We start from the raw sequence: 60,948 nt of genomic DNA on the forward strand, positions 1-60,948 counted from the left end.
AGGCGGGTCCTTCACTCCCTCACTTCTTCGGCGCCCCTTTGTATAGGCCGCCCCAAGCACCTGCTTCCTTAGCTGGTGCCTGGAGCCGGCCCTGGACATAACCATATCCAACAGGACTTCAAAGCACTTTAGTATAGAATTAACTAGCTACTGTGTAGGTATCCTGCTAGTGTGTAGGTATACTGCTGCAGCCTGCCGGACACAAGCAGAACTGCTATTCTGCATGTTAGGCCCTATATGGCTCACAGCTAAGGAGATTCTCCTTTAACTCAAGGGTGCTTTTGTGGAAGAGAAGCTGAGATACCACTGAGCTTTATGGAGTTCTCAGGGACCTTGGTGTGTGTCATAATGACAACCATGAAGTCCTATGTGGCCACAGATCTGTTACATTATGGTCCGGATCCTCAGTTGGTGTAACTCCACACAACGCCATTGTATTTATTTATCCACTTACAATTGAAACAGAGCCACTTCTGGGATGGAACGCAGCAGCTGCTAGTGCACAGCAACACAATGCAATAGTTTCGAATGGGAAGTGACTAATGCTGTATCCAGCAGGAACTTTCGGTCGTCTGGAAGTAATTACCCAAATGGGACTTTTGGCCAAAAGGACACAGGGGTTAACACTTCTACTCCTGGGAAAGGTGCCATAAGGCCTTTAATGATCCTAAGTGGTCATGTCTGCCATTTCCACATCAGAAAGTTGGCATCTCCAGAAACAGAGTGCAGCCAGCAGTCTTGATTTACTACTGATTCAGAGGACAGAAGGTCTCCTACTTCATCACCAGAGTTTGCAGCACCCAAAGCCTGGTCTCCCAGCCCACACATGGCCCTGTTTAGTTTTGGGGAATCTGATAATATCATAACCTAAGCAAGTACAGCTGCAGGAGAAGAGTGATTTCTGCAAGTGAAAAATCTCTGTGCAATAGGAGTGAACCTGATGCCTTTGTGGCTTGGAAAGCTGTATCAATTATCTGCCATTCTCGCTCTCTTTTTCTGTTACATCTTAATTAGGCCTGCACCACAAGTGTATGGTGGTTGTCATGGATCAGCTCTGAGTGACACTGCTGGCAATTCAATCAAGCAGAAATCGGAACTGGCCCATGTGTATTAACTGAAGTGCTAGCGCTTTCCTGGCGAGCCTCTCTCTCAATTGAAGAGTGCACATTTAAACTCAGTTTTGAACTGACTGTATGTTTACAGCTGCAGCTGTGCATCAGAAAAGAAACCACATTGCCCTTGATCTGGGTGGGGAAATAGTCAACTCATATTTTTGTCTTCTGAGAAACCACCACTGTCATCACGTGGTCACAAACATTTTGACTTAACTTGGGCCTGATCCAAACCCCATTGATATCAATGCCCGTCTTTCCATTGACTTCAATAGGCTTTGGATCAGGCCCTCAGTCTATATCCAGACGGTTTTATGCCTTACATTTATTACATTTGGGGCTGCTCTCTCATAGACACACAGGCAGCTGCAGACCTGGTGCCAGCAGCTGCAGCTCCATGGGGGTCTTTGGACCATTTTCAGGGAGGATGTAAACAGTGGTGTAGGTCAAATGCCAGTTGGAAATTGGTCAGGAAATGAGTGCAAGTGAGGATCGTTTATTTTAGCTCTTTTCTGACTAAATCCCCGTTATCCAATATCTTGTTTTACAAACACTGGGTCAGAATCTGATTTCACTCACACACCATAAGTCTGGGAGTAAGAGCTAAATCCTGGTTTAAATTAAGCTAATAGGACTTTTCCATTAAATAAAATGGGATCAGGATTTGTAGCTGACTCCATTGACTGCAGTGGAGTTACTCTGGATTTTGGGGCAGGGATGTCTCTTTGTTCTGTGTTTGTACAGCGCCGAGCACAATGGGTCCGGGTCCATTGCTGGGGTTCCTAGGGTTGTGGCAATATTAATAATGAATAATCATAATACACCACTGTAACAAAGAAGATTGAAATCTGAATCTCAGTCTCATCCCTTTACATTGAAAACAGAACAGGGGATATATATGGAATGGAATACTGTTGGGATCAGAACTCACTTTGATTAACCTGTCTGGGTTTGTATAGGGTAGGTCACTGTGTACAGAAATACATTTCAAGGAAGGGGACCAAGAAAATGCAAACTGGCTCTGTGTGAACCATTCTCTAGCATTCAGCAGGTGTCTGAACACACAATGTCTCTCTAGGTTTATGTTTCACTTGTTTCATTGCACCTTGTGTTTTCATAGCAGCACACTTGCCGACAGCAACTTATTGGCATTATGTTCTGAGATGTTTAGCTAAAAACCTGAAAGCAGTTCCTGCTGCTCCTGTAAATATCCAACGTTCCAAAGTCTCAATTCATCAGGTTTGTTATAGGTGTGAATATTTCCAGAGGGGAAAGACAAATGAATGATCAAAAATCTCTGCTGGGCTACCGCATATTTTGCAATTAGCTGATTTGTCAGTTACCCAGAACTAGCACTGTTCATTTTAGTTGGAGCTAATCAAGGACTGAATTTTCACCATGTCTCGATTTGTAGAAAGTGAGACATAAAGAACAGGATGACAGAGGTCTCGGCTTTTTTTTCCTATAGATTTTTCTCAGAGGTTTTGGGCAAAATTTTCCTCTGGATTACACTGATACAACCCTGTCTACCTCAATGGGATTGCTCCAATGTGAGAGGAGAATTTGGCTCCCTGATACTATACATGAAGCTTCCATCAGGATAATAGTATACGATCTGGCACTTCTAGAGAATCTACGGTTACTTTGCAAACATTCATTAACCTTTACAACACAGCCGTAAGAGAATGAAATATTATTGTCCCTGTGTTAAGGAGAGGCAAAAACTGAGGCAGAGAGAGAGATGGAATGAATTTCCCAAAGTCACACAGCAAATTAGTGGGAGAGATGGAAATAGAATCTGGTGGTGCTGAAGCCAAGCCCCTCGCTCTCACATACCCTCCCAAGCAAAGCAATTCTGTAGCATCATTTTATATTAGCGCACAATCGCTCTCTCTTTTATATTTAGCTACCAAGTACTGTAAAGAGATGTTATATAACATCCCTGAAGTATGGCGTTTTATAATTTACAACGTCTACTTGTGATGCTTCTAGAAACACTCCTTTGGAGTTTATTCCATTGCACTGCCCAAATTCCCTCTTGTTTCCCTTTGATTAGATACAAGCTTGCACTGGGCAGTTGTGTATCTTTCTGTACATACCAGCTATAAAACCCCCATTATTCTGTCTCTCCTGCTATTAGCACCGTTGTCAGCTAAATTCTAATTGTAGAACCTTTAGTATTGACAGTGCTGCAAGAGGCAGAAGAGTCAATTGAACATTGTGTTCTCCCAGGGAGCTTGTCGCTTTGGCAGATAGAAAAATCCTCTTTTGGATGGGAAGCTGATCAAGTGACCTCTGAAATCACGACGAAGACATGAAGAGGGAAGCCCCAGGGTGGCACTCCTCAGAATCGGAAAGCCGTATGTTACCAACATCCATATATTAGCTGGCTGCAGTCCTGGTAACTATACATTATGCATAGCTCCATATTTCAGCCATAATTAAACAGCTGGGTCTCCAAGTCACACGTTGCTACAAACCTCTGTGCCTTCCCCAAATGAAAGGAACTGCTGCATCATCGCACGGTGTGAGAAGTGCAGCTGTATGACTGCAGGAACTTTTAGCAAATTAAGATAGATGCCTGTTAATCGGGGCTACAATGAAAAAACCATTCCAGCTGCCTAAATCACAGTCATGGGGAGGAAGGGAGCAGCAAGAGGGCCCGTCCCAACCTGCACACCTGTGTAGGGGGCAGCCATTTGACATCCGAGCACCCTGAACACAGTCAAGGGAGTTTTCTACTGCACTGTGGCCCCTTTGCACCAGGTTAGCTTTCCCTCTGCAGAGAAGACTGGGGGCTGATTGGGCCCAAGAAGGGAGGTGAATTAAGTACAAATTAAGGCAGCCTGTGTTGGGAGCCAAACTAGCCCCCAGCAGTCCCTAAACAGGGGAGATATAAGCCACCTCTCCTCTGTCCCTGCATGGGTGCCCAGATGAATTTGGCCCGTTGGCTTGGGTAGTCATAGCACCAACAACAGTGCTAAACCCTATATCCCTGCCCCAACTCTCCATGGGGGGCTAGTGCTCTACCATGCACTGTGTCTCAGTCATTCTGTGGAAGGGATCCCACCCTTTCAGCTAAAACTCAGTCTCCCTGCTAAGTACAATGGGTCAAATTCTGCCCCTGGGTCTTGATTCTGTTGACTACACTGGGGCTGACTCCTGAGCATCCAAGGGCAAAATAAGCCTTGTCCGATGGAAAGCCCGATGATACAGTATTTTGTGCAGCACTAAGGCCATGGAGCTTCAGCTTGGAAGGATTCTGCTGCAGAGATCAGAGCCTAATCCACCGTGTTGTAATGCTGCAAAGCAAAAAGCCCCAGCAGCAGTGCTGCGGCTTTGATGTGCAGAGCTTCTGACAGCTTGTCTTGTCTCCTCTGACTCTAGTTCTGCAGTTCAGCACCGGAGAGCAATGTATGCCTTAAAAGATTTAATAGCAGAAAGCGCCTGATGTTTTTGGAGGGCACCATTTTACAAGAGGGGGTCCTCTTTCCTGAAGACACATGCCCTCTTTCTGTGACTGATGGGAACAATTAAGCACAGATACACCTGTTTGTACAGGAACATCCTAGGGTCTTGTAAAGAGTACGGTTGCATAAGAACCAGATCTAGTGCACTCCCTTTCAATGCCTCAAGCAAGTTGGGTGTTTCTGCTTCTGCAGAGTTTGCGTTTACAACAATTTCTTCTCTGCTCTCCCAGTGCAGAAATTTCTACACAGTTCAGCCCTCGTGTAACTCCACCAAAGCTAGTGCACTTATACCAGGACTGCACTTGGCCTAGCATCTCCAAGGGAACTCCAGCATGCGTATCTTGGTTTTTACCAGGGATTGAACCAAGGACCAATTCTTTGCTAGTCAATATAGATATTTATACCACGCTCCTCACCATAGCATACGACGTCCAGAGCTAAAGCACTAAAATACAGATTTGTCAAAAGGCTCAGCTCCCATTATAGGCACCCAAATAAGTGCCCCATGTTGCTAAAAGTTCTCAGCATGTTGGGTGCACGTTGGATGCTGAACACTTTCGAAAATCTGGCTGAAGTTGTGGGGGCTGGTCACTTAAAAACCTGGCCCTGAGCTCCTTTGAAAATCTGGTTTTAAGTCCTCTGGCCTCTATTCACATCCTTTGCGCACCAAACACAGAGCAGATCACGTAACATACGCTGAACAGGGGGTTCTTACATAGGCACATTCAAGGCATCTTTTGGTAGCTATCAACGTCCAGACTTCACTGCACCACTAGAATCCTCAAGATATGCTGGTCCTTGGGGTGGAAGTGCAGAGCGGGAAGTCAGATTGACAGGGCAGGTGGCTAGTCTCACCCACTGTTTGGAAAGTAAAGACGGAAGCCACATCAAAAGGTGTTTGTGGAGGTGGCGGTGACAGAGAGAGAGAGAAGTAACTTAATCCAAAGCTGGGCTCCTCCATGACCGAAAAAAAAGACATGGAAAAATTATATTTAAACAGAGACCAAACACAACAGCAAAGCTGATCCTCTGCTATGTTTTTTACCTTAAATGTGTATTATGTCCACACAGGGCAGCTCAAAGCTCAACTGCGTTACAACCTGTTTATGGAGCAACTGCATTGGAGCCATATTTAAACACAGTTCTGTGGGCATTGTCGCTAAGGCAAGCACTGGAAATGGGCCAAAGGTCTTGAACAGCTAAGAAGAGGCTGCTTTCTGAATAATAAACTCAGCATCGGTGAGAGGCTACTAGTGAGACTTCATAGAGTAATACATGCAGATATGAATTAGTGAGCGCTTTTGTCCAAGTGTGTGTGTGTGTGTGAGAGAGAGAGAGAAAGATGGAGTTTTTGCTTCTCTTTTGAGAATACATATGGTTCAACACTTGTTTTACAATCCCTTATGTTTCTTGGACATACTTAGCCACTAATTTCTGTCAGACTTATAAGTAACCCTGTTTTCCATTTTCCATGAGCCTACTGTTTATACTCTAAGGAACTGTAATGATCCTGACTGCATGCTTTACTTGGATTGAAAAGCCCTTACAAACTCAAGCAGTTCCCATAGTTGTCAGTGTATTAGCTTGCTTTTTAGGGTCCATCTGGCCACTATGCAAAACATTTTCAGCGTTGCAAAAACTGTACACTTGGGGGATTTTCACTGTATTATTTCCATTAACAACTTAATTTTGATATGTTTGCTTTCAGGCTGTGTGTGTGTTTTATTTGTTTTAACAAGGCTTGGCAGAATTCAATTTTTATTTTTTTCTAATTTTGATAGATAATATCAATGTTTATTTGCAAGCTTTTTTCTATTTTCATCTGTTTAAATTTTCACAGTGGCAGGAAGTTATGGAGGAAGGGGGTCAGCCAATAACTATTTAATGATAGTAGACATTGAGATTCAAAAAGTTAAAGCTTTATAACCATTAAAACACAAGTTGTCATCATCACATGTCAAAATATACAAAGTAACTATCCTTAAATCAAACTGTGATAAGTTCTCAAGCAGCATTTTTCCTACTTTGCCTGTCTGTGCATTTTGATTATTATTGCTGGAAATATTTGTTCACCAGTTGTGGTACGTATGGTGAAATCAACATTTACTGATAAAACTCTGATACTTCCCAGCCTAGTTTTAACCTAAAATCAATAATACTATTTATATCATATAATGACCTGGCACCTTCCTAGTAAGTAATCTTCAATCCTGATGTATGGCACTTCTCCTTGCAATGTAGCATTGTTTTAGACTTTGTTCGGATCAAAGTATCCTAGAAGTTTTGTTGTTATCTGTGACATCCAGCTTCTGGAGACCCCCAAAGCCCGAAATTAGCACAACAGTCCGGTTGTGGGGCTATTTGCCTAAGTACTGCTCATTGTGAGTAAAGGCTGCAGAATCAGACATTAAATAGTGAAGGAAGAAATCTAATGCAACTGGTTTTGAAATACATGACTATACTGTAATGTTATAGAGTGGCCAGGCTGACAACCTTTAATCTTGAGAAATATACAAACAAAATAGGGGTTATTTAGTGGTTGTTTCATTTTCCATTTAAAAGCCAAATACGAAATTCCCTGCAGGAACCTGCTGGTTCAATGCACAACAAAAATTCAAGGTTGTTTTAATCTGTGAATCAGGAAAATAACCGCCACAAACAGTAAATACTGTATAAAACTGCAAGTGCAGTAAAAGAATAAATCCAACATGTTCAATACAGGCATTTTTTATCATCCTTTGAGGTGTATTAAATTTTTTACTAACAAGATCATAACTTTATCATCGAGAAAGGTGAAACTGAAGAGCATAGCCTAAATAATCACTTAATGATATGGTGCTCAAAATCTTTTCTCAGGTGAACCCTGAGCATACCAACGAGAGGCATTAAATGCTATTTTTCTGAATCACACCTGCTTTGCAGATAAATTATGCTGGCTTTGTCTGAGGAATTCATCAACCTGAAGGCCAAATTCCAAAATATAATAATAGTCACATAAAAACATCTTTCCCAGACCTGCAGAAGAACTCTGTGGAGCTCGAAGCTCGTCTCTTTCACCAACAGAAGTCACCCACCTTGTCTCACATAAAATTATAGACATTTCAGTGGCAGATTTCAGTCACGTTACAATGTTTATATTAATCACATAGTTCTGCTAAAGCACTGATGACTGAGGCAAACAGCAGTGGGCTAGTTGCCTTGGTCAGCTCTTCTGCTGCGTGAGAGACTGGGCGAGTTCTTGTTATCCTGGCTGCTTACGCCCATTATTACAGCTCTCTCCTATTGCCCTGGTTTCAGGGTACAGCAAATAACAGCAGAGTTATTACAGTTTCACCAAGTGACTCACTCCATTTTGCCTTTAGATTTGATTTCCTCATCACCTTTCTGTTTCTCATGCAAATATTATGTCTGGCGCCTACTGTATTGCAGCTAACTGGGAACATTCCAACCCTTGCATGCAACTTTCATCAACAAAACTCTTGATACAGTTAGAGAAAGCTTGCCCACCAAAGATGGCCTGAGCTTTCTTAAATAACTATGAGTAGCAAGTGGCTGCAGTATGCATCAAGCCAAAAGTTACCAAAGAACTTTATATTAACATATATTTGATATTTAGTAACTTTCATCCTAAAGAATTGCACAAATTATGTACATAAAGCCTCGTTGAAATGCAGCCACTTCTGGGGTGGCAGCCAGCCAGCCATCACTGGAGCAGAGGAATTATTTGGCCAGTGATACCTCTTCCTAAACAAAAGGTGCTCTACATGAAGTGGGTAAGATTTAGAGGGGTTAAATCTTATTCTAATGACATGCTGCTCATTTCAATTAATTATTTCAGGAGGATAAAGGCTAGGGTGAACCTTTCTGGGATATAATCTTGCAATACTCCAAGAGCATAGGTTTCCAAGATCCAGGCAGAGATCTCTAAGCTCCTTTAGCTGTAAGGTTCAGTTCAAGCCCAATAAGCATATTTGGAAAAAGCAGTGTGCATATGACTGAATGATGAGTCATTGAACCTTCTATACCCAGTCTGTTTAAGGCAGATGGTGGGTTTTTCCAAAGTGAGACACACTGGGAAAAACAGGGAAGCCACACAGGCATCAAAGGGGGTGTTGGGACATGCAAACCAGGCTCAGAGGACAGGACGGAAACTGCAGCAAAAGCACAGAGAGGACCAGGAGCCATTGGGCATGGGAGAGAAGTAGAGCAAGACCTACAAAAGGTCCTTGTAGCTTCTGCAACGAAATGAACCACAGACAAAATCATTTGGGAAAATGTATTTTTTTCTGTATTGTCCAACTGGCACATCATGCAATTTAGTGTCAAAAAAGATTCCAAGGTAGCAAGATGATCAAACAATCCAGAAAGCATATAACGAGACACTATTTCAGCAAACAGCATATATTTGAAAAGTGGGCTCTAATTTCAGTTGCCTCCATCTTTTGGGTGGCCACTGGAAGCTGCACTCAGTACCTCTGCATATCAGATCCTAAATGTCTCAAGTTGGTCACCCAAAAACTGGGACACCCAAAATTAGAGACCACTGTTGAAAAAGGGGGCATTAAGACAGATGAGCCTGTAAAATGGGACAGTAATACCTATCTCCATCAGAGGGGGACTGTGGGACCATATTAACTTCTGCTAAATTCTTTGAGATTTCAGAAGGAAGGAACTTGGGATATGCTAATTATTTATTTTTATTATCTTCATCTCCATATTTAGTCAGTGACAAAATCATCTCCTTACAGGTCTATTTTGACCAGGGCCAGCTCCAGGCACCAGCTTGGCAAGCAGGTGCTTGGTGTGGCCACTCCGGAGAGGAGCGTCAGGTCCAGCCATTCGGTGGCAATTCGGCAGACAGTCCCTCACTCCCGCTCAGAGCGAAGGACCTCCTGCCAAATTGCCACCGCAGATCGCGATCGTGGCTTTTTTTTTTGGCTGCTTGGGGCAGCCAAAACCCTGGAGCCGGCCCTGATTTTGACATCCTGTACGGAGATGTTTGTCCTTCAGCCAGTCACTTTTTTATTGCCCCGCTCTAAATTTACATTGTCTTGTATTAGCTTTAATATATATTTTGTTTGTCCTGTACGTATTTTATTCCAAATCATTGTCTAGAGCACTGAGTGACTTTCTGGGCTTGCATGTGGAGTGGCTGCAATGCAAACAGATTCAGCAATCCATTGAGCGCAAAGCAATAACCCCTACATGCTCATGGGCATTGACATTAACGATGGTTAATCTGCAAGGTTAAGTGGCAGACAAAGAAAAAGAGATATTTCAACTGAAAATATAGATGACCTTTTCATGAAGGAATACAGGCTCCTTAAATTTTGACTGAGCCACTCAAAAACAACGGCAAGTGGGACCTTGTTGAACCTTTTTCATTTTTGTTTCTTTAAAAAATGATACTAGCAACAACATTGTCCTGGGAAAGACATTTAATTACAACCATGCAAAAAGAAGTCAGCCGTAGCTTTTATTGCCTTCAGAAAGCTTGATGCACAAACAGATTCAAAATTAAGGATTGACTATCAGCCAGTGGGCCCCTAAGGCTGTCTGGTGACCTACGTGCTACTGAGGGGAAAATAAACCCCACAGCAGTAGCTTACAGTGACAAAGGTGGATGAAATTCATTGGCAGAGTGCTATAAGTCTGTATGAGAGGTGAATACTGCAGGTATGTTGCATCCTGATGAAATGAAGACATCTAATTGTCCCCTTCATGCATGGCTAAAGCTGCTGTCAAAGGGATGCAGCCAAGCAGTGCAGAGCTGTAAACTAAAAAAAAAGTTTACAACCCTAATGTAGTGGTCTCCTATAACAGCGGGAGTGGGGAAACACAAGGGTGAAATTTACTCTTGTGTGGAGGGCTAAAACAAGGTCTAGGGACCAAGTGTGATCCCACTTAAGCATTCAAGATAGGGATTGAGTGGTCCATGAAACAGGAGAGGACCTAACAGGAAAAAGTCCCCTCCTTTTCACTCTAGCAACTGTGTGGCAAGACCTCCAAGCCCTAACATAAACCTCAAACATTTCAGGAGCACCGTCACCTGCCTTTACATACATGTTACTACCCTGAGTTAATTGGCAACGAATTCACTCCTGTTACGAACTTCTAGTGCAGACAAACCCTGGTAACTCTAATATAGATAAACCCTCAGGGGCCAGAGAAAGCAGTTGGTAGAGCTTCTTCACAGCTATTTTCTTTTCTCTTATTGGGGAGCAGCTGTAGCAAGACCGGTTCCTTTTCACAGTGCATCTTTCTAGGAGCAGGTGCAGCAAGCCTATGCCCTAGGAATTTCTTCTTCGCCATCTCCACATGAGATAGTGGTAACGTCTTTCGCCTCTATTGCTCTGCCAAAGGATCCCTTGGGAATGCCGCACACTTGCCTAGTCACAATTGTTGAATTCAAAGAGCCGGGGGAGTGTCAGCCCAGTGGAATCCATTTATAGCAGAGGGAGACTTCATTGGAAATGGAAGGCAGCTTTACTGAAAGGAGTGAAAATCCATTGAAATGTACTGAAGTGTTTCAAAGGCTTTCACTATAAGCAAGACCACTATAAGTATATTCCGACTATGGCTGTCTCTACGTTAGACACTTCTGGGAAATCTTTCATTGCCCTAGCATTGATGCAGTCTGGCAACCCATTTTGTAGCATTATCCAGCACTGATTAGGTAAAGTTGAGATTCGCTGTCGACAATTGAAAAATATCATTGGCAGTTGCTAACAATGGTCATTTCACCCCAGAATATACAATATCTTGGTCTGAAACATGGTTGTCAAAGTCCTAAGAACCCCTTTGTCAGGATTTCTTCATATCTTTTAATGCCCCTTTTCCTTTGCTGTTAGTACAAATAACCCATTGGAAATGTAATACTTACACCTGTTTACAAAGGAATTTTAATTTAATGTATGCACCTTGCTCTCTTATTATCAGCTGCCATGTTAAAATAGATGCTCTACTCATTGGGCGGTTTGCCTTGGATTTTTTGATTAAATTCCCTTTTTAGGAGGCCCAATCCTGCTCCTATTGAAATCAGTGGGACACTTGCCTGAGGACAGACTGGGGGTCAAGTTCACTGCTACTCTGAGGGCCTAAACCAGTGCTATCCCACTTACGCCCCCCAATGAGGATGTAAGTGGTGTTGGGGATTTGTGTTGTCTCTGTGCACAGGAGTAAAATCCACCTGGAATAAACACGTAATGAAGGCTTTGGGATGTGGCCCGTAGCGTCAATGATAGTTACACCACAGCTTTCCCTCAGAAGGATCCTGAAGCCCTTGTCTTTATGTGGTGGAGCCTGGGCCGGTGCAACCATTTAGGCGACCTAGGTGGTCGCCTAGGGAGCTAGGATTTGGGGGGCGCCATTTTCTTTGGCAGCGACCGCGGCGGCCGGATCTTCGCCGCCGCCATTTAGGCGGAGGGAGCTGGGGCAGTGGAGCGCGGGGAGGGCCGCCTGCAGCAAGGGGGGGGCGGCACGCAGGGGAACTCCCCGCCCCAGCTCACCCCTGCCCCGCCTCCTCCCCGAGCACACCATCGCTGCTTCACTTCTCCCGCCTCCCAGGCTTGCGGCGCCTAAGGGGTGGGGAGCTGCCACGGGGGAGTGCCTCAAGGCGGAGGGGGGGAGCTGCCGCGGGGGGGGGCGCCTCAGGGTGGGGGCTCACTGATGGGGGGGGCGCAAGGTGGAAGTTTCGCCTAGGGCGCGAAACATCCTTCCACCGGCCCTGGGCGGAGCAGATCCCACACCTCGGTCAGGAAGGCATTAAAGAGCTCGTCTGGGCACAGTCAGCCTCAGCTCTGTGCACCTGTGAGCGTTGTCAAGCCTGGAGATGGGCAGGTCCTGAAAAAGGAGGATCCCTGCCCAGTGCAGGGTGGCAGGATTGCAACTCAGCGTTCCCTGTAGTGATGCCAATTCAGATGTTTCAGGGGAGCAAATTCTGGTCCCCACCTCCTCCAGCTGGGACCCCAATCTGGTCCCCAGTCATCTCCCCTCCTCCCACAGGGACCCTGGGTCTCCCTCAGCCCGGAAGTCTCCCCTCTCTCTAACCCACATAATGCATGAGACAATGCTGCCAGGAGTTTACTTCTCAGTGGACTTCCCTGTGCTCTGCTGTGTAGGAACAGACTCCCCGCGCAGCAGGTTGTGACACCATTTGGCCTGGCTGTCCTTCCATCCGCACAGAGGGGCGGTCAGGTCAAATTTCAGTGGCTTTGTGACTCCGTGCACCGGGTAGCAACATCACTCATGGAAATTTGGCCCTGCTGCCCCCCTGTCAGTAGGGAGGGGTGGCCAGATCAAATTTCAGTGGCATTGCGACCACACAGCTGGGGGTTGCTGACTAGAGAAACAGCCTGAGCCCCTGGGCTGCCCAGGTCCTCTCAGAAAGGAGAATGGCTGGTACTTTTCGCTCTTTTTTGGCTTCCCAAAGGCCCACGACTGCTTTTTGTGGGCGGGAGAAGCATCCTGACTTCTGGCGTGGGCTACTTTAACTCCACCCTGTACGGGTGCAGACGCCCTGAATAGCCCAGCTGGAGGGCTATGCCCAGGACTCTGAGGCAGGAGCACTGCCTGCCCTCTCCCCAAGGGGGCACTAGAGAGGTATAGCCTACTGTCTCCATGCCTCTGAAGAAGTGAGGTTTTTTACCCACAAAAACTTATGCCCAAATAAATCTGTTAGTCTTTAAGGTGCCACCGGACTCCTTGTTGTTTTTGTAGCCTACTGCAGCTTACCTAACTCAAATGAAGCCACCTCAGGGGTGAACTGGCCTGTTTGGCAGTACCACCCGATGGATCACAGCAGGATTTATCTATCTGCAACGACCAGGCGAGCCGATAGGACCCTTATTCAGATGGAAGAGTGAGGTCTACTGAGTTACCTGCGATTTCCCTGGAGATGTTTTCATTTTTCACCTCTTTCAGTGGGATGCAGAGATGCTTTCTTCTGTAAATAACTGTATTAGAGAGATCCAACTCTCTTAATTCGGGGTGAAGTCAGGTGGTTGCTGAGCATGGCAGCTCTCTCAGGAGGCAGATACAGCACATGTTGCACTTGATCAATACTTCTGACAACCCGATCCTACAAAAGGCAAGAGCCAACATCTGAAAGACGTCATCCTATGGCATTACTGCTGGATTCCAGGAAATCCTGAAAGCAGCAGGAAACTACAGGGCAAAGAAACAGCCTGCAATGGCATGTCCAAGGCATCTGAATGAATTCAGAGGGATCAGTCATTCAAAACTGGCTTGAGTCACACATTCCTCTGAATTCATTCATATACCTTTTGGTGTAACATTATGTAATAACAGCTTTGCTCCTGAAAATCTGCCAGTTTACACTAATAGAAGAGCTGAAAGGAGGAGGTGAGAATGAAAACAAATAAACACACGCACAAACAAAATAAAGGCAGCTACCTACATAAGGCCAGGTTCTCAGATCGTGTATGGTAGTGGAAATCCAGGGTAACTGATTGAAGTCAGTAGGGTGACTATGGACTGACACCAGTGTGAGCGAGATCAGAATCTGGTCCACAGGCAGGAAAGGAGGGAAAGGGAACAGTGATTTCACATCCCCTTAACTACGGTCATCTAACTCCAGCATGGGGAATAGCTTGACTGTATTGAGATTCCTGCCTTCAGTAGCTCAGTGAGCGCTCATGCAATCCCATTTTGCATTTCATGCATACTCAAAACTGCCATTGGAGTCAGTGCTAATTTTGGATGCATAGAAATGAATGGTCAGGCCCCTTTCTATTGTCTTTTTGGCAGCCTAAACGCATGACTGTGTCTCTGGCTGGCATTGCACTTACTGTACTCACAAATTGTTATGCCCTTTTGTTCAATGTTTAGGGATTCCCCCCTCCCCAATGTTTTGTTGCCCCAATTTTGGTCTCTGGTTTCTTGCAACTCATTTTGTTCTTTCAAGTGCCTCAGCTGGCTTGTTCCAGACTGACTTTTTTCATTCTTGTGCCTCCTCTTCTTCAGTGGTGTTTTTTCCACTCTAGGGTACAAAGGAGCTCTGCCCCCCTTGAAACCAGGAGAACAGAACTCAAGGTACAATGTACCTTCATCCTAATTCTATACACTGCTCTTCTTTATAGGCCTTGCAGACAAATGTCCAGAGAGCCTGATTTTCATCTCACACTGGTGTGAATCAGGAATAAATCCATTGAAGTTAGTTGGATTCACTGGTGTAAAATCAGTGTGAGAGGAGAATCAGGTCATGTTTCAGGACAGTCACTCTACTGTCCCACTTGCATAGTGCACATTTCAATGAGGGGCTGCAAAACAACTGCAGGTTGTTACTGACCAACTAGGCCACCACATTAAGGCACCTAGGAGCACTTCATTAAGTGCCTTCTTCAATCCATGTGAAACTAACGCAAGATACAGTGCCACACCTACATTTTTGAACTAGAGCTGCCACTTGCTCCTGTTTTAGCATATGATCCGGACTTTTCACTGGGGGAATTCAGTTCCCTATGTTACAAAGAATGTAAGTTCGTATGTTGAGAAGTTCTTGGATGCAAAGTGATCACAGATCGACCAACTTATTAAAGTGAACGGGTGTGCTTAAAACGCTCTCCTTTGTGACCAACAGCGTGAGCAGAATTGGTCCAAAATTTTCCAATGGAATGCTTTTCTGTCAGAAAATATTGGTTCATTGAAACCAAAGCTTCCTGTGGGAACATGTCAATTTTTACAAAATTTAATTTAGAGAAAATATTAAAAAGCGTTTTGATTAGATCGAAATCTTCCTCTGACATTTTCAGACTAGAACATTTTAATATATTATATTATTTCACTTTTTTTTGTTTTGAAACAACTTTTTGTTTTGAAATTTCTTGTATTTGATATTAGTAAAAAAAATGTTGAAATTGAAACGAAATGTTTCAACTGACCTGAAGTAAATATTTTTCAAACATGTCACATTGTGGGAAATTTCAAAACAATAACAAATGTCAAAACCATGACATTTCGTACAACATGAAAATTCTGGTTCCTGTATAGCGCCAGACAGGAACAGCTCAGCCCTGTCTAATGCAAAACAACTGCATGCAAAGGAAAGGGCTGATGCCTCAACCCACTGTGAGATCCTTCAGTTCAGAAGGAAAATGTGGAGCTTATGTGCTTTCCTAGGTTTCGTACATAGGGGCTGAGGGCTCAAACAGAACTATGTATTAATCATTGGAGAGAGAACTTAGTGTAGCTTCTGGAAGGAAGCAGACTATACATGTTTGACTATGGACTCGTCTACATTCAGTTTTTGCACCAATTAAATGGAGGGGGCAGAGGCTCAAGCTAGTTGGTTCTAGCAACAGGGCAGTGGTTTCTTACTTGGGATATCTGCACAGGGAGCTGCCTGTGTACAGTTTGTCCTGACTGCTGTTCAGAGAAACAAGACTGGTGTTTATTTTGTAAATAAACAAATTACACTAAGAACAAATTGAACTGATTTCTGTTCCAAACAGGAAACTGACTTGTATGGCCCCAAATTTGCCCACTGCTCAGCCAAAGGGGGCAACATTACCACCAACCGGTGGTATTGCTCAGAAATTTGTCCTTTCTCAGATTTAAATGGCCGCTGTCTATAAAGAAACATCTGAGGCTTCTGGGTCAGCAAACTTTTTTTAGACATCAAGATTGAATAAAATGTGGAGAAATTTTCCCTAGATGGAAATGGCAGGATAACTAGCTGTAAACAATAGGAGCCATGGAAACACACAAGCCACGTTTGAAAGTCTAGCTAGGGAAAGCCAACATTGATTCAGTTTTATTCTTAGAATGTTTGCAAAATCCTGGAATTCTTCATTTAAAACACATGGAATTTCATAGATGCAGCAAATATGTAACCTAAGTCAATGGGGACTGTGGATAATTCACATTTCTTATGATCAACCCATTCACAGCAATAAAAAAGAGCATTCATTAAAAAAATTAGCCCCAACAGCCCAGATTGAGACAGTCTACTACAAATAATGCAGTTTATATGCTTGTAACGGAGGAGAAAAATGGGTAGGAAAAGGTATTTCATATTCAGGCTTCCAAAGAGTTCTAAACCAGTGATTTATTTATGGAATAAATAAATCACTGGTTTAGTTCCTAGAGGAGAGGGAGGAAGCAACCCAAAGGTCTTGAAGCTGTGGAGCGAGACAAATAGCATGTCATCATGCATTTAGCAAAGTATAATGAAAACCTCAGAAAAATAGAGAGGCGGGGAGATATATGTTCTCTAGGCTGGAAAGTTATTGAATGCTTGAAACCAGCAAGCTGAGAGTTTAAAGGATGGAGGGATTTCCCTGCCTCTTTCTCCCACAAACACCCTGAAGCAAATAACTGGTGTGTGTGTGGGGGGGGGAATTAAATTAAAACTATTAAAAATACTTTGGCTGTGCCCTTTTTTAAAATCAATGATGTTGTTGCCGAGTGAGACTTGCTATTTTCTGCAAAGAACAATTAGTTGACTTCAGAAAAATTCATTTTAAAATGGCACTTTAATGACTGTGTTTTGCAAACAATGTATTTTATTGATATGAATTGTGGTTTAGTGTTAGAACAGTCAGTGTGTATGTAGCACTGTCAGTGTACATAGTGCTTTGCAAAAAAGGGCCTGATCCTAAACAGGGTGCAGAGCACCCTCAACCCCTGCTGAGGCCACTGGGAATTGTTAATCCCCTGCACTTTGCGTGATCAGATTCAGAGCAGGGCATATTCCCTGCCCTGAAGAGTTTATGTTCTAAAGGCCAATCCTGCATGCATGCAAGTAACTTCACACAGGTGAGTGGTCCCACTGACATCTTTGCTGTCAGGATTGAACCCTAAAGACCTGATTCTGCAAGGTGCTGAGCCCTGCCAACTCCTACAGAAATCAACAGGAGTTGAAAGTACTCAGCACCTCACAGGAGGTGCTCAGGACCTTGCAGGACTAGGTCTCTAAGAGAAATAAGATGTGGAACAGCAGTTGAAATATGAGAGGGGATGAAGACCTTATTGCCAAGGAGAACAAGACAGGAAAGATTCCTTGGAAACAGGGGGCCAGATTCTCTGCTGATGTAACTCTACTGAGTTCAATGGAGTTAGCTGCCAGAGAAGTTGACCCATGGAATTAAAGGAGAGATTTAAAAGAGAGAAAGGGTGTTTGGTGGGCAAGAACTGGGAAGTTGTTCCAAGGGAAGAGGCAGCATGAAAACAGATGCAAAGCAGTAAATGGAAGATGGAGACAAATAGAGCACTAAGAAGAAGGAAGAAGTTTAGGGAGTGAAGGAGTAGGTGGAAATGAGGTTTGAATTTAAACACACAAATTTGGAAAATACAAAAGTTGAGTTTCTCATAGCAACTCATTACACGTGGCTGGCCAGATCCTGATCTCAGTCACATTGAAGACAATAAAGTTACTCCAGATTTACATCAGTGTGGGGTTATTTTGGATTTACACTGGTGTTCTGAGATTAGCATTTGACTCTGGGGTAACCATTAGGATAGACATTCACTCCAGAGCTTAATTTTAAAGGTGCATTTTGTAATCAGCAAATGCCTGTGGTTACCTATGGTCTCTACATCTATCACCTTCCAACTGCTTCTTCATTATTGGCTCTAAAATGTGCTGAGATTGCAAGTTTCTTGCTTCATCACCATGATCAGCCTGAACTCTGCTCTGGCCCCACCATGATAATGAGTTGTTATGATTATTATATAACTGCTGTGTGAAGAATCGAGCATGTGTACAGTGGAAGCAATTTATCTTGGAGAGGGGAGGAGGAAACTGGATTGGCAGAGACATCCCTGCAAATTAAATTAGGAGTAAATAAACCCATTAAACAATATTCAATCATGGATGCAAAGCAGTGAGCAATAGTAAAGGCCAGCACAGACCATCTCACTGCCAACGCAATATGATTTGTCAGAAACTCAGCTGATTTTAATTGTTTTTGACTTTGCCTCCAATGTGTTTCTACTACATATAGAATAAAATACTTTTAAATATGGATTAAAATAAAATATTTTTTAAAGGATATGCTCATTTCTTGTGCCGTCCTACAAGAATTTCAAAGCACTTAACAAACATCCTGGAAATAACTACAGGCACAGAGAGACTCACATGCATAGATACTCACTCATCTGCGGAAGTATTGGCAGGATTGAGGCCATTACTGAATTAAGTTTCAGATCACCTCTGGGAGGTAGGTCAGTATGATTTACCCCATTTTATTGATGGAGCAACTGAGATTCCAATTGTGCCATGGGAGCCCCATGGCCTGGCCACATGCCTACACCCTCATAGAGTTCATTGGAGGATAAGGGTTTCAGAAACAGAGAAACTGACTTCCCCAACACTACACTGTGAGTCATTGCCAAAGCCAGGAATAGAATCTGTGGACCCAATTGTGCAATATGCTCGGCAGTCAGAGCCCTGCACCCATGCATGCAGAGCCCTGCTGAAGACACTGGGAGCTCCATTTGGGGTTCATTCATGTTGGGCACCTTGCAGGACCAGGACTTTAATCTCTTGAAGCTCTGTGCTCTAACCAACAGAAACCGTTTTTTACAAAAACTCCCCACATCTGTGGTTGTCAGACAGCTGTTTTCCAGAGTAAACCCAGATGTTCTAAGTGGTTGGGCAGGTCTGTTTAAAAGAAAAAAGTGGGAGTCTTTAAGCAATAGAGCAAAAAGTCTCAAAATATGTATTAAGAACAGCACTTAATAATCACTTGAAATAGTTATTGATCATTTTTCAGTTAGCATTGTCGTCAATGGCAAATTACGATTGATATGAATGAGTTATGTGTATTATATTTATGGATTGTTATTATTGATTCTATTAATTATGCAGGATTGACAGTAATAATAATCTTCGCCCTTATTGGCTTGAGCTAGTCGATTAGGAACCAGATGTGCACATCTGGGGAATCTGGCTGTGAGCTGCTTTCAGAACGCCCCATCCTTTGCAAGGCTACGGGCACATGCTGGCTTTAAAGCTCAGGTCGGATCTATTTCCCTGCTCCCGCCCCCTCGCGGCGGAGGGATTCCGTGAGTGCGGGACGCCGGTAGAGCGAACCCGCTCTCGGCGCTCTGCTTATAAAGGGTTCCCGGCTGCCGGGCCGTAGCACTTAGTGTTCATGCGCCACCAAAGCTTCCTGAGAAGGGACGGCGGCCATTTTGTGCGGTGCTGGGTCGCTGCTGAGAGCGGCGGGCGGGAGGCAGGCGAGCGCCGGGCCGGCGGGCAGCAGGGCGAGGCGAGGCGGGGTCCGCATTGCCGCTGAGAGGCGATGGCGGATATAGACAAGCTCAACATCGACAGCATCATCCAACGGCTGCTGGAGGGTGAGGGAGCGGGGGGACCCTGGCGGGAGAGCGGGGCCTGGGGGTAAGCACGGCGGGGTCCCTGCGGGGATGCGCTCGGCCCCGCCGGCTGCAGCAGAGGGAGGGGCCGGTGGGGCTGGAGCCTGTGGCAGGCTCGCGGCAGGGGGCGGGCTCGGCGCGAGGCGGGGACTCAGGGGCCGGCGCGGTGTGTGGGGGGCGGTGAGGGGGTCTCTCGCCCGGCCCGGCCCCTCTCGGACAGGGCTGGCCGCAGCGGAGAGGCGCTGAGGCGCTTTGTCTGTGCCCCGGTGACCTCCCGGCGTTGCCTGCCCCGCCGTCTCGCTTCCTCCGGCCGGTCTCTGCGTGTTCACGCCGGGGTTTTCTTCAACGCCTGCCCGAGGGAAAACCGGTGGCCTGGATGGAGCTGCTGGGGGCGCCCCACACCCCTCTTGGCAAGCGGGGGGCGAGTTTGGCGGGGTGGGGGAGCAGAGAGAGGCTCAGAGGCTGCATGTCCAGTAGCCTGCCCCCCGCACGCATGCGCAGTGGATGGAGGCTTGGCTGGGCAGTTATGGGGGGGAAATGCCGCTTGTCTCTGTATAAAGCGGTGGTTCTCAACCAGGGGGCCGGTGTCCCTGGGGGGGGCCACGAGCAAGTTTCAGGGGATCTGCCAAGCAGGGCCGGCATTAGACTTGCTCAGCCACGGGCAGAAAGCTGAAGCCCAACCGTATGGGGCGGAACCCCGGGGCCCCGAGCCCCGCCATCCAGGGCTGAAGCCAAAGCAACTTAGCTTTGTGGGTTCCCCTGTGGCATGGGGCCCATGGCAATTGCCCTGCTTGCTACCCACTAAGGTATGCCCTGGCTTTTGTATGCAGAAAAACAGTTGTCGTGGCACAAGTGGGCCATGGAGGTTTTATGGCATTTTGGGGGGGCTCAGAAAGAACAAGGTTGAGAGACCTGGTCTAAAGGACAGAGACTGAGTCTGTTGTGGCGGCCTTTTTTAGAATAATCTGGGAGATTTTCTGTTTGTTCAGGTGGGAAGGGTTACAATTTTTAATTAAAACATTGTAATCAGTTATTTGTAGGAATACAAGCCTCTGACCATGGGTGTGTAATTATGAGTTTTAGTTTATAAAGCCTCATACTTGATTTTTTTTAAGTGGAAGTGGGCTGGTTTTGCACTTCTAAATGCCATTTTATTGAAATGGTTTGTCGTACTGTCCATCTGTATTCCATTGGGGGTAGGCGATAGGGAGGTACACCCAGTGTCTACTCTTTCCTAAATAAATATGGGGGTTGTGGTGGGTTTAATTTTTTTATTTGGTCAGCATCTGATTAAAATGGTTTATTAATCTTTGACTGGGGTACAAGGTTACAAAGTAGCCAATGGATATTCTCCTTGGAATAGAAAGCCAAATAATTATTTAAAGAAGAAAACTGGATTTATCTAGTCTGTCTCAAGTCTGTCCTTGCACTCATATGTCTGGACTTACCTTGGGAGAGCTTGGCCAGGATTTTAATTTTTTTCCCATTTGGCACAAAGTAATCTAAGACTTTGCTGAGCCAGATAATAGATAAATGCCTTTCATCTCTTCCTTATTGTAAGATTTTTTTGACCTGGATAATGAAAGGCCAAGGCAAAGGGACAATTGTGCTGCTATAGAAATTTAGGATTTACAAATCCAGTTGATTTGGTTTGTGATTGTGCTACATACATACATACAGAGAGGGATTCTTATCTCTTGTTTTTTCTCTCCCTAATATAATTAGGGAGTTTATATATATAAAATTTATTGCATTTCTTTGACAAGCTTAGGCAGAAGTGTTCATGAAACATTGCTGCTTTTTGCAGGTGCGCCAGCTTCTTATTTCAGCACATTTGGTGTTTAAAAGTTGTTTGTATAGTGGCTACTTACTGTAGTTCTTGTTTGCCTTGCTATAGCATAACTATCAGTAGTTTTTTCTGGGAAAACGTAAATGTCAAAGTTCTTTAACAAGAAAAAGTAGTTCAAATGTTAAAAGGTAGAACAAGTAGTAAGATGTATTTGATATTTTATATAATGTTTGTTTGCTATCTAAGACTTTTTGGGTTTGGATGGGAATGTGAAGGTTGCTATCTTGAAATTAGGGCTGTCAAGCAATTTAAAAAATTAATCGTGATTAATCGCACTGTTAATAACAGAATACCATTTAAATATTTTTGGATGTTTTCTGCATTTTCAAATATATTGATTTCAATTAAAACACAGAATACAAAGTGTACAGTGATCGCTTTATATTTTTATTACAAATATTTGCACTGTAAAAAACAAAAGAAATAATATTTTTCAATTCACCTACTACAAGTACTGTACTGCAATCTCTTTATCACGAAAGTTGAATTTACAAATGTAGAATTGTGTACGAAAAAATAACTTCTATTTTTGAATGCAATGTAAAACTTCAAAACCCCAGAACAGGGGTAGGCAACCTATGGCATGCGTGCCAAAGGCGGCACACAAGCTGATTTTCAGTGGCACTCACACTGCCCGGGTCCTGGCCATCGGTCTGAGGAGCTCTGCATTTTAATTTAATTTTTAATGAAGCTTCTTAAACATTTTAAAAACCTTATTTACTTTACATGCAATAATAGTTTAGTTATATATTATAAACTTCTCAAAGAGACCTTCTACAAATGTTAAAATGTATTACTGGCACACGAAACCTTAAATCAGAGTGAATAAATGAAGACTGGATACACCAGTTCTGAAAGGTTGCCGACCCCTGCTTTAGAGTCTACCAGTCCATTCAGTCCTATTTCTTGTTCAGCCAGCTGTTCGGACAAACAAGTTTGTTTACATTTGCAGGTGATAATGCTGCCTGCTTCTTGTTCATAATGTCACCTGAAAGTGAGACTAGGCGTTCGCATGGCACTGTTGCAGTCGACATCGTAAGATATTTACATGCCAGATGTGCTAAAGATTCATATGTCCCTTCATGTTTCATCCACCATTCCAGAGGACTTGCGTCCATGCTGATGACAGATTCTGCTTGATAACAATCCAAAGCAGTGCGGACTGACGCATGTTCATTCTCATAATCTGTGTCAGGATGCCACCAGCAGAAGTTTGATTTTCTTTTTTGGTGGTTTGGGTTCTGTAGTTTCTGCATCAGAGTGTTGCTCTTTTAAGACTTCTGAAAACATGCTCCACACCTCATCCCTCTCAGATTTTGGAAGGCTCTTCAGATTCTTAAACCTTGGGTCAAGTGCTGTGGCTGTCTTTAGAAATCTCACATTGGTACCTTTTGTGTTTTGTCAAATCTGCAATGAAAATGTTCTTAAAATTAACATGTGCTGAGTCATCATCTGAGACTACTATAACATGAACTATATGGCAGAATGCGGGTAAAACAGCCAGAGACATACAATTCTCCCCCAAGGAGTTCAGTCACAAATTTAATTAATGCATTATTTTTTTAACGAGCATCATCAGCATGGAAGCATGTCCTCTGGCATGGTGGCCGAAGCATGAAGGGGCATATGAATGTTAAGCATATCTGGCATGTAAATTTTTGAATTAATCGCGTGAGTTAACTTCGATTAATCGACAGCCCTACTTGAAATACTACATAAATAGTACTTTAAAGAACTCACCAACAAGGTACTCAAAGGATATGGCCAAGTCACTGTACTTACCACTACAAAAATTAGCTGTATTAACTAGTGTTGCATTGATTAAATGCCAAAGCTTTAACATTGAAACTTTATATAAAATCAAGAAATTCAAGAGAGGATTTTAAACTGCTTGGGGCAGGTATTATTTTTCTAGATTTAAATCACTTATAACACTGTTTACAAATATTAATAACAGTTCCCACATCAGCTAGTTGTGCCCCCTTTATATGTATTTCAGTGTATTATATATTTACTCCTATTTTAATATGAGCTATAACAATCAGTTGCTATATGGAGTAGAAACTTAATTTTGTTATAAATCTCAATGATATTGGATTAATGTAACCTTCTGTATTTAATACCATTTTTTATAAACGAAGGCCAAAGATCCATTTTTGCATTCAAGTAAATAGCTGTTTTGAATAGAAGGGTTAAGTTGCGATTGTGTATCTTAAAAGGGAAATAACATATAAAACCCACTATACTATTTTAGTTTTTACAACTTCCCAACCCTTTTTTCCAAACGTGGGAATGCCGACATCCCCATTAACTATGTAGGTAACATATTAAAAGTTAACTTGAACAGGTGCATTGATCTAAATACAAAAATGTCTTTATGCTCAAATTCTCTTAAAGTGTATTTCATCCCAAAAGCCTCACCACCATTCTTTTCTTCTTCCACTCAGTAAATGTTCTTTGGGATTCGCTGAGCAAACTTGAGAGAGTGAAGCCCAAATGATGATTTCTGGATTATAACTCATCTAAAAAGAGGCCCTGGATAAAGCTCCTCCTCAACCATAACTACAGCAGCACTGGTAGCACGACCAAACTTTTACTTCCATTAAAATGTGCTAATATTTAGGTGTGCACATATGCATATATCTGAAACTATTGCATAACTTCATATAATTATATACCAATCAAATTCCCCTCAACTGAATAACAGGTCAGACTGGGTTCTCCATTGATTAAAAGTTTGTTCTGATGGATTACCACATCTCTCAAACCTAATCCTAAAACCCTTTAGTGAAGGCTTAATCTTTAGAGCTATCTTGTATTTCAGTACACCTGTCCTTAGAAACTACATACTCCTGCATTTTGTAGGTAATAAGTCATTCTAAATGTTTTGCTAATAAAATTTAAAGCATCTGGACAGGTAATTTGAAGCTAACAAAACCTAATATCAACGGAAATATCTTTGTGAAACACTTCAAATCTATGAGAAGGTGTTGGGATTTAAACATTGCTTCAGTATTTATAACATGCTTTTGTCTTATGCTCTTTGCAGAAGACTCAAAGTGAAACTAACCAGAAAATCTATTTTCATTGTCCAGTCAGAATGAAGTGATTTAATGGTGAAGAGTAAATTACTTTGTTTTCATAATAGAATGTTAATGTAATTGAGTTTTCATAAAAAGGATAAGTTATGTTAAAAATTCAGAGTGTAGAAATTGAACGTAGTGATTGTGCAGTTATCTATAACTTTTAACGTCAGATTATAGTCACACATTCAAAATATAAAGGAAAAGACTACGGTTGACAAAACATGGATTCATGTGTAAAACAGAAATATACTTTGTCTTGAATATCCAACTCTTAATATCCGTTTGAAACATCACATTAATATGGTACCTAGGAAAGATTCAGTGTGAAATGTGTTAAATTAATAAACTCAAATCTAAATAGTTTATAGTTAATTTAAGTAAAAATTATTTGTAGTTCTTGGGCTGAAATTTTTAAAGAAGTTACGAAAAAAAGTTGCTGATATACTCACTCCCCCCCCCCCTTTTTTTTTTTAAATGTAATCTAGCCCATGTTCATCAAACCATAGACATGTGGTACTGGAAAGGACCTCAAAGTCATCAAGTCCAGCCCTCTGTGTTGAGGCAGCACCAAGTAAACCTGACAGATTTATGTCTAACCTCTTCTTAGAAACCTCCTGTGATGGGGATTCCCCAACCTCCCTTGGAAGTCTATTGCAGAACTTGACTATTCTTAGGGTATGTCTACACTACGGGATTAATCCGAATTTACAGAATTCGAATTTTGGAAACAGATTGTATAAAGTCGAATGTATGCGGCCACACTAAGCACATTAATTCGGCAGTGTGCGTCCATGTACCTGGGCTAGCGTCGATTTCCAGAGTGTTGCACTGTGGGTAGTTGTCCCATAGCTATCCCATAGTTCCCGCAGTCTCCCCCGCCAATTGGAATTCTGGGAATTCAGACGCCGGAGCATGTCTGTTTGCTCATGCAGCAGCCCCAGCGTTGCATCCTGCCTCCTCTGATCTTCCTGCCGCCACCTCTCATCTCGAGTGTCTCTCCTCTCCTCACGTTGGTCCCTCCTGTCCTCACATTCACTGGCATCTTTCCTATACTTTGAAATCGTGTCTTCCACTCATTCAGATGAGCTCTTTCATTGCAGGTGGATTCCATGATTTCCGCGAACATCTCGTCTCACGTCCTCTTTTTCCAACGCCTTATGTGAGATAGCCTTCGGGACGGAGGAGAGAGGCTTGAAAAATTTGCAGCTGCTGGAGGGAGGGGAAAAAAGGGGAGAATTTTTTAAAAAGATACATTTTACAGAACAATGCTTATACTCTGTCACGGTGAACAACACTGTTCACATTATATAGCACATGTGATTTCTGTGCAAGGTCGCATTTTGCCTCTTAATATTGAGTGTCTGTGGCTTTGCTGCTGGAGATCAGACGCAGGTCCGGGCAACAGAATTCGACTTGCATGCGGCCATGGTAAGCCATTGTTTTTCGGCTTCTGTGCCCTCCTTTCCTACATACCGAGCAAAGCTCATTGAGTGCTGCGGTTTTCCTGTTAACCTTCAGCAGCAGAAAACAAACACCCCCCCCCCCCAAATCCAATTCTCTGGGATGATCGCTTTATCCCTCCCCCCCACCGCGTGGCTGGTATCAGGGAAGATCCCTGCTAGCCACATGTGAAAAGCTCAGTGCCAATTCCCTCCCCCCCCCCCCCCCCCCCCCGGGGCCACGCTTGGCTTACTACAGGGAGGGATTTCTTTTCAGCCACAGGCAAACAGCCCAGTAGGAAGGGCCACCTCTGTCCCCTTAATTAAATTCCCGTATTTCAACCAGGTTACCATGAGTGATATCACTCTCCTGAGGATTACACAGCGAGATAAAGAACAGATGTTGCTTGAATGCCAGCAAACACCGGGACCATACGCTGCCAGGCTTTGTCATGCAAAGATACCAGATTACTTGCTACTAGCATGGCGTGGTCAAGTGTCCTACCATGGAGGACGGAATAAGGCTGCACTGCCCAGAAACTTTGTGGAAAGGCTTTTGGAGATTGCTGTCCAGAGCAGTCACAGTGGTGCACTGTGGGATAGCTCCCAGAGGCCAATACCATCGAATTGCGGCCACACTAACCCTAATTCGAAATGACAATATCGATTTTGGCGCTACTTCGCTCGTCGGGGAGGAGTACAGAAATCGATTTTAAGAGCCCTTTATTTCAAAAGAAATGGCTTCGTTGTGTGGACGGGTGCAGGGTTAATTCGATTTAACGCTGCTAAATTTGAATTACTCAGTGTAGACCAGGCCTTATAGTTAGAAATTTTTTCCTAATATCTAATCTAAATCTCCCTTGCTGCAGATTAAGGCCAATACTTCTTGTCTTACCTTCAGTGAACTTGGAGAACAATTGATCAGTCCTCTTTAAAACAGTCCTTAACATACTTGAAGACACTTATCTGGTCCATTCCCATCCCCCTTCTTTTCTCAAGAGTTAAACATGCCCCAGTTTTTTTAACCTTTCTCATTGTGCAGGTTTTCTAAATCTTTTATCATTTTTGTTGCTCCCTTCTGGAGTCACTCCAGTTTGTCCACATCTTTCCTAAAGTGCGGTACCCAGAATCGGACACAATACTCCAGCTGAGGCTTCTCCAGTGTTGAACAGAGTGGGACAAATGCCGCCTGTGTTTTACATAAACACTTCTATTGATACGCTTTGGAATATTAACCTTTTTTGCCTCTGCATGACAGACTCTTATTTAATTTGTGATCCAATATAACCCCCAGATCCTTTTCAGAAGTACTACTACTTATTCCCCTTTAGTAGTTTGATTTTTTCCTTCCTATGTGCAAAGTAGTTCACTTGTCTGTCTTAAATTTCTTCTTACTGATTTCAGACCAATTCTCCAGATTGTCAAGATCTTTTTGAATTCTAATCCTGTCCTCCAAAGTGCATGCAAACCCTCCCATCTTGGTGTCATCTGCAGGTTTTATAAGCATACTCTCCACTCTATTATCCAAGCCATTAATTAAAATATTGAATAGTGCTGGACCCAGAACTGACCCCTGTGGCGCCCTACTAGATTTACCCCACCAGTTCGTGAACAAACCATTGATAACTACTCTGAGTACAATGTTTCAACAAGTTGTACACCCACAGTATAGTAGTTTCATGGAGACCACATTTCAAAGTAGCTGACACTTTAAGAAATGAATCTGTATGATTGGATTTTAAAGACTTGCACACATACTTTAAACTTTCTCCTCATTGTAATGTAAATATTTGACCCTTCCTTTATTCCTCCAAACTTTTATAGTACAAAGCCATTTGACTGGTCACAACCTTTAAGGATAATTCAATGCAAATATAATACTTAGTGATAATTCTGCCTGTAATTGACTCTTTATTTCTTTTCCCTTGTTCTGAGGGCACTTAGAGTTTATATACTCTTGCTGCTTATTCCCGTTTGCAGAATGTTCCAGTAACTTTCACAGTATACATTGATAGAAGAACGAGACTTGAAGTGGGGAGTAAGTAACAGGAACACTGCATGGAAGAATGAAATTTCTTAAAATTCCCGTCAGTTATAGAATGAGATGTACAAAACTATGTGCAGCAATACCTGAGCATATATATCAACTGTATAAGAATAAGAAAGGAGATGTAGTCAGCTTCTGAAATGGCCACCTCAAGATTGCAGTTGCCTGTCTGTAAAATTAAGAGCTAGTTACAAGAACAGTATGCTAGGAAAGATGCCTCTGAGATATACCTATTTCATAGAACTGGAAGGGACCCTGAAAGGTCATCGAGTCCAGCCCCCTGCCTTCACTAGCAGGACCAAGTACTGATTTTGCCCCAGATCCCTAAGTGGCCCCCTCAAGGATTGAACTCACAATCCTGGGTTTAGCAGGCCAATGCTCAAACCACTGAGCTATCCCTCTGACCCCTTCTTTGGGAAGAGTCAGTAGTGATCAGACAGCCATGAAAAGGGGTTCTAAGAAATGCCTAAACTCCCATTCTTGAGGCCAGAGATTTTTAATCAAGATATTCCAGGATTTTCAAAGCTGAAACATGGCTTTGAAATACCAGTCTTCGTGCACTTCTGATATTTTGTTTTTATAACTTGAGCCTTCTAACTGCTTTCTGCATTTAGTGCATATCCCTAACCTTATTACATACAATATAAAAGTAGGTGCTGATCAAAAAAGGTAGTTTGTGTTGACGCTTTCTAAATCAAATACAACAATTTTTTTATTCAAAATGGCATTTTCAAAATGTACTTGCTTTATTTAAAAAAAAAAAAAAAACACCTTAAAGATTAAATGAAACTGTTTTTTTGAACAAAACATTTCATTTGACCTGGAACAAATCTTTTTACTCTTTCATTGCTGAAAAATCCAAACATTGCTTTGGGTTGACTTAGAATGAATTTTTCAATTTTATGGAATGGTCAGCAAACTGAGAAATTGGTTATTCATGCAGCTGGACTCCACAATAATATAATGTCTTGAAAATGAGATTGAAACTTGCCTAGCTTACTGAGGTGGCAAAAGAAAATAATCACAGAAAAAAGGATTAACTGACATGTTAAAACAGCTGACCAAGATCTTAAATGGGTGTCTAAGGGTAGGCTCCTAAACCTATCATAAACCATCTGTTTCTGAAAATCTTGGCCCTCTCTATGCTAGAGCTTCCACAGTTACTACAAAAAGGGAGCTGTAAATTATGCATCCCAGCTTTGCCAGTGTAGATGCAGCCAAGGAAGGCTAGAACTCTTGTTTTTGTTTTTAGAGAGAGAGCGTACTGAGATCCTGGCTAATACGTGAAAGACTCCAAATCAAATATGCACATATTCTACACCCAGATTTCTGTTCCTAGTAATGCCTCTTACATGTTGGTTTGGGGAGACATCCATCTATCTGTAAATGGGGAAAGAGGATTTCCTGGGCCTTAGAAAGGGAGGCCTTAGGTGGGAGGGAATATGGATAAACTTGCATAGGCAGTATTTATAAAGTTTTGCCTTCTTCCTAAAGCAAATAATTTGATTTTAATTTTTTTTTGTTTGTCCCCTTCCCCCCCCCCCCCCCCCCCCCTGAATCTACTCATTCCTACCTAACCAAAAGTTTAAGGGAGCATTTTCTAGTGGTTAGTGCATTGAGCTGGGACTTAGTGCCAGGAATTGAACCCAGCCTCCTATTACATCCTGTGTGACCTTGGGCAAGTCGTTTTCCCTCTCTGTGCCTTGTTCTCAGCCTTCTGCTTGAACGTGTAATACTGCTCTCCCATGTTTTGTCAATTTAGAATAAAAAGGTGTTCAGGGCATGGACTGTCTCTTACTGTGTTTGTACAGTACTTAGCACAATATGGCCCTGGTGCTGGTTGGAGCCTCTAGGTGCTACTGTAATACATATAATAACTTACTAATCAATGTTTTAACCTTACAAAGCACTCTAAGATGTCTATCTTTGGGAAGAAAACTTTTTGTGGGAAAGGAAAAGTATTATATGGAATTCTTATTTCCTAACTTCCTTAGGTAAAAAATGGCCTTTAGTTTCTAGAAGTAAAGGCAAATATTTTTCATAGTTTTTCAAAAAATTGAGTTCTAAATACTTTTGCATCCAACATTTCAAGCATTTCTTTGTTTTTGTGAAGATCCTTATAGAGTTCATGTAGTTGTGGAATGAAAATGCAGTCTTCCTCAAAACAAGCCACCAAGTTCAATCATTGTTGTCTTTCACAAACACGGCCACTCCACCATGTTCTTGTAAGGAGAACCACTGCCCATGTGCTCCTGTAACTGGTCATAATGCTAGGGATGCAAGTTGCGGTGGTTAGTGGTGATCACTGAAACAGCAACAGTGTTTGTGTGGAGGTGTCTCCATGTTTGCTCCATAGTCAGTCTCGTTTCACAAAGGAGCTAGCGTGGTGAAGCTGTTGAAGATGAGCTCGGAGACACATTTTTGCCAACTAATCTTGTTCTTGTAGCATTTAGGTCAGCTGCATGGAGCGCACAAGTGTTGACTTCTGAATATGAACTCGTTTGTCTTTTTAAAAGTTCACTGCACTCAGATCTGGCAACTTGTTCTGAGACTTCTGGCTTTCTTTTAAATCCCATGCTACTGACAGAAATGTGGGAACATTTTATTAAACAAGCTATTTAAGTAACCCTATTTCAAAGCTCATTGGGCAAGCCTGGTGCATGTGGTACACATGGTGTCCCTAATTAACAAGGAGTGCTCACAAGTTTGGAAACCTCTAGTTTAGAGTGGGTCATACCCTTTAGTGGACTACATTCTTCAGGGATGCAGCAGTGTCTAATAGAATTAGGTACTTAAAAGTTGGAAGACCTGGGTTCTATTTCTACCGCTATCACTGATGTGGACAAGTCACTTAACCTCTACCTCAGTGAATGCACATTACTACTTGTAACAGTCTGAGTAAATATTACATAAAATGCTATTTTGTTCTGCAGTCGTATGCGAAGAACACATTTTCAATTTGATGGTGCTACTGTGAGCTTTAGTCTTATCAAAGTTAATAGCTCTAGAATTTTCTCTCTTGGGGTATGTATACACTGCAGTGTAAGCCCAGGGTTCAAACTTATACTCAAACCTAACCCCCTTTTTGTCTACACACAAATTGCTCAGACACAGGGTCCAGGACCCCATGGGGGAAGAGGGTCCGGGCCTGAATCAGGCCAGAACACAGAGTTCAAGCCTTACTGTTTTGCAGTATAGATGCTGCTCTACTGGACTCATGCTCTAGGAGTCTGCCAAAAGTATTCCACAAATCCCACAGGCTGACACTTTGTCCTCTGGACAGTCAAGTTTGGTGGGCAGTTAAGTTTTCCCACATTCCACCATGAACGGAGGGCTAGAGCAGCCACATTTTTTGGGAGGGCACTAGGAAGTCTGGGATATGGATGGTTGGACTTGGGCCTGCATAATGTGGTGTAGATGCTGGAGCCTCAGGTTGGGATCCACAGTTCAGCAGTCCCTAACATGGGGTTATAAATGAGCGTAGATGCTCATGCCCTTTGTTAACAAACCCAAGGTCTACTGACTTGAGTTCTGCTAATCCTGGGCTTATGTTGCAATATAGACATACCCTTAGGTTGCCTACACTGCAGTTAAAAACCCACAGCTGGCCTGTGCCAACTGACTTGGTCTCTAGGACCCTGTGAGGTGGGAGGGTCCCAAAACTTGGGCTGTACCCCAATCCAAAACATCTACACTACAGTTAAATAGCTATTTAGCCCAAGCTCCGTGAGCCTGAGTCATCTGATGTCTAATTGCTGTGTGTACATACCCATAGAGGCTCGAGCATCTAGGAGTAGCTTTTCGGTTCCAGTTCTGAATCTGAAATGGCCAACTCAACATAGCTACTGCTCAGTCAGCTAATAGTTGAATTTTAACCATTTGCAAGGTATTTATCCCTTTTTTACGCCCTTGATACAAAATTTAAGAATAAAATGTCATAGGACTGATAATCTGCAAATGCCTCTAGTTTGGCCTAAGTTAGACCAAGTCATCTTGGGCCGTGTCTACATGAAGTGCTTTGCTATTATGGCTGTGCAGGTATATTGTACTGGCAAAGTGCTACTAGTGTGGACACAGCTTATACTAGCAAAACTGTGCTTTTGTCAGGAGATGTAACTTCTCCACTGGAGGAGAAAGCAACTCTGCCATAAGAGCAAAATAAGCTATACTGGCAAAAGCGCAGTTTTGCTGGTGTAAGAGAGATGATCCCTGAACAGCGTAGCTGTGCTGGTAGAAGCCCTTGTGTACTGTGCTTTTGCTTGTGTAACTGCATGTATGCAAGAGGCTATTGCTGACACAGCTGTGTCAGTAAGGACTTACATATCTTCATATCCCTGACTGAAACAACTGTTCTGGCAGTTGTTTGTAGTGTAGACATGGTCTTATACACAAGCGTTTTTTTGTTTTTTACACAAGAGTCCTGCATTTTTTAGCTGACAGCACTGTAAATGTCACTTTTAACCTAATATAAGGACAAGAAGAAATTTGGTTTCATATCTGAAAGGATATTTTGAGTAATATTGTACGTATAAAGGGCTCTGTCCACAAGTCCCTTCCTGTTCTCCCTCTACACCTTATTCCTGAGCGATATAATCTATTCTTACAGCTTTTATCATCATAGGGTGCAGCTTCATTCGAGAATTGTACTGCTGCTTATTGAACCAGTGGAATAACACTAGTGTAGATAGCAATGATGAAATGTGCTCACACTGACCATTCCTTTTGGGCTGCTGTTCTGTACTTTGTGCGCACAGCCTTCTAATCAAGCATTGCAAGCACACTGCACTCTGGGTACCTATCGCACAGATCCCTGAAACGGTGGCTTGTGGGAGATTTGGAAAGGTCTACCAGGAGCCCACAGTGTTTGTCTCCCTTCTGGGAATTGCAGCCATTTCTCCGATATTACTTGTTAATTAAACCTGCTCATTCCACCACAATGGATGGAGCTTAAGCTCTTTTCTTCCTTTCTCCTTTGAGTTCATTTGCCCTCTGCTGGACTGATGCAACACTGCATTTTGATCCTAATGTATCTTCCTCAATTTCACAGAGTTGCTTTAGGCTGACTACTCTCCAGCAGGGTTTTAGAGTGAGATTTTTTTCCTTAAACTTCTGGGAATTCGAGTAGTTGGAAGCTGTCAACCTTTCTTTTATGACAGCTTGAGGCTTCTGTGATGAATCTTCATGTCTTCAGAGGTCAGTCCTGCAGTAGCAGGTCATTATGAAGGGAGACAACAGTCCCAAAGGCACCATTGGTTCTGTTTATCTCCCCACAGCGATCTTCACACATTGCAGTTTAGAGTCATGAAAAGCGCAAATCGATCAGTGCTTCTGGTTAGCTCTTTTAGTCTTATGACTTCAACCTCTGATTTGTCAGAGTATGTTCCTTCAAGATGGCCATGGGCAGAGTCAGCAGCAGCTATATGTAGAGGTGATAGTGGTTTTCAATTCAGGCAGCCTTAAAAAAAAGTACATCCATTAGAACGTTGACATCTAGTGAAGTGGGAATTTTCTGTAATACTTTAATAAATGATGTGCCTGGCAGTAACTTACTTGACTAGGGGTTGCTACCCCGGGGTACAAAAGGGTTAAAAAGCTACTTTGGGGACAGATCAGAAGGCATTAGGTGTTCTCCCATAACTGTCTGTGGTGGAATGAATGCCTCATTAGAGGACTGGCTGAAACCAACCAATATCAATGGAGGATCTGGGAAGACAATGGGAGCACCAAGAACTGATCAGTTAACACCTAACCCTGAAATTCCTGAGGCACTGGAGCATGTGAACTAAACCTGGTTGTGCAGGAACACAAAGGACTGAGAGGTGATAGGACTATATGGTTTTTGGGAGAGACTTGGCATCTCACCTGGGACTGACCGAGGGAGAGAGTGAAAAAAATGGATTCCATGTCTCCTTGGCTGCATGGAATGCTAGCTTAGCCAGGATGGACTGTCTTAACGTTGATTCTCTATGGTAATGTAAGGACTTCCTGATGCTGTGTTTCAGTTGACTAATAAATCCTCCTCCTTTTTGAAAAGGCTGTCTGGTGTCACTTGTTGAGGTGCATTGGTTCCTGAAGAGTGTAAAAGTCTCTGATCAGGAGTCTGGCACAGTTGCACTTGCTGAGCAGAGCTCACATATGATACAGTGCCGGGGTCCAGAGGCTCAGTCTCAGGTGTGGAGACTGCATCATCTACCTGTAACGAAGAGCGAGACCCCTTGGGGGTCTGGCACACTGAAGGGATTCTTCCAAGGGAATGTTCAAAAGCTGGAGTGTAGCACAGGACCCAGAGGATTATCATCTTTCCCTTATCTTTCATTCCGGCCACAGAGTTTCTCCATAATTTCTCATATCTTCCACAATGGAGAAGATTGTCTTGCTAAGAGAAACAACTATACCAAGAGGCCTTAATCCAAGTTTCTTCTTGATAAGAAAATCTGTCTAAAAGGGGAAAGAATCTGTAATTTCTTATTGACATTGGAGAATAAGACAGCAGTATTAATATATCCCTAAAGATCAGGAGCAAATAGTACTTGGGGTAAACTATTTTATTCTGTTCTCAGCTGAATCCTCCTGAGCCACTATCAATCCCAGAATCCTTCAGTTCTTGCATCTAGAGATGGTGCTTTCAATGCCTCTAGAAAAATACTAATTTATATGTACAATACGATCAAGCACATTTTTTAAAAAAATTGTTTTTTGATTACATGGCCAAACTGCCAGGTGGTATCTTCCTGCATGATCTCAGCCCAAGCTGCTTTATGTTGGTCCAGAGTTCAAAGAAAAATCAGAAGTTTACATTATTATAGTAACAGTCTGTGACTTTTAGTGTGACTAATTTATTTGGAGAATCCCTCAGAGCAACCTCTTAAGGATTCATTCAGGCTGAATATGCTGCTTTCTCTGGCCAGCTCTCTTATTGTGGATGAGAATCCTTGTTCCAAAAAATATAGACAAGTTCTCATATCACAGGCAGTCCTACTGACTATCTTGTACTTCTGAAGTCAGGAAGTACCTTTCCAACACATCAAGACAGAAGTATCATATCGCCATCAGCAATTCAAGCAGATTATGCATATTTGCTAGTTTAGGAATCATTAAGACTACAGAGAACTAAAATTTCCATTCTCTGGCCTGGTTACACCTTTGGACCAAAGCATTTCAAAGGTCATGCAAAAAAAAGTACCTCGCTGAATTTCAAGAGATTTCTCCACTTCTCTCTTTCCATCTATCATTTTATGGTAATGAGTTTAATGTGCACTGGCAACAGAGCGATCAGTTTCTATCGTCAAGACTATCAACATCAAAAGGGCTAGAAATTGCTTGTTCTTACATGAAAACAAAAGATTCTGGCGTTTCAATGGACATCTACAGAAAAATCCCTGAAAATTTAATACTGATTTCTGTTTCAAATTATCACGTAACTTATAGCAAAAATAGACTCGTGCCATCTTTGTTTGGTCTAGTTACAAATATAATTGAGTGCCTGTGGACAGCATAATATTGCTCATTCTAAGCCTTTTTAATCTCCTTGCTTTTTTAGAACATGGGATGCAGGGTTTCAGTGTAGTAGTAGTACCTAGTAAGACTGACTAATGCAAGGTTAACTCTGTTGCCTCTCTGCAGAAATTACAGATAAGACCAGACGCTTGTTAAGCTTTTTAAAGCAAAGTTTAACTTTTAATATTTAAATGTTAATTTTGCTCTCTTATAATGCAATTAACTTTGATCACTTTTTCTATAAATTTCTGTTAATTGCTGCTGGATATTGGGCATTTTGGACAACTTGCTTAGCTCAAAGTGTTTAGAAAATTGCTATATGGCTGAGTAGCTTCATGCGCAATAAACTATTATGAAATAAAGATTTAACTTTAATTTCCATGCTTCATTACTTGCTTTTAACATTTTAATGGAACACTTGAAATTTAGTGGCAATTCCAGTAATGCCATGTAATATCAATGATGTATGATATTACAGATATGCAGTGTTATAGCCATGTTGGTCCCAGGATATTCGCGACACTGTGGGTGAGGTCAGGTATTCTATTGGATCAATTTTGTTGGTGAGAGAGACGTGCTTTCAAGCTTACATAGAGCTGCTCCTGGGGGAATTCTGTGCCAAAAAAATTATGCGCAAAATATTTTAAAATTCTGCATATTTTATTTGTCAAAATACCACATAATCACACCAGTTTCAATTATTTTGGGTCATTTATTTCAAAATACCTGTTAGCAAGTATGTCTGTAACAATACAGACAACAAAAAAGATTCAGGAAATGTTTTTTTGTCAAATAGATTCCTTACTAGGCATACAGAACTCTGAATAATAATTCATTTAAACTACAATACAGAACTGTTTCCCCCGCACCCCTCAGAAGCAGTGTAAAGGCTTGGGAGAGTCGGGGGTAACAGAGGAGCTGAAGGAGAGGGAAGTAAATTGCTGGGAAGGAACCTGGGTGTGAACTTGGAGGGTTGTTGGGTATGGGTGGGGAAAAGTATGGAACAGGTTTTGTGGGGGGTTGGGAGGGATTGTTGGGGAGCTTCCCCCATGCAGACCCTGGCTGACCCCTAGCCTCTCCCATTCAGTCAGGCACGTCTGCCCCTGTTCCCATGTGTTCCTGCACCCCCATGTGTCTTTGCACCACGTGTCCCTTTGCCCCCACTCAGACACCTATCCCCTCCTCCATCCCCATGTGACTGTTCCCCCACCCAGCCACTCCCCTTTCTTATGTAGCTGTGCACCCCTTCCCCCCTGTGGCCCTGTGCCTCCATTCCCATTCAGCCTCTGCCCCAGTCTGTCCTCATTCCCTAGCCCTTATGAGCCCCTGTGTGACCAGCACCCCATGCTGTCTGTCTCCCCATAGCTCAGGTCTCCTGACCTGGCCTGACAAGCGCTGTGAAGAAGGCACTACAGGCTCTTTCTCTTCCCTCGCTGGCCAGGAGCAGCTGCTTTGTTCTATCGCCACTTTGCCCTCTGGTGGGGAAAAAGGCAGAACTGTAGCAACATTTCAGCAGAAGCTTTTTTCTGCGCAAAAAAATAAAAATATGTGCATCTCATTAATTATGTGCATATGCAGTAGCACAGAATTCCTTCAGGAGTAATAGAGCTCTTCAGGTCTGGGAAACATGCTCAGGCCTATTCTACACTGGCAATGTTAAAGTGCTGCCTCGGCAGCTCTCTAATGTGGCTTGTGTGGGTGCGTGAACCTCCATGAGGGGTATAGCTACCAGTGCTGAGAGCACTGTCTACACTGGCGCTTTACAACGCTGAAACTTGCTGCGCTAAGAGGTGTATTTTTCACACCCCCGGGCGAGAAAGTTGCAGAGCTGTAAATTGCCTGTGTAGACAAGCCCACAGTGTGTCAGCTAAATACAAGAAGGAATCGATTGTTTATCAAAGTAGTTAACACATTTCAAGGGGCCATTCCGGGTGAAGTGGCCTGTTAGTACTGCCCATAAGGGAGAAAGGAAGGTGGGCAAGAAAGCTAGGGCGGGCAGTGTGTGTGTGATTGTTGTAAAATAAGCCAGTGTCTCTATTCAGTCCATATTTTTTAGTATCCAGCAACGTTATGAATTTAAGCTACCAGTCTCATCTTTTGAAAATGTCTGGGCTTCCTTTTGAGGATGAGGACTGATAAGTCAGATACAGAGTGATGTCTTTGTGAAAAGTGTTCACCCTCCTGTGATGTGTTTTTGTCTTTTATCATTTTCCTGTGAGTTCATTTGAGACGTAGTGATTGTCTGGTTTCACCCACATAGTTGTTGGGACATTTAGTGCACTGGATGAGGTACACCATGTGTTGTGATAGGCATGTGTAAAACCCATGGACCTTGAAGGGTATGTTACGGGGGCTGTTGATCATTGTAGCAGTGGAGATATGTCTGTAGCCTTTGTATCTGTTCTTGCAGGGTCTGGTGCCGCTTTGCGTAGGTGTCCAGGACTGTGGGGAGCTGGCTTCTGATGATGAGCTTTCAGAGGTTTGGGGGGGTGTTAAGGAAAATTTTATTGCAGGATGGGGTCCTCATTGATTATGGGTAAAGCTAAGATTTTGTCATAAATATTTTTAGTAAAAGTCACGGACAGGTCACTGGCAATACAGGGGGTCCCTGGTATACGTCTCCCCTTTATCTGTCGTTTCACGTATCCATCGCTCATCAATAGGGGAACATATTGTGATTCACATCAGTCCTCATCCTCTTATCAGTCACTTCACCTTTTGCATGACTTTTTTCTTTGGGCGCTTCCCCAAGTGTTCAGGAGGCACTGGGAAGGAGGGGGAAGAGTGGGAACGGGGCATGCTCGGAGAAAGGGGTGGAACTGGGCGGGAAGAGGCGACCCAGGCCATTATTTCTTATGGGGAAAAATTCCCCGGTATCCGTTGTTTCAGTATCAGTCATCCTTTTCAGGAACGCAACCCCGATGTATACTGGGGACCCCCTGTAAAGAAAATTTCACGCAATCCCGTGACCTGTCCCCGACTTTTACTAAAAATATCCATGATAAAATAGGAAGGGACTGGGCAACTGTGGGGTGGTTGGGAGCTCTGGGGCCCCCACCACCTGTTCAATTTCAGAACTTCAAAAAACTCAATTTGTGATTCTGCAGCCTTGTCTACACTAGGAAAAATAGTGTAGACAAGCCTCATATGCTGGAATTCTGTCTACACTAGTGGTTAGGTCATTGCTACTACCATTGCGACTGTACCTGGTATGACAGTCGATGTCATGCAGATGCTAATTTTTCTAGGATAGATAAGGCTACAGAATCACAAGTAACATACTTTAAAAGGTGTTCCGGAAAGGAATTGAGCAACTTAATTTTTTAAAGTTCTGAAACTGAACTTCACTATATAAAAATTACAAGTGGGGTGGGGGCGCTAGGGTCAAAGAATGGTATCTTTTAGTCCATTAAGAGTTTAACAGGCTATATGTGTCTATGCTAGAAAAGTGAGTACCCATATTATGCTTGCTGGCTGCTATAATATGGGTATTCTTTTGTAGTATAGACACCTTGACTGGACTAAAATCTAAACCTTTTTTTAAATTCCTGACTTTGTGCTACTTATTTTCAAATTGGAAAACATCACACCTAGAGACTAAGCACTGGCAAATTTATTTGTTAAACTTTCTGTGTTATGACACTGGTTCTTGGATAGTAGTGCCAATTTTAGCTTCAATAAAAATTAATTTAAAAGTTATCTCTGTGAATACAAGGGGTTCAACAAAGCAGATTTTTTTTCTTTGACTCTAGGTCACCATTGATGAAATAATAACCTTGTTATAGTTAGATGATTATTTGTTCTTCTATTTAAAATATATATAAATGGATACAGATTGGCATGCATTATTCTTTACTTGTTAATCTTATCCCGCCTGTTTAAGGTGTTTGAAACTGATTTACAACTTCTCACTACATGTTCAGGCGATGTCTAATTTGCACAGGTAGACTGCAGGATAGAAGTGGATAGAATGCGTAAAATGGGGCCGGGGAGGGAGCGGGGGGAGAGTGTGTCACTGGGGGAGGGATGCAGAGCTCTCCCTGCAGCATCGACTCCAAAGGCTTCAGTGCCACTGGGCTTGGCTCTCTGCTCTGGGCATTGTGCCATGCTGCACGGGATCACAGTGCTACTCAGGTTTGGCCAGCCACCTCTCTGTCATGATGACAGGGCTGGCTGGGCCAAATCTGAGAGAGTAGTGCTACAATCCCATAAACCTAGTCACAAAGCCACTCTCTCAGATTTGGCCTGGATGTCTCCCTCTTCAGGGGGACCAGACTAAACTTGAGTAGCACTGCAACCTTGGAGGTTGGGAGTAGGTTGGCACTTAGCAAGTCATTTGATTCATTTAACCAGTTTTTAACTTCTTCCCACAGTGAGGGGTTCAAAACCAGGTAAAAACGTCCAACTTCAAGAGAATGAAATTAGAGGACTGTGCTTGAAATCCAGAGAAATATTTCTCAGTCAGCCTATTCTACTAGAACTTGAAGCCCCACTTAAAATATGTGGTAAGTATTGACTTACTGTGTATTGGTCAGTTGACACTTGCTTTCAGTGAACAGGCATTAACTTGGAAATATATTTGCAGAAATATTTCGTTTCTTACATACCTATCTATAGGTGTCTTAAATCTAAATACAATAGAATTAATGTAAAACAGTTGTAATCAGCTGATCTGAACAAAAGGCTATAGCACAAGGGCATAAACAAATCAATGTCTGGTTAATATAAAGAATGGTAATGAAGAGGGTAGCAAATACAGAAGTAAAAAAGTGGGAGCTGAGGAGCAGAAACTCCAATGACAGAGATAAGTTTGCTGAAACTAGACTACCGAAAGAGGATGGGCTACTTCTGGGTTGGGGATGCGGGGGAGTCCCAGAACAGAAGACCTTGTATGAAGAAAGCCCTCTCCTCAGCACAGCCCTGATTGAATCTAGGGGTAGAACAGAGACCCATAATAGTTCTAGACAAGGTATTTGGGGCATAGATTCCTAGCCTAAGTAATTTTATATTGTGATGAAAGGCAAAATAGAAACCACTCCAGTAAGAATATGTAACTTCAGCTCTTAAATTAGGTTGTTTTATTAAATCCTTTTCTAAGACTGAAGATTACCTCAATTTAGAGTAATTTGTTCATTATATCGTATAACTGCACAGCTGGTTTAAAATCAAGTAGTCTTTTTAAGTATGATTGTTGGGCATGCTCTATTTAAAAAAAAAAAAAAAAAACTAGACCAGAAGTGAAAATAGCATTCACTTCCAAGCCAACTTTGCAGCTAGGATTTGAATAACCTTGTTACTTTCTTAACACATCCATAAATGATACCCAAGATTTATATCTAGGAGGGATCTTCTAATACTTACTTATGCAGCATTCTGAAATGAAAAGCTGCAGATGGATGCCACCGGGAGGCATTAAGACCAAAATAAAGGGTCTTGGTCATAGAATCTTTTCTCAGGCAAAACTCAGTGGAGTCGAATGGAGTTTACCTGAGTAAAGACTATAGGATTGGGCACAAAGAGCTTTAACTTTGGGGTTGAGATATTAAAAAATATGTATGAATATTCTTAAATAGCAATTCTTTGGTCATTCAGCACAACTTGCTGGGTTATGTAACTTCAGTGACTTTGTATACTGCTGAATGTTTATAATTTTCATACTAATAGACTAGAGACCATTTGATTCTTCAGACATCTGTGGTGGGCAGCATGTAGCTTTACATGAGATCAAAAATAGATATAGCTTTTCTCAAGTTTTATTTGGCTAGCAAGTCAGTCAGCGATTGTCGTGAAGGTCTCGTTTATGTACCACCGCTTATGAATGTCTTTGTTTTTAAGGTGACATCCATGGACAATACTATGACTTACTTCGACTCTTTGAATATGGAGGTTTTCCACCAGAAAGCAACTATCTATTTCTTGGTGACTATGTTGATAGAGGAAAACAGTCTTTAGAAACAATTTGTCTCTTATTGGCCTACAAAATCAAATATCCTGAGAATTTTTTCCTTCTTAGAGGGAACCATGAATGTGCCAGCATTAATAGAATTTATGGATTTTATGATGAATGTAAGTAACATTTGTTTTTTGGTGGATGGAAGAGGAGGGTTGTTATGCACTTAATTATGCTAGCTTACAAAAATTCTCTCCCAGTCTGGTTTTATTTGAACTGTGTACTAACTTACAGCTTCTCTCTTGCATAGCTCAGGTGGCCTCTTGGAAATTTGTACTCTCAATGATCTAATTACGGTTTGATCAGCAAAATAGAAAGTACTGTGTAGACCGGGGTAGGCAACCTATGGCACGCGTGCCGAAAGCGGCACATGAACTGATTTTCAGTGGCACTCACACTGCCTGGGTCCTGGCCACTGGTCCAGGGGGCTCTGCATTTTAATTTAATTTTAAATGAAGCTTCTTAAACATTTTAAAAACCTTATTTAGTTTACATACAACAATAGTTTAGTTATATATTATAGACTTACAGAAAGAGACCTTCTAAAAATGCTAAAATGTATTACTGGCACGCAAAACCTTACATTAGAGTGAATAAATGAAGACTCAGCACACCACTTCTGAAAAGTTGCCGACCCCTGGTGTAGAATGACTGGTATAATTTTATTCCTATTTGATCACTGCTCTGATTAACAGCGCTCACTGCTGTACACTGTTAAAGTTCAAATTGTAAGCCTATCTAATCTTGTATAAGATAGAAATTCTAAATTGCAGCACAAAAATATTTACCTTTTCTCTGATGTATTAAACTTGTGTGTGTAATTACATTGTAAATCCTTTAGCGAATAAATGGTCCTTTTATCTTATACCCTGCTTACCAGATAATAAATACAAGATTTGACTTTTTACAAAACTGTTTACATTAGCAATAGCTGATCCTTATTTCCGCTTTTCAGGAGGACTTGAATAGTGATACAGCATGATATGCATTTGTACTTTAGGAAAATAACTAAAAAGGTTGATTTCCCCCCCACCCCCTCCTTTGGTAACCATTTGTAACTAAATATAGCCTTTACACTAAATTTGATGCTGCTTTTCATGAACCAGTAGGGTACACTATATCTATAAAAATGTATTTAAGCAAAGATATAACTTACATACATGGTGATGGTGCTGCCCACCTAATAACTTTTAGACCAGAGTACTAGCCTGGGATGAGGGAAACCCAGGTTCAATTCTCCCCCTTCCATGCTCCAGAGACACTTTATTATTTATCTACAATGGAATAGCATGACTGAGGGAGCCCCACATCAGAATATCTCATAGCTCACTGGTTAAAGAATTCTCCTGAGAGGTGGGAGACCCCTGTTCAAATCCTCTATCTCCTGACAGAGACTGGGGGAATTGAATCTGGGTTTTCCACAACCCAGGCAAGCTCTAACTACTTAGCTAAAACCTACAAGGTAGGTGCCACCTCTGTTGGCTGGATTTTCTCCTCCATCTGGATTTTGAACAAGTCCCAATCCTGTAAATAGCCTCTGATCATGCATACCAGATTGGGCCTATACACGACTTAGGTGGCCAAATACCTGTCTTTATCTGGTTCAGGAATCGCTCTGGGAATTTGGCAGGCAATAGGACTCCAGACGCCTAGAATGAGGCAGTAGTGTGCATTCCAGAGACAGAAACAGTAAGCTCCTAGGGAACTCTTACAGCAAAAACATAGGAGTCAAATGAATGTAGGCACCTACAGGGTTCAGCAGGAGTTTTGTGGATTGTAGTGGAGCTAAAACATACTGGGTCCAATCCTATCCTATGTTTTTCGAGATTCAACCTAGTAGATCTCATCCTCACACCTATTTTTTTTCATAGATTGGAAGACAAAAACAAGCTTCCTTGCTTTTTTCAACTTCCAGTTGGTTTCTCAACTTCAAATGAACTAGTCATAAAACTCAATTAGCAGAATAAACTGAAATAAGGGAAAAATCTTTCTGCACCTGTAGAAGTGACTACTGCTTTTCAAAAGCTGGTTTAGCACTTCAACTATATCTGGTTCCAGTTGCTTAGTCAGTGACTTCCACCACTTTAGTGGTTTGACTTTCTTTAAAATTTGGCAGCAGATACGTTGTACTACTTAATATTTTTTTGTATTTAATTTAAATGATTTTAAAGATTATTAAATTCAATTAATTTTTAGGGTTTTTTTAAATGAACTTGTATTTAATTCAAATAAGTCCACTTTAGTCATCAGCTTTTATCCACCCTCTGCTGCCCCTCTCGTTAGAGGACGCAGAGAGGCAGCTCAGATTACAGGATTGACATGTTTCATCTCTTCCAAAGATCACGTCAAGGTCTTCCAACAAAGGGAAGACAGTAAGGACCTGATACATTTCAAATATTGTATATATTTTGGAGGCGGGGGAGAATTGAAGCTATCTTTGTGCCTCTTAATGGAACAGTAAATACTAAAATTGACTTGTCTTTGGCTTGCAGTTTTACTTCTAAACTAAAACTGTAACTGGCATTCTTGTCTTCTGGTAAAAATAATCTTGCTGACAAGTGACTTATTTATTGGAAATCTGACTGTAAAGGTTTTGATTCCACTTCACTACTGACTTATTAAAAGAACACTCTTAAGATTTAAATATTCATAGTTTGGCAATGGAATGTGGAATCTTTCATGTCTTGTTCAGATCTATCGGACTGGCAAGTTTGATCTTGGTGGTATTAGTATAAATGTATCCACATCATTCAGTTGTTACTACGGATGACAGAAGAGGGGCCAAGGAGTGAATGGTTCATGAAGACTGAATTACCTTCTAATAGAATATGGAGAATGCTGAATTCCTATTACCCATACTGTGACTGTTCTGTGAAGTTCACCAATATGCATGGTGCGAGCACAAGGGCTATGCTTTACTTAATTTTTCAAAATTGGGCTTAAGTAGCACATAGACCTTCTGGTCCTCTAAACATTGGTGAACCTAATCCTTTATGAAGAGGACTTCAGTCTTCAAAGTCAATTTGGCAACCAGCAATAATACTCTTAAAAAGAATGTTCATGTAAACTATATGAAAGCAGGGTAGAAACTGACCTGCAGTAGCACGCTGTGATGCGCTTGTTGCTTTAACACTTTTCTAGTAGTACGTGATCAGTAATTACACAACCTTTCAAATGGAATTGATGAAATGAGTGCAGCTTTCCTAGTTATTGTGCCTTGTGACCTTCACTGTTGGCTGTGTGTGGACGCATGAAGACAATTTTTTTCATCTGTGCTGTTCACAATATACACATTTGATTTTTAAAGTGATATGCTATTTCAAAATATAAACTTTGCTTGGAAAACCATTACCTCTAAGTTTTAAAATCCCTTAGCCCTTTTTATACTCTGGGGAGAATAAGGATACAAAATGTGCAGAAAATAAAGACAGTTTTGTTTCGCCCGACTTCATAGAGCTGGCTTCATAACTTATGATTCTTCATTATTAAAACACTTCAAAAGTCAAAAGAACCCACTACTTTTGATACAGTTGAGGGGTACTGGTGTCCTCTGAACTCTGAAAAAGATAATTTAGGTTTATATAACAAAATGTTAGTATGGCGGCAGTACCTTGTCCTATATTATCTTGTGCTGTGATCTAATTTGATATTGCATGCTGAGCAGTATGGACAGTATGTGTATAGATGGAAGACCTCAAAGGAAAACCTAGGTGCCCCATGAAATTACATTGCTGATTCAATAGGTGGCCTTTGTTCCTGAGTGTTGGTGTGGACCCAGTATCTCACCATGGTGTTGAGGGTAGCTTATGGTAAACTGAGTCACAGTGTTGCTGTGTACTGTTGTCACTTGCCATTGGGAGAAAGTGTTGATTCCTATATTAATTAATTAATTAAGCTCTTTTAGGACAAAGACTACATAAGTATACAATGTAAATCTTAGCATAATTCCATACACAAGTTGCCCAACTTTAGGGGGTCAGTAAGCAAAATAAACTCTCTGAATATATTTGGTCTATGCTAAGAATGTTTCTAAACAAGTGCTTGGTTAATCATAACTTTAATGTACTTAAAGTTACGTTCAAAAGGCTTCTGGGGTGTAATTAAAAAAAAAAAAAAAAAAAACAGGTTGGATAACTTCACTTTTAAAGGGTTGAATGAAAATAGGGGGAGAACATGTTATCTTTCCCTAAACTTATTTGTATTGTGTGTCATTTGCTTTGCTAGTTGCTTACATGATACTTTTAATGCAAAATACAATAGACTTCATATGGGAGTGGGGGTCTCTTCCAACTTTATCTCACATTGATTCATCCAGAACATTCTTTGGATGAATTAATGAGACTTCTAAATCTTCTACATACTCACTGTTGGACAACATTAGTCTTAGATGTTTTTATATAAAACAGCACGCACCTCTGTGGTGCTGCTTAGGATAACTTGTATAAAAACAACTTTTTTTTTTAATGTGCTTTAAATTTTAGGTCCAGGTTTTCTACTAAGCTTAGCTTCAACTGGGTACCGTTGAGTAGAGGGGTGTTAGGGACACAGTGCAGCTCCCTGATTCTCTGACTGGTTTTATGTCAGGTACAGTCCCTGCTAAGTTTAGAGTAGCCTCAAGGCTGCTCTGAACACTAGTCAACAGTAGTTTCCAACGGACAGTCTTTTAGTTACGTATTTCCAGAGTGCAGCATACTCCAAAATGCCCCTATACTGGGGCTGCGTGGGGTGGGGAGTAGGAGTTGGTTGAACTGACTCTGTGCCTGTTTGAGAAGGTATGAGCAATGCAATGGAAGTGGAACAAGCCAGAGAATCTGGCCCTAATCTGTAAAAGGTCAGTCTCATTCTACACATGGAAACTCCTACCACTCCAAAAGAAACCTTTAAGAGCCACTTGGCTTTTCTGAATTCGCTACAGTCTGAGACATCTTAAAACCTTTTTACATCTGCAGTAAAATGCATTGCGTCTAAGAGGAGCTGTGTGTGTGTGGGGGGGGGGGGGGGGTCTTATTTCTATACCATGGCAAAGTTAAGACAGCAATAGTAGCATTGTAACGTTGGATCCTTTCTAGTTCTCATTCGGAGACCATATTAATTATTTTTTTCCCCTAAAATTTTGTAGGTAAAAGAAGATATAACATTAAGCTGTGGAAAACTTTTACAGACTGTTTTAACTGTTTACCAATTGCAGCCATTGTGGATGAGAAAATATTCTGCTGTCATGGAGGTATGTGGTGCTTCTCTAGTGGTTACTCAAGTGATTGCTAATCCCTTACCTCTAGGTGTGCTAGTTCCATGTTTGTGTTTATGCATCTTGCATAGTTGGAAAATGACTCCCTGTTGGTTTAATCCTCGTTGCTGAAATTCTGGAACTCCTGTTCTCCCGGGGGGAATATGGGAGGCTCAATTCATGCGCTGAGCTGGATATTGAAGGTTGAGGTTGAGCTGGATATTGAAGGGTAAGTTAAGTAAACCAACCCTAAATAGTTGTCATGCAGCAAGTTCCAGAGCTTGTATTTTTAGGCATTGAAATACTTAATTGAGCAAGTAGTTTAGTACCATTTGGGATATATGGCGGTCTGCTTTTCCTGTTCTGCACTCCCCTCTCCTTTCAAATAGACAATCTATGTACTTTGCCGAATAGATGGTCTGAGTCCTATATAGATTCTACAAAGGACAATAAATTCCTGGTCATTGGGGGGGGGGGGACCCCCAGGACATGCCAAGGGCTTAGCCTACACCTAAAAGTCAGTCTTACCCTTTTTGAAGTGTACTTAGGTTAGGTTTTTTACAGCTGTTTATACCACTTCAGTAACTGAATGGGTCTAATTTATAAAACAGTCCAAGTATCTCAGCAGTGACACGTGGCCTATTGCAACTCTTGGTATCTGTCTATAATTTGCAACAATTATAGCTTATCTAGATACTACAGTGAAAAATAGTATGAATATTACTTATACTAAGTAACTGTAACACTATCTCCCCATCTTAGTATTTCATGTTACTATGCCTGAACAATCTGACAAGTACAGTATTCTTTCTATTTAAATATCTTTGTCTTAAAGGCACACTTTGTAGGTGTTCACAAATATTAAGCAGTGAGAATGATGTATTCTGTAAAATGCAGAAGTGACCTTTCTCATCCTTATACCTAAATATGTGAACATGCACAATAGGCAACTGTTTCTGCTAAATCGTAAAGCTGTGAAGACAAGTCACTTACACCTCTTTGTGGCATGGTGTGGCCCTTCAAAGTACCCGGCACTCAGTTCCCTTCCTGATTCTCCCAATAATTCATTTTCCGCCTGGGGTACTTAAAGTAATGTCCCCCTCCTTGGAGTCTAATTTATTAAGTTGTTATACAATAGTGTCTCTCTTAGCCCTTCAGACCCAACCTGTCCCACTTGAGACTTCCAGTTCATGCTTGTAGGCCACTCGGTTCCTTCCCCTTAGTTAAGGGGGTTTTAGCCTTCCTTGTTGGGCTGTGCTGTATTTCAGCAGTCAGGCTTCTCCTCCCCAGGCTTCCCCCCACCCCTTCTTCTTCTCATTCCCCCGCCCCCTGACAGTTGGGCTTTATCGTGTTCAAGAGGTACCTGTATAACACCTGGTGGTCATTTGCTGGCTTGCATGCCACTCCTTTGAACTTTTTTCCTTAACGAGGCCATGTCATGGAATAGGGTTGGCTGGCTCTGGGCCCCACTGCTTCTTGATGGTGACAGACCACCCTGTTACAGAGAGCTTTTAAAATTGGATAAAAATCAAGAATCCCCATAAAACTTTATAGATACTAATTGCCACCAGCAAATCAACAAGATGGACTTTAAGGCTTTTTGTGTCTTAATAGGTGATTCAAAATGTTTAATGTGTGGAACATACTTTGAGTAAAACACTAACCATTTATATATCTTAAAACTCCTAACAGGCCTGTCGCCAGACCTTCAGTCAATGGAACAGATTCGGCGAATTATGCGCCCCACTGATGTACCAGATCAGGGTCTTCTTTGTGATCTGCTATGGTCTGACCCTGACAAAGACGTCTTAGGATGGGGTGAAAATGACAGAGGAGTGTCCTTCACATTTGGTGCTGAAGTGGTTGCAAAGTTTCTCCATAAACATGATTTGGATCTTATATGTAGAGCTCATCAGGTATTTTAATTTTACAAGTACAATCCATGGCCCTGATCTCCCAGTGGGATCCTAGTGCCTCAGCAGAATCCCATAATTTCATTGCTATTAGATCACACTGCAGGAGTGGGCCTTGTATCCATTCTTAATTCTGTTTTGATCTACTTAGTTTAGAATTTCTGTTGTCTAGGCTTAAATGGCTCTTCCACAGCTGTCTGTGATACAGTCATACCATCTCACAGCTGTATGTGGGCTAACTTAGATGCATGTCATTTGATAAATAGTTATATGACTGGTAAGAAATTATTCTACTCTAATAGAGCTATTTTTCTATTAAAGGTGGTTGAAGATGGGTATGAGTTCTTTGCAAAAAGGCAATTGGTAACTCTGTTTTCTGCCCCAAATTACTGTGGAGAATTTGACAATGCTGGTGCCATGATGAGTGTGGATGAAACTCTAATGTGCTCTTTTCAGGTACAGTACCTTAAGATTTTGCCCTTTAATGAATTTGCTTTTTTATTAATTAAAAAAAAGTACTATTATAGAAATATTTCTCACTGCAAATAGATTTTTACAAATGTGAAAGGTGGCTGGAAAGGCTACATTCAGTGCAGTCACCCTTTCTCTTCTCAGAAAGTATTTAGGTTCTGTCCACATTGACATAAAGTAGAGCACACTTCTCACCTTGAATTAGATTTTTCCAACTGAAGTCTCATCTGTTTCCTCTCTCCTACTGTCATGTGAGTCCAGATCGTCTGGTCTAGTACTAGCATAACTGTTAGGTGGGCAGGGAGCACACTACTCCTAGCATTGAGCATGCAGAGTTGCTGGCTGACTTTACTCATAATGGTCACCTGTATGATGGTTTTTACAAGCAAATTAGCAGATTGGCTGGCTAGTTATTTGCTGGCTAAATCACCATAGTAAATGACTGAATTGTCTTTTCAGATTTTGAAACCTGCAGAGAAAAAGAAGCCTAATGCTAGCAGACCTGTAACGCCACCAAGGGGTATGATCACAAAACAAGCAAAGAAATAGTAAATTTGGTACTGCCTAGTTGGGACTTGTATTATAGTATATAACCTCCATTTTTAAAACTGTAACGTGTACTGTTCAGCTTGCTCAAAATAGATAACGTGTTTGTGGTTTTTCATTTTGATTTAATGAATGGCATTTGCTGGTTGTAACAGCAAATGAAAGACTTTTCTCCCTTCCCAAGAAGAGTTTTTAAAACTTCCCTTATGTCGGTGTTACAGCTGTACACTCCACAGCATCTTATCCTGTCATTATGGGTAATTGTACAACTGACTTTTTTGAATCTGTACAATGAGTAGTGTAAATGCTTGTTTTCTTCTTTAGGAACTAAAGAGGGCACTAGTGTGCTGTGAGATTAGAAATTTGTTACTGTCTGAAGTTACATACTGTTTATACAAACCACTGTGAACTTTTTTTACTTTAAAAATTTGTTTTAAAGGGATTGCTTTTCTTTTAATGTCTTGTCATGTACACATTAGTTTTATTGCTGTCAACATAAGAAATAATCCTCAACCTGACCAGCATCACTGGTATGATGTATATTTAATTAAAGCACACTTCCCCTCCCATATGCTTTAAATGAAAATTAAAGCCATTATTTTAAATGTTTGTGTCTCTTTCCTGAAGCCAAAGTTTCTGTTTAAAAAGCTGTATCTACACAACCCATCAAGATGAATTGGCAGGGCTTTACATTCATGCCTTTCTCTTGGAGATAAAAGGAAGTTTTGACTTTAAATAGCAAGTTGTAATGCTGTGCTGTTTGTGCTATTAATGGTAAAGGTAAACAACGTTTTGTACAATTTCAATATATTCTGTTGAGTGAACCTTCTTACAGTTGCAGCTGTCCTGTGGCAGCCAGTTTCAGAAAGCAGTAACTTGTGGAAATGGTTCTAGATCTACCTGAGAATTTGTCCATTTCTGGCCTAAAACTTGCTTCCGCAAAGAAGCGTAGAAAATAACTTGCTAACCAGCCAAGCACAGGAGTTATTTCTGTTCACCAGTTTATACAAATCTAAGTCTTGTTTTTAAAAACAAAACTGTTAATCTTTTTTTGAACAGATGACAGTGTACAATACCATGTAGTGAAAATAATTCACTTATTAAATGAAGAAATTGTTAAATCTTCTCAGTGTCTATTTATCAGCACAATACACACCAGAGTTATCAGAAGATTTGGCTAAATTAGATCAATAAATTGATCTGGTAACCCACAAACTCGACTTGGAATTATGTCTGAGCTTCACACACCTGCGGTATGTTTCTAAAGGGAAGGTCTTGATATAGATCCATCATGCTTACCTGTAAAACTTGAGTGCCTCCCAATTAAAAGCAAGATGGGAGAGTTGTGCTGTCAGACTAACTTGCTAGACACACTCCTGTAGATCCAGTGTAGTGTACAAGTAAATCTAAGTTCTAAATTTGTCACTGAAAATACAGGCAGCTTAAATATTTGTCTTCCATAGATCAGGATAGCTGCAACACAACTCCTAGACAGTTTTGTTCGCTTTCCACTGGAATGGGGAAAGAATGTGCTGTAAGATCTTCCTGCAGCCTTGAACTGTGCTATTTTGCTTTCCCCTCAAACTTCAGATTCGTTGGAACTCCGCCCCCAGTTTCACCTTTGCAGCCCAAAACTTGGCCTCATATCTTCAGTAGGCTTTACTAGTATAATGGTATTTCTATTTAGTAGCAGTATAATCTGAGAAGGAATGTAGGTTTATAGTTAAACCCAAAAGCTTTAAATGATAGTAAATTCCTGGTGATGAAGTTCCCAGATAAGAATGCTAATGGGCAAAATACACCACACATTTTTTCTGAAAGAGCTTGCAAAGTAAGATTTTAAAAGTAGAATAAACTAGTTTGTCCAGTATCGCCAGCCTTCTTTCAAACAGCTTTGTCAGGAAGAACTCTTATCTCATATCTAAGCCTATGGTTATCTGGCTGTGTAATTACAGAACAAGTCTCCATCACTGTGAATGTTAGATTCATAGATTTTAAGGACAGAAGGAACCATTAGATCATTAGATCAGGAGTCAGACTGAAGAACTTCATTGTTACTCCAGTCTGAAAGGGATTATATGATGGGGGTTGGCTGTGATAGCAGGGGACTGGACTCAGCAGATAGGACTGAAGGGATCATTGAGCCCAATAACTTGGATTTGAGGAAAGCATATATTTGAGAGAGTCATCTAATCTTGATTTGAAGACTCCAACAGATTGAGAATTCACCACTTCCTTGGTGGCTTGTTCCAATAGCTAATCACCCTAGCTGTTCGCAATAAGGCAAAAAATTTTAACTTTAATTTGTCTGGTTGTAACTTCTAGCCATTGGCTCTTGCTCTGCCTTACAGATACCTTCTCCATAAGAAGCAGTAGTGACAGGGTTTTTTTCCCTGGTCAATTTTGTATAAGGGAACTTGTACCAAGGCACGGTTCTTATGCCATGCCCATCATGGTAAGTCTTTGCATCTACTGAGGCTCATCGCTTCTCCCTGTTATGCCCTTCAGCACGATCTCTGTTTACACCAGTCTAATGGGATAAAGTGCTAATACAGGAGTAATATGGTGAGCACTAACTAGCTAAGACAGTTAAAATATAGTCTTAAATATTGCATGTCCCTGTTGAGTATTGCTCAGACTTGAGCTTGTCTCTTACTAGAACACATGGGAACCAAGAATGGAGGCTTCTTGCTCCTATCTTTAAGTTAAATAGATGGCCCCATAGTGCCCTATCACACAGCCTTACTACATCACAGATGGGAACCATTTGCCTGATGAGAATTCCTCTGGTAGAGTTGGGTCATGTAATCCTGGCTTAATGTAAGTCAGAATGGAGATTTGATTAGGAAAATCTCAGGGTGAAGTTCCTGTCATACCACATGTGTTTTAACCTTGTAATATTTACAACTTATTTTCTACTCGCATTGAATAGGGGAGTAGAAAATAAATCCATTTAGTCTCTTTGGACAAAATTACAACTCTGGTTGATAAAGGCAGCTATGTTGATGTATACATGGACTTGTTGAAGGCCTGTGACAGCACTGGTAAGACTGCTACAAGAAGACTTCAAGAATGTGGAAAAAGCTCAAAGGAGGATAACAAATGTTATCCAAGACCTGGAAAATGAGTCTTAGGATGTGAGGCTTAAGGAGCTCAATTTATGCAAAGAGAAGGTTAAGAGGTGGCTTGATTAAAAACATATACTGTAGGTACTGACACATGCAAGATATCTAATGTGGGGAGCTCTTCGCTTGTGTTGACAGACATAATCAGGCCAAGTGGCTGGGAGTTGAAGTTAGCCTTCAAATAAGACACCACGTCCTAGAAGTGAGGATAATTAAACATTGGAATATCTTACAGCAGAGGTGGAGTCACCATCACTAGAGAGTTTTTAAAATTAGATACCTTTCTAAAAGATGTACTTTCCTACAGCTTGTGCAGGGGCTTGGGCTAGTCCTGGGTGTCCTTTCAGGCCATGAGGTCCTCCCCATCACCTTTCTTTCATGACCCATGAGGAGAACAGGATTGCCTGCATTGCCCTCAGTACACTTACAACACTGGCAACTCTGCATTGACAATGCCTATAATCAAAACTTAGGCTTCAGCTGGTTACCTGCAGCAGTCTTGAAAGATTTTTATTTTTATGCATAATTGGCAACATGTATCCAGGGTGTTTTCTTACATTCCTTGAAAGAAAAACAAATTCTCCACAGATAAAGATGGTGTGCCAGACGTGGTAGGCCTTGCCTTGAGGTGGGTACAACAAATCTTATCCTATTATGTAGATGCCTGCCTGGTGAGTCTTGCTCAGGGTGTGACCAACCTTCCCCCTCCCCACTAAAGAGGTACTCCTAGGCGACTGTTCAAAGACTGGGGGCATAGCACTGAATGTGTGACAGCTGCCCCCAAATAGTCTCTCAGTCTTAAACTGACTGCCAGATTTCGAATCTGGAAGAAATTTCATCCCAGGTCAGACATAGATGTTGGCAGTTGCTTCTCTTCCGCTGGAGCATGAATTGACTGCTAGGATCATCTGGGCATATTTCATCGAATCGGTTCTCTGCTATTGCAGGGGCCTAAGGCAATGGTGACGCTGTGGTGTCTCCTGTTTTCTGCCTATGGCACACACGAGTTTAACCTCTTAAGGATTTGGAATGCTTTAGTCTAACTGAAGTCAATAGGCTTAATATAGGGTTATCTGGGTGAAATTCAACAGTGTGATAGAGGTCAGACAACATCTAATGGTCCCTTCTGACCTTAAATTCTATTAAACTATGAATTAGGGAACTATAACTACTGGAAACTCCAGTCCCCAAACAGTAACTTCCTGTATCTCCTGGAAATTACATTTTTCTACTATGAACAAAACTTCTGTAACATCATCTGCCTGGAACTGGTCACTTGGCTCTTGTTTATTGTCTAGGCTGACTGACTGATTACTGCCACCAAGAGCAACAAGGAAGATAAATTATTCTTTACTAAAGGCACTACTGAAAATGAGTGGGGTGGGGAGGGAAGAAATAATCTATAAACAAGGATATATGATGCCTAATAAGGGAACTAAAATAAGTAACAATGCTGCTTACCAGATAAAGGAACAGTTTCTCCTAAAGTTCATCTTAAAGAGCAAGTATATCTGTAACAATCTAGAATGTGAGATAATTCGTGTATTCTAAACATCAATAACTGAATTTTAAAATCCTAAATTATTTGGAGATTGAAAATACAAATGTTCTTTGACAGTGAGGGTAAATGATAAAGTTGTTTTGTATTATGAGTTTTAAAATGTACTTAAAGATACATAGTACCACTGTTGTGTGTGGGTTTCCTTCATCTTGGGACAATGGTGATTTCAGTGGCCCTAACTATTACAAAGTTAATTATTTCAGGATTTGCAGGTGTCGCTGGTGGCTTATAATACTTATTTCCATCTACATATGCTCTAAAGGTTACCTCCTATCCAGACCTTACTATAGTTCATGCTTTTGTCATCTCCAGGCTCAATTAGTATGATTCATTCTAGTCCCAAGTGCTCTTGACCTCATTTTATGCAGAATGCTGTAGTCAGCTTAATCTTTGCTGTTAGCCTGGCTACTGACAATTTCTAAGAGAAGTTCAGAGTGCTGGTTATCTATAAAGTCCTGCATTTTCTGGGCATGGGAGAAGCTTCCCCTTGTGTCTTGTTAACGACAGTTAAGAGTAGCTTGCAGGTTTGTGCTGTCAGTTCCTGATTAAAAACGGCAATGTCTTCACTTCCTCTTGTGAAGAGCCAGATTTGGGCAGTCACCAGACCCCTGAACAAGTTTGTTCCTACGTGACTCCGAAGCAGTTTAAGTAGCTTTGAAGTAGCAAAATAGGGAAGTTAGATGAGATACCTGCATTTGATTTCAGTTGTGTACTTTCTAAAACTACTGTTTTGAAATGGGTCGGAAAGAAGCACTAGCATAATAATACCTAGCTCGCTCTTAGCACTTTTTGTCTTTAGAGCTCAAAGCACTTTATAAAGAAGTTCCGCAACATTACCTGCATTTTACAGAGGGGGTAACAGTCTTTGCTTTCGTTAGTAGCAGATCATCAGAACTGAGTCAATTTTATGGCAGTTTTTATATTAGAAATTTGCATCAAAGTGCTACCTCTTTCTGGTAATTTTGTAGAAGTTACTCAGAGTTAGCTAGGAGCTGGGCCTTTTCTCCACTACTAAGCATAATATAATTCCTTGCTCTTATACAGAGCTTTTCAGCAGTAGCTCTCAAGCTGCTTTACAAAGAAGGTCAATATCATCATCCTCATTTTACAGATGGGGAAACTGAGGCACAGAGTGACATGACTTGCCTAAGGCCTGTAGCAGAGCTGTAAATAGAACCCAGATCCTTAGTCCCCATCTAGTGCTCTATCTACTAGGTAACACTGCCTTCCTAAGTCTAATATAAGGCTATTAATTTGAATAAGTTGTTATCCAGTCTAATGTTCTGTGAGAACATTTTAATCAATTCTTTGGAGTACTGTTTTGGATAATGGTGCATCATATTTAACTTATCTGAACAAACAACAAGATGGATCTCTTGGTTTAGCATCTCATTCCAGAGAGCACATTCTCTACAATGAAGCACCTTTCATTTCCCCTGTTTCTCTTCACCCAGACTCCTACTAAGCTATTAACATCAGCAGGGCCTTGAATCTTAGGTTGATAATATCCTGTAATAGTTTAAAACCAAGCACAAACCAAGAACTTTGCCCTTAGATATAGTGTGTGCAGTGCACTTGAGGGCAGAATTTGGCCTTCTGAACAATATTATTCAAGTATAGCTGGAAATAAGGGCATTCTGGAGGCAATATCCAAAACCCTATTTGGATCTGGACTTGACTACCCCGATTGCACCTCTCCCAGAGCACTACTACTATAGCTGCGGTGCTTGAGGCATGGGTACAAGGTGTTCTCAGTGGAGGATCCCCAGATAGGAAACTGCTGCTTGTTTAAACTGCAGATGCAGTGGGGGCAGAGACCTTGCCTATAGAGTATCATGTACTCTTAGAATACTGTGCAAGTAACTACACGTGCTGGAGCTATGCCTAGTTCAAACTTACCTGTTCTGTTCATTCCCTCTGGGGCACCTGGCACTGGCTACTGTCGGAAGACGGGATACTGGGCTAGATGGACCTTTGGTCTGATCCAGTATGGCCATTCTTATGTAAACTTGCTGACCCCATGATCTAAGGTTTATCATTTTCTCCAAGGATTTGCTTGACATGAGACTAAGACTAACAATTGTTCCCTGTCTTGTGAGGCTGAGGTTAGTACTATTACTGCCATTGCGGGGACAATACTAGGACATATTTTGTTTTCAATGTCTCTGGTGTGCCTAGAGGCCATGGAAATAGACATGTAGTAAATTGTTAAACAATAGAACATACAATGTTCGGTCTGCTACTTAGTGGATCTAGATATTTCTTTTATTTTATTTTAACTGTGTAGTAACTGAACGTGGAAGTATTCTTCCTGTTCTGGTTTGGGAAGTAAAGGTATGTATGTACCTTTAAAACGTGCTTGTGGTGGTGGTGGTCTAGTCTTGTGGATTGAATGCAGTGGTGGGGGTCAGACTCATGAGGTCAAATTCTGGCTCTGCCTCAGCTCTGTGTGGATTTTGGCAAGTCACTTAACTTCTCAATGCATCAGTTTCTGCATCTGTACAATTATGATAATCATGTATATTTGCCTACTTCATAAGGGCTACGTTGGGTTTAATAAATTACCATGCTCTGAAAAAGTAAAGTGGTATTATCATCAGTAGAGCTGTCGATTAATTGCAGTTAACTCTCTCACGATTAACTCCAAAAAATTAATTGCAGTTTTAATCACAGTGTTAAACAATAGAATACCAACTGAAATGTATTAAATATTTTTGGATGTTTTCTACATTTTCAAATATATTTTTCAATTACAACACAGTATACAAAATGTACAATGCTCGCTTTATATTATTTATTACAAATATTTGTACTGTAAAAATGATAAAAGAAACAGAATTTGTCAATTCACCTCATACAAGTACTGCAGTGCAATCTCTTTAACATAAAAGTGCAACTTACAAGTGTAGATGTTTGTTACATAACTGCATTCAATAACAAAACAATATAAAACTTTAGAGCCTACAAGTCCACTCTTGTTCAGCCAACTGCTAAAACAAACAAGTTTGTTTACATTTACGGGAGATAATGCTGTCCGCTTCTTATTTACAGTGTCACCTGAAATGAACAGGCATTTGCATGGCACTTTTGTAGCCGTCATCGCAAGGTATTTACATGCCAGATATGCTAAACGTTCGTGTCCCCCTTCATGCTTCGGCCACCATTCCAGAGAACATGCTTCCATGCTGATGATGCTCTTTAAAAATGTAATGCGTTAATTAAATTTATGACTGAACTCCTTTGGGGAGAATTGTATGTTTCCTGCTGTTTTACCCGCATTCTGCCATATATTTCATGGTATAGCAGTCTCAGGTGATGACTCAGCACATTTTTATTTTAAGAACACTTTCACTGCAGATTTGACGAAATGCAGACGATACTAATGTGAAATTTCTAAAGATAGGTACAGCACTCGAATCAAGTTTTAAGAATCTGAAATACCTTCCAAAATCTGAGAGGGACGAGGTGTGGCACATGCTTTCAGATGTCTTAAAAGCTCAACACCCTGATGCGGAAACTACAGGACAATCAACCTTCTGTTGGTGGCATCTGACTCAGATGATGAAAATGAACATGCGTCAGTCTGCACTGCTTTGGATTGTTATCTAGCAGAACCTGTCATTGCATGGAATCTGGAATGGTGGTTGTAGCATGAAGGAACACACATCTTTAGCGCATCTGGCATGTAAATATCTTGCAATGCCGGCTATAACAGTGCCATACGAATGCCAGTTCTCACTTTCAGGTGATATTGTAAACAAGAAGTGGGCAGCATAATCTCCTGCAAAGGTAAACAAATTTGATTGAGCGATTGGCTGAACAAGAAGTAGGATTGAGTTGACTTTCTAGGCTCTAAAATTTTACTTTGTTTTATTTTTGAATGCAGTTATTTTTTTGTACATAATTTTACATTTGTAAGTCCAACTTCCATGATAAAGGGATTGCACTACAGTACTCTTATTAGTAATTTTCAATTCACCTATCTCGTTTTTCACAGTGCAATATTTGTAATAAAGTGAGCACTGTACACTTTGTATTCTGTGTTGTAATTGAAATCAAAATATTTGAAAAAGTAGAAAACATTCAAAAATATTTAAATGGTTTTCTATTGTTTAGCAGCACGATTAATCGAGATTAATTTTTTTAATCATGATTAATCACGGTTAGTTTTTTTAATTGCGTGATTAATCATGATTCATTTTTTTAATCCCTTGACAGCCCTAATTTGTCAGGTGATGATAAAAGTCCAACAATGAGTTTCCACTCTAGCAACATTTCTAAAGTGACTCCCAATGCCCTGGATGGATTAAAAAATAAAATGCCAGCAAAAGGGATACATGTGGAAGCAAGGATTTATATACCGGTAGTTTGGTTTAAAACCAGTTAATACTGGAGACTTGTTCTCATACTTCCCCAGAAGGGGGAGGAACTGAGGGAAGTCTTGCAAAAAATGTACAGTTAATGAACTTTTGTATTAACAATAAGAGTTTGGATGAAGATTCCCTGTTGCATCAAAGACTTCATTTACTCCATGTGGGAGTTTAAACCGTAGGCAGTATAGACACTGGGAAAACATTTACGAGTGATTGGCTTTAGGATAAGGTAGCTTCACTGTTAGGCTGTTGTGCTTCAGAGGCTCCAGTTTTGTTGCTATGCTTCTCATCTTCCATGCTCAATTATTTATGGCCTCCTTTAGCTGTTTATCCTCACTGGGTATCTCTCATCACAAGTGTGATGGCTGTGTTCCTCCCCAGGACTAGGATACAAATGGCCTCCCTGCCCTGTTTGACGGTGCTATTAACAGTCAGTGGTTTGAACTTTGGCCTGCTAAACCCAGGGTTGTGAGTTCAATCCTTGAAGGGGCCATTTAGGGATGGGGGCAAAAATCTGTCTGGGGATTGGTCCTGCTTTGAGCAGGGGGTTGGACTAGATGACCTCTTGAGGTCCCTTCCAACCCTGATATTCTATGAAGACTCACACCTTGTGCTCTTTCATGAACACATGGATCATGGGGTTATTCATTTATTGCATCTTCTGAAAATGGAGCCTTGGGTGTGTAATCACCCTGATAAGCTCATCACCTCAACAACTGTACTAATAAGTGCCAGGACCTTGTCAAATAAATCCACTCTAATTCATGATTACCTGGCTGACCCTGGACTAGATTTATCCTGTATTAGAAAGACCTCTTTTGGCTCAGATCACTGTAGTGCTATCCCAGTGTTCTCATAGCAGGGAAAAAGGAAAGGGGAATTGGTGAGCTACAATTGACAGGGAGTCATTTTTTTTCATCTCCAACTTCTGAAATTCCTTTATAATTGTGTGGCACTCTGCTCTGAACAACAGAGCTTCCTTTCTGCACACAAGTGGGGTAAAAATGCATAGATGGAGGGAAATTCCTAGGGTGAAATCCTGTCCCATTGATTTCAGTGGGGCCAGAATTTCAGCCTCAGTCTCTTCTACCCCTCCTCTGTGCTTTCTTTGTGCAAGTAGATGGTTGTGGGGCAAGGTACTACCACTCCTACCTTCTGTTGGATGGAATAATAGATTGACCCCATCACCTGGAAATAATATTAAACTGTTACAGCTAACAGAGTCTCCTTCATCTTAAGAGGGCAGAGGCCTGCGTTGTTGGAACTGAAAGGAAGCATTTTGAAACTGTAAACTAAATATTAAAATTCTTTGGCCCCAGGCACTGTTTGAACATTTGTTGAACAATATTTCCAAGGAGAGGGTGAGTTTGACTTTGACTTTTTCATTAGAAGTTAACGGTGTGGAGATTGTATTTCATTTGCCAAGAGCAGTGGTCTCCAAGGGGCTGTGTGCAAGAGGATCCTCCAGGGTGCGTGGCAAGAGGAGCGCTGCCAGAGCAGCGCCGCTTCGGCAGTTCGGGTGGGAGTCCGAGCGCTTTTTTTTTTTTTTTTTTTTTCTTGGAGCGGCAAAAAAGTTTGGAGACCACTGGACTAGAGAACAGCTAGAGCAAAATGAGGGGGGATTTATTTTCCTTCAGTGAGACTATTTCAGATTTATTCCAACAAAGGAGAACAGTAGGCACATTCCCTTAATATCTTTCCGAGCTCACCTGCCGCTATTCCAAAACCAGGCCTGGCTTAAAGAGGGGGCGGGAACAATCTAAGAAGAGGATTCTTCAAGACTTCTGATGAAGCATAGGGTCTGTAAAGTGATATGGGTTAATCATGGCCTAATTTTATATGGTTTACACTTGTGTAATCCTTTTGATCCCCACACCTTGGACTACTTTGCGGAATTAATCTGCACACATTGTCGGCAGCTGAATTCTGATCTCTGCATAGAC

General features: G+C 41.6%; 1 protein-coding gene and 1 long non-coding RNA gene across 2 annotated transcripts; both read left to right on the forward strand.

The window, feature by feature from the left end:
- The first annotated feature begins 19,747 nt into the window (after positions 1–19,747).
- Positions 19,748–51,067, forward strand: PPP1CC (protein phosphatase 1 catalytic subunit gamma). The gene is made up of 7 exons (XM_034791174.1): positions 19,748–19,903; positions 40,213–40,344; positions 41,675–41,905; positions 46,909–47,013; positions 48,709–48,932; positions 49,251–49,385; positions 49,860–51,067. The coding sequence occupies exons 1-7, from the start codon at positions 19,849–19,851 to the stop codon at positions 49,947–49,949; spliced, it is 972 nt and encodes a 323-aa protein (XP_034647065.1). The 5' UTR covers positions 19,748–19,848; the 3' UTR covers positions 49,950–51,067.
- Positions 42,368–45,891, forward strand: LOC117888093. The gene is made up of 2 exons (XR_004648266.1): positions 42,368–43,017; positions 43,219–45,891. It is a non-coding gene; the product is annotated as an uncharacterized LOC117888093 (long non-coding RNA).
- Positions 51,068–60,948: the final 9,881 nt, after the last annotated feature.

The sequence above is a fragment of the Trachemys scripta genome, chromosome 15 (assembly GCF_013100865.1).
Source record: "Trachemys scripta elegans isolate TJP31775 chromosome 15, CAS_Tse_1.0, whole genome shotgun sequence".
In the NCBI taxonomy this organism is placed as follows: domain Eukaryota; kingdom Metazoa; phylum Chordata; order Testudines; family Emydidae; genus Trachemys; species Trachemys scripta.

Excerpts from the sequence above, each read along its gene's own strand:
- PPP1CC (XM_034791174.1), top strand. The coding sequence starts at position 19,849 with ATGGCGGATATAGACAAGCTCAACATCGACAGCATCATCCAACGGCTG. Across the intron at positions 40,345-41,674 it reads AGCCCCACTTAAAATATGTG|GTGACATCCATGGACAATAC; the intron begins GTAAGTATTGAC and ends TTTGTTTTTAAG. Across the intron at positions 48,933-49,250 it reads TTATATGTAGAGCTCATCAG|GTGGTTGAAGATGGGTATGA; the intron begins GTATTTTAATTT and ends TTTCTATTAAAG.